General features: G+C 46.2%; 1 long non-coding RNA gene across 1 annotated transcript; it reads left to right on the forward strand.

Annotated features, from left to right (window-relative positions):
• The first annotated feature begins 7220 nt into the window (after positions 1-7220).
• On the forward strand, positions 7221-47243 carry LOC117868655. Its single transcript, XR_004643689.1, has 3 exons — positions 7221-7478; positions 27858-27991; positions 46981-47243. It is a non-coding gene; the product is annotated as an uncharacterized LOC117868655 (long non-coding RNA).
• Positions 47244-72089: the final 24846 nt, after the last annotated feature.

Raw genomic sequence — 72089 nt, forward strand, 5'->3', positions numbered from 1 at the left:
TCAGGCACCCAGGCAATGCTCCAGGTAAAACCCCACAAAGCCAAGGTTCAAATTTTAACAACCCTTCAAATGCTTGTCATTTCCCTTCCATGTGACTCCTAGCAGCTCTTTGTGAATGTCTGTTAGCATGCAATTAAACTAGCTTCTCAAAAGGTTACTGATAAAAATGTTTCTCTGTTAAAGTGGGCATTTATCGGGTCTCTTGCTAACCTTTAGCATGGCGGAGCTTAACACTTTGTGCCAAAAGCGGCTGAGCATATTTTTGTATGTGCGCGCATGCCAAAAACGAGGCAACTTTATATGACAGACTATAAAAAATGGCCCATTGTGCTGTCCACATAGCAGGAACATGAACATTGTCTGTGCCACACAGATCACCGGTGTTCTGTGCCACATAGTACTTCCATGTAAAATATCCAATTGCAAGTAGCTACATATAGAATACTTTTCTGTTGAAGATGAGATTCCCTCCTGACCCTTGTTGGGCTGCATTTCATGCTGCAGCATGACAATTGATGTGCCTGGTAACATTGTTACTCCAGTTCCCAGCAGTGTAGCTGTGAGATTCATTGATGCAAATAGCCAATCCTTCTTAGGAATTGAATTGCACTTTTAGCCCTACTGATTTCCTGGGGCATTAAGTTCCACAAGTTGACAGTATGCTGTTATATAAGTATTTGCCCTTCTACATACACATTATAAATCATGTGCGTGTTCGTGTGCTCTCTCTCACACACATTGAAAAATCCTAGATGTAAATTCATTGAGAGCTTATTCTGATAACTATATTTATCACTTAGCATATCTGGATCCAGCTCAAGTTTAAAATCTATTTAGGTAAAAACTATGATCTTTGATAACTGTGTTTTACTTGTAATGTAATAAATAAAGTTAAGCTGAAAAATAATTTTTCCTTTAAGTATCTCTGCCCCTGTCACACTGATCTTGGATAAGTCACTCCCCTTCTCTTTGCCTGAGTTTCCCCATATGTACAATGGGAACAATAATACTAAGTATCTCCCACAGATGTGAGGAGTCGTCGTCTTTGTCTTCTGCTTTATGGTGAAGCAGACTCGCCATATAACCACCAGCTACCATATTACTTATACATTCAAGCTGTTACACTCTTATCCTACTCTATAGCCTTTAAAAAATGTAGGAAAGCTTTTTTAGCATTTCCCCCCTGTTCCCAGCACTCTCACTAAACCCCTCATAGTATATTCTGTCACCGTAAAGTGTCTAAGTTCATCAGAAAGAGCCTGTCTTTCCTGGATCGCTCCCTGTATTCCCATAGGTTTCAGAGTCGCAGCTGTGTTAATCTGTATCCGCAAAAAGAACAGGAGTACTTGTGGCACCTTAGAGACTAACAAATTTATTTGAGCATAAGCTTTCGTGGGCTACAGCCTACTTCAGCTGATTGGCTGTTTCTTTAACCTGATGTGTTACATAACCCAGCTCTGTCTGTTCAATACATACCAATTATTATTTAAACCACAGTACCCAGTTAACAGTTTAAATATGAGCACTTCACTGATCTTTTCAGAACTTTAGAATGGCCCATTTTGGGGCACACTTTATAGAATCTCTTTTCTCCTTGGTCCACAATTCTTGCCATTCCTTTTTTAACAACACTTCATAATTCCTGTTTACTCAAAAGAATCTTTATAACAATTTCTCCATTTTTAGACCATTTTTCACTTCTTTCTCTGCCATTTCATTGCCTGCGATCTCAGCAGGTGCTGGAATCCATGCTCGTACTATATTTAACCCAGGCGTACTAACTCTGTCAAAAACAATATTTCATTTTTTAGATCATCCATGCTTTCTGAGGTACTCTTTTGAATTGCCAGTATACCTGATAATGAATCCGAAAAGAGAACAGCTGCGGTAGGCTGTACATGCCTTATCCTGTTTAATGCTAACATTATTCCCACCAATTCAGCTGTCATAATGACTACAAAATTAAATATTCTCTTAAATTTCTTGACTCTAATCTCAGGGATGCAAAAACCTTCTCCAACTCTACTATTGTTTTTATCTTTAGATCCATCACTATACATTCGGCAATGGCAACCCCATTTACCATCTATAACTCAAACTTAATCTGTCATACACAATGACTCTTTCCCCCTTTATTTTATTACATAATTCGAAATCCAAATCTGGAGAGATGATTTTCCAGGTATAATTTACAACCCCACAACTATGGATCTTACTTTCTTCTTGTCCTTCCTTTTTGCTTAACTCTTTTACCCACACTTTAACCCCAAGAGCATGAGCGAAATTGTGTTGGGTTTTGTATCCTCTGCTTAATTCCCAACATGACTCATATTTGTCCACTATTCTCCTCTGCTCTGCTCTGTTTCCCTTGACTTTAGTCCAGAACGTCAGATCTAACATTTTCATTCTTAAACTGATAGGCATTAATCCAGTAGCGACCTGCATTACACACACTGGTGTTGTAGGGAATGCACCACAAGCAATTCGTAGTGCTTGAGTTTGAACTGACTAAATTTTTAAGCTCTGATCTGGATGGAGCGCTTAAGACTTGATTCTCATCATCTATGACTGATCTTATTAATGCTCTACGTGGCATCTTGAGCACTTTCTTATCTGCTCCCCAATTCATTCCAACAATACTTACAAGTAGTTCAATTCTACCCTTACATTTGTTTGTACTATTGTCTATATGGCTCTTCCAAGCACATTTATTATCAGAGTATACCTAGAAATGTAAAACTATGTGCACCTGTTCTCCATAGAGATAAATTACATTCAGCTTCTAGTGAAGAAAAATTTATTCCTTTGTTTTAACAATAGAATGGGGAGCTGCTTATAGGATGACCAGATGTCCCAATTTTATAGGGACAGTCCCGATATTTGGGGCTTTATCTTATATAGGCTCCAATTACCCTCCCCCCCCCATCTCCTGTCCTGATTTTTCACACTTGCTAGTTGGTCACCCTAGCTGCTTATAGATTTAAATTTCAGAGACCTCCCTGAGTGCTTCAGTGAGTGTCTCTCTAGTCACTTTCATTCTCCTGGGTTTAACCCATACAACCCTTATGTGAGGAGTATTCATAGAATCATAGTACTGGAAGGGACCTCGAGAGGTCATCTAGTCCAGTCCCCTGCACTCATGGCAGGACTAAGTATTATCTAGACCATCCCTGACAGGTGTTTGTCCAACCTGCTCTTAAAAACCTCCAATGATGGAGATTCTACCACCTCCCTAGGCAATTTATTCCAGTGCTTAACCACCCTGACAGTTACAAAGTGTTTTTCCTAATGTCCAACCTAAACATCCCTTGCTGCAATTTAAGCCCCATTGCTTCTTGTCCTATCCTTGGAAGTTAAAAATAATTTTTCTCCATCCTCCTTGTAACAACCTTTTATGTACTTGAAAACTGTTTTCATGTCCCCTGTCTACTCTTCTCCAGACTAAGCAAACCCAATTTTTCAATATTCCCTCATCATAGGTCATGTTTTCTAAAAGTTTAAATCATTTTTGTTGCTCTTCTCTGGATTTTCTCCAATTTGTCTACATCTTTTCTGAAATGTGGCCCCCAGAACTGGACACAATATTCCAGCTGAGGCCTAAAGAGTGCAGAGTAGAGCCAAAGAATTACTTCTTAATTTCAGATCCCTGGATGGAAGGTGCTAACTTTCATTATGCATTAATTATTTTAGCTAATCAGTCCTACTTGGACTTTTGCAATGCCATAAATAACATAACATAAAACGAGAGATGCATTGCTAGCAATAGAAGGAGTTGCTCCCAAACGTTTGCAGGTAATGGTCTCACTATAAAGTGCAGACAGAGTGCTCTCAGTGCCTGCTCCCCGATTTGCATAAGTAATTGACAGCTCATTAACTGCTCATTAGAAACATAGGGATCCTTATGACAAAAACAAACCCTAGTGACTGAGAAGGGGGCAAAGATCCTGCTTGGGAATTACTGAGGAAACTCTCAAACAGATTCATGACAGGCCAGAAAGCAGCCTGCCTGCCCAGGAAATAGACACCCTGAGCTCTCCAGAAGTCCCTGAAGGCTGTAAACACCTGGGATGGAGAGAGCCTCTCTCCAAACATACAGAACAATTCCTAACACAGAACCTGTCCATTCTCCACTTGCCTGGCCCATGTTTGCTGGCCACAGGGGCGTCGCATAGGAGCTGCTAGCTGTGGTGGCTCTGTGCAACTTCCAGAGTCCCCTACACAGGTGAAATCCTCCCTCCAGGCTTCAGCCAGTGCTCTCGGGGGATGACGGTGTGTAGTGAGGCTGAGTGGTCTCCCCCTGGTGGGCGGAGCCAAACCTGCTCCGCCTCCTTTGCCCGAAGTAGTGGGGCAGGACAGGAAGTATAAAAGGAGGACCCTGTAGCTCAGTTGGGGCTGGACCAGGGAAGGAAGCAGACATCTCTTCTAGGAAGCAGGGATCCTGGGCTAGTGGCCAAGCAGACTAGCGTCTTGCTGCCTGAGGAGGCTGAAGGCTCTGAGAAGTTACTGGAGAGGATGCCACCCGACTGCCAAGCGGCAAGATGGATCCTGGTGTTGACAGAGCAACGACGGCAGAATTGGGTAGGAAGTAGCCACGGGGAACCAGACTTTAGTGTGGTTACACTGCTGGCAAGTGAGACAGCGTGTATGTTTCCCTGCTAACCGAGGGACGGGACCACCTGCCACTAACTGGGACCTGGTGGAGTACGGTGGGCCTGGGCCCCCCTACCCTCTGCTGCCACCCCACTGCAGGGATATGGAGGTGGAACTGGCAGTAACCCTGCTACTACATGTAGTAAAAGAGGGGATGTGGAGGAGGGCATGAAGATGATGGCGAGAGAGGCCAAGGGGAAGATTTTTAGCTAGCCCCCCTCACCTTTTTCCTAGAACAGTCAGAATGGCCAGGCTGAGTTTAAGGGAACCCCTTTCCCCCAGTCAGATATGGGGAATGAATTCTTGAGTCATAACACATTCTAGAAGCTGGATACAAAATAAGTACAGACCAGAAACTGGTTGTTTGGGAAAATAAGACTTACCTCTCACACAGCAATGTATGCCTTTGAAGCCCTAGACAAATATTCATATTCTCAGAACACTGCACAAGGCAGTTATTATTTATCAGCCTTGCAGAGGGGGGAACTGATGCGCAGAGAGGTTCTGGCCCAAACTGTTTGGTGAAGGGTGCCTACAATTAGGCACCTAAATGCATAATTAAGCATTTACTTAGTGGCCTGATTTTCAGAGGTGCTGCACACCTGCAGCTCCCAGTGATTTCAAGATCTAGAGGATGGAATGCTGGCCCGACTGAACTCCGTGGCAAAATTCCTGTTGACTTCCATGGATTTAGGATTTCACAGGGCCAGGAGGGCTATCTTTATGGCCTGCAGTTTTGCACGTTTTAGTTGATGTGACTAGTGCTCTTGGATGCCCTCCCGTTACGAGCTCTCTAAAAACCATGAGGTTGGCCACTGCTCATCCTGAGGGACAATTCAGTTCCATTTCTTGTCCCCTTCCCCATCACAGGTGACCAGGAGTGGCTTACTTGCCTGATTACATGAGTGAAGAAATTGGTGGTGACGTTCACAGAGGGAATCCCAGACTGAGATCCTGCAGCCTACCCATGGATTCCACTCCTAGGGTCAAGGGCTTCTAGCCCCAGTCCTGAGAACAAGGAATGTTTTGCCCACCCCTGCTCTGGTTGTCCAAGCTCAGGCTGATAGGCAGTCAGCACCACGGCCCTGTCATGAAGTCCAAGAGACAGAAATAGAGGGAGACGGGGAGGAGGAAAGGACTAGAATGGCCTTTTTCTGCCTAGCCGCCAGCCCCATCGTTGCCCGCACCACTGAATAGCAAAGAACAATTTAAGTTTCTTTGACTCCCTTATCAGTGTGAGCAGCCAATGTGCCATGGTAACTACAATCTTGAAAGTCAGGTGCGACAGGAGGGGGCTATCCAGCTGTGGGGAATGAATTGCTGGCGTACTCAATGAACCAGTCCAAGTAGGTCCGCCTGCTACAACAAGATAAGGTGGCTGGTCGCTCAGGCCTCCGTGCAAAGCTGGTGTCACTGTGGCATCTTGCTGGGTGGGAGAACAATCTCCAACCAAGATAAAAGGATTGTGATGGCAGAAGTAGACCATGCCGAATGTTACCCCTCTAATTCAGTGCTGGGGCTGAATCTTAGTGTTCATGAAAACAAAGGTGCAAAAGTCTTTGGGTTGTGCCAGGGTAGGGTTCTTATGCTCCCATCAATTCCAAGAGGTAAGTAATACCTTCTGTGCCACCCAGCCCTGCCACTAGAATTCAGTCCTGATGGGCAAACCCCTTCTTCAATGGTCTAGTCCTAGATCCCCCCCATAGCTCTGCTGCAGCACCTCAGTCCTAAGTACAACACGTCTCCAACTAAGTGACATTTTGTGGTCAGTAAAGTCAAGCTGAAGTGCAAAGCCAACTCTCCCAGAGTGACCAGTATTACCCTCCTCCATCCTAAATTCCCTCAGCGGAGAATTCCCCCAGTCATTCTATCTTCACAACTTCCCCCATGGCTCCAAATCCAGTGGCGACAGCAAGTGCTTGGCAACCTCAAATACCTGCCAGTGCTCTCATGTGAGGCCTGGGGAGTGTCTGGCCAAGTTCCCCATTCCGATGGGAACGAGCAGGATAAACAGAGACTTTCACCTAACAGTGGATTGTCCTAAACACCTGTGTGGTGTTGCTGTTTGTGTATTTGATGGTGAGGATCTTAGTTATACAGCACCTTTCATCCCAAATCATTCAACAGACTTAAACTAACCAGAGGAGTCACTTCACCCGCCACTGAAATGCAGCCATCTCTGGGATGAAACATAGCCGCTGTTTACCAGCACCAAGCAGCACTGCACAACAATCGAAGGAAGGAAGGGAAGGGGACTACTTAACATAAAACATTGACTCCATAGTTAATAATAAAAGTACTTCTTTGTGCCATTACAGAGCATGGTCTTGGCCTCAAAGGCGATAGCAGTGTCGTTCTCCTCACGGTGCAGACTGAGGTGCAGAGAAGTGAATGCCTCAGATCGCAGTCAGTTAGCGGTAGAACCCAGGCATCCTGCCGCTAAAGTCCCATCCTCTGCCCCTGCTTTATCCCTTCCTGCATGAGTCCAGTGGCCAAGTCCTGCAGACTTCAATGGGAGTTAGGTGGCTCAGTACCTTGGATGATCTGTGCCTCTGGGCCTGTTTCCCCATTGGCCCATGGGGAGAATAATCCTTCCTTTCTCTCCTGTGCCCCCATTTTCTCTTTTGTTTATGTAGCCTGTAAACTCTTAAGGGCAGAGTCAATCTCTCACTATGTGTTTGTGCAGCTCCTAGCACCATGAGGCCCTGGTCTCAGCTACGGCCACTGGACACTACTATAATGCAAATCAATACTGCCATTTCAGCAGTGGATGCACCGATTTCTATCTGCCGTTCGTGAAAAGCACTAGGACCCCCTTAGGATGAAAGGTAAGCTATTCTTGTTGTTTTGTTTAAGGCTCCTATTTGCTGCCCTTAAACTCCATCTTGTAGTTGTGTCCACACTTGCTCTTCACGTAGTGGATAAATAATTTGCATAACTTAATTAAATTTAAGTAATCTTCCCTGAAGCCTGCCTGTAAATGATGCTGTGTACATGGTCTTAAAGCAAATCTGTGCAAAATGATGAAAGAGCCTATTTCAGTTAAGCAAATTATGAGGAGGCGGGTGACGTCCTCAGTATAATAATTCCCTGTGAATTATTTATATGGAATCTGCAATTACATTGAGCAAAACAGTGTTGTGTGCATAATGCACACTTAATTAGCCAACCACCTGTTATGAATTCAGGCACAGCCAATGGTGGGATCCCTTATAAATTATCCTGCTGCTGTAGTAGTTGTTTATTGACATGCTGAGGGAAAGGGGGAGATGGGGCAGGAATAACTGAGGGACACACCACGTGGGTAAAACGGAGCACTGGAAAGGAATTGCCCAACCTCCGTGGCCACTCAGCTGAAACAAGCAATTTCAGAGGCAAGTTTGGCCAAGCTCCGTGCTAGCTCCACTGACAACATGCTCTCATCTTTCTTCACCCTACCCCTTTATCCCCCTCACTCCATCCATACCAGGCTTCAAGCCAACCCCTGTGTCTGTCTCTTGCACTCTGATTTCTGGGGCCTTTTCTATGTAGCTGCAGCCACGAAGAATCTGTCCGTTTATCATCCCTCTGAATTCTTATGTTGACACCCATCACGCTAGCATCCAAATCCCATCTCTGACTTAGTCTATTATGCCTCAGCAGTCTTCTCCTTCCAGTCCCACTTGATGTGCACCTTTTCTAAAAGGCCTGTTGATCCCAGTCCCTCCCTACAGAGAAGTGATAAAGCTAGAGAGTGGAAATCCAACCACATACCCAGCATAGTTCCAAACAGCACTAACAGACTTAACAAGAAGTGAGCAAGCCTGTGCCAGCCATTACACTACTGTTAGTTACATCCCTGGCCTTCATGCCTCCATTCATACATCATGTACCTGGGCTGCAAGTACCTCAAGTTGGGATTCCTGTTGTCCTACCTATCCATAGGTTAGAGAAATCCATGAGAAATCAGCCCCAAGGCATGGAGATAGCTGCCATTTCAGCTCATCTTCCTCCTGTGCTACAATGAAGTTTAGACCCTACACTAAAAACAGCCTAGATGGAGCTGTGTTATGAGGCTGCAGGAAAGGAAAGGGGATTGGGTCATGATGGGCTTGTAGGGCCAGACCTGCCTCCTAACACGTTTCTCTGCCATGCAAACAATAGTGGGACCAGAGCTCCCCTTGCAGAGCAGCTCTGCAACCCCCACTGCTACACCACTCCTGGGCTCATCCTATTTTACCCCACTGTGTCACACCATGTAGGGCTTTTATATGTTGCAGAAATATCCGGTTTGAACTCAGTGGAGAACTTTCACTCATTTTACCCATGCCATAAAGTTGGATTCCAGCCCCCTCTTCAGGAAATAGAAAATCCCTCCCCTTCAAGTTCATTAGCCCAAAGTGGGGCTGACGTTGTCTGGGGCTGAAAGCAGAAGTTAGTTGTTGAGTGAGTGGCCGACAGGAGCATGTGCTCTTTCCCCATCAGATATTGGACTATTCTTGAATGTTTAATAGGAAAGAAATTAGGGTTTTTCTCCTTTAAAGATTTACCATGTACAAATGTATGAGAATATTAAAGGCAACAATTAACTTTATTGGAAACCTTATATTCTCCAGCCTCATTAGAACTGCCAACAAGATCTATTATTAGTATTACTATGCAGATAATGTAATAAAAAGGGTATTTAAAGTAGATAGTTTTGCATTGAAATAAAATAGTTTTTCTTTCCCTTTCTCTCACTCACTCTCTTTTTAAAAAGAAAGTTATAGCACACCCCAGTCATTAAGCAAGTGTTTGATTGCCCCAACATGCAGAGGGGAGAGGGTCTGCACCCTTTCCTTTGAAAATGTTTTCTGCCAGGAATAGACCTTAATCAGCATCAGGATAACAAATACACACTGCACTCACGGAGCATCTCATCTGCCTCAGAGAAGCTCAGAGTACTCTGCAGCCATTAACGAATGAATCCTCCCAGCCCCCGGTGTCCCTATTAACCTCAACTTCACCAACGGGGGGGAAACTGAAGTCAGAGATGTGAGTGCCACAAGGCCACATGGTGCATCAGTGGCAGAGCAAGGGAGAGAACCCAGGAGTCCTGATTCCTATAAGGTCTCCCATTTTAAAACAGGGACCTGCTGGGGCATGCTTCTATCTGCAGAGCTCCCTGTCCCAGCTCTACCAGCCATCCCACATGTGCACTGATTGCACGCACCACTAACCCGAGCAAGGGGGCTAACCGGCACGTTGTGTCTGTGCTCTCCACGCAGCTCTAAGGGTGTGAGAAAACCACAGTTGGGTTCCAAATGAGTGTTTTCCCCTAGCAATATACCAACTCACAAGGTCATCTCCATATGTGCATTGCTGTTCTCAGGTTCTGGTGTCTTGTGCACTAGAAGGCAGTCAGGCGAGGCCCTTAGGGCTCCCAAACTATTTAAAGGAATAATACCCAATTCATTTACACTGCACAGTGATTTTACATTGGGGGGTTTACACGCCACTCCTGGTAGATGGAGAACTGAGCTGTGAGGATAAGCCCAAGGGATTGGGTAGGAGCTGGGTCCATCAATCGATCCCTCTTTTTTCGGTGATCCACACCATGAAGCTGTTGGATTCCCATCTTAAAACTTCAGTTCAGCTTCCCTTTCCCTTTCCCTCACTGGGATGCCTGAGGGCACAGCATTTCTGTGAGGGAGAGGGGACATGAGGGGGAGGGGGCTATGCTGGGAAAAGCTGCTGAAAATGCACAGACAAAAAGGAAAAAAGATTGGGGGCACTTTTTTGAAAACCCCTACAAGAAGCTGAGCATGGCAGGTTCTCACACTTCAGTTGGCTCTCAGAATCGTTGGTCCAGCTGTGACTAGGTACCATCCAGGGTTCTCCTCTCTGATGATTGGCTAACACAATACAGAAATTCCTCACAATGGGAAGCCCAGGGCATGAGTCTCCAGTACCATGCGTTCCCACGGTTATCGGAACACAGACAGCAGGGTGACCCACTCCACCCTGCATGCACACCCAGCAGCTCTTCCTGCAGGGTCAGAGAAATCAAGAGTTGCACACCCAGTGCTCAGATCCCTTGGTATGGGCACCTGGGAAATACCTGAGACAGCTGGTCAGATAGACAGTAACAGGTGCTCACCCACACGGACACCCTCTGCCCGTAAACACATGCCACATAGACACACCATTCAGAATGCCATGGCAAGGGCTGTTTCTGTAATTCACCACTGCTCCTGTTCATGGGTCATTTTGCTCATGCTGCAATTGTTGATCAATGCCAAACCCTGCAGCCCTGAGAAGTTTGGGAGCAGGCCATGCCAGGCTGGTAACCTGCTCTGCCATATCTGTTTGGTGCATTTGCTCGGGCCCCACAGAGATGGCTGCCCCTGCCTGACTAATGGGAACTGGGTCTTCCTGCTCAGTCATTCCTAGGCCCCCTCCCTCCCCCAATGGAGGGTGCTGCTCGGAGGGCTGGCACCAACTTGCCACTGCCGTACAGAGCTAGGGCAAGTGGGTAGTGAGGGCTGGCAGCAGGAAGGTGAGAGCATAAGCCACACGGAGATGATGCAGCCTCATGCGATGGCACCAGGACCCACAGGTAGTTGAGGACAGCAGGAGGGGCAATGGCATTATCAAAGCAGAAAGCATCAAGCGTGTGTTATGTCCTGGAGATAGTACACACTAGCTGACTCCCCTCATCGCAGTGACTCTGACTGGAGCATATGTGTGTTGCGTGTGTATGTTTGCACGCGGATGTAAACACAGACTGCTGCCAGCCATCTTCTTATAGCACATAAGTGGGGAAACAATTTGCATAACTTAATTAAAATTTTACAGTAATCTTCAACTAGTCAGGTTCTAACAAACAAACATAAAATCCTCTGCCTTAAACCCCGAAGGTTAATTAGCCTCTCATAGGTGTCTGCCACCTCAAGAAAAGCAAATTGCAGAAGAGCAACAGTTGATTTGCCTTGTTTTTTGACTGGCTGATTAAATAGGGCCCTGAAAATCAAACTAGGCCTAGGAATCTAGCTTGGAATCGACACTATCTCCAGCCCCCAATTGCCAGGCCAGAGATTTGCTCCTGGTCTTTGTACTAATCACTGTTCCCTCATGTTGAATATGCCACCAGCCATACTGCAAAATGTGCCAAATGTAGACAGGCTAGAGAGCATCATAGGAATTGCCATCCTGTATAAGACCATTGTCTATAATCCAGTGTCCTCTCACCACCAGCACCAGCTGCTTCAGAGAAAGGTGCAACAAACCCTGCAGTTATGGAATAACCTGCCTTGAGGAAAAACTTCTTCTTGGACCTCAAAAGCGAATGCCTGGATGAATCCCTGAAGCCTAAAAATAGATACTAGAACTGGTCAGAAAATGGATTCCCCCCCCCCCCATTGAAAATTTTGACTCTTCATCAAAAAAAACAAAACCAGAACATTCTTGGCCAAAAATGCTGAAAATTTTTGCCAAGAAGGTTTTTGGGTGTTTGGCTTTCTAGAGCAAAATGAAAAACTTTTGAGGAAAGCAGACACATTCCTCCAAAATAGTTGTTTAATCAATCGTATTTTCCATAGAAAAAAAATTCCAATGAAATTTTCCCACCGTCCCCAGTAAATGACCTCACACTAACAGTGCAACTCTGCTTTGTATTGGGAAAGACAAATCTTTCTTTGCATCATCAAATTGTACACAGTCTGATACCTATTTTTTTTCTGTTTTATTTTATGAGAGACACTTCCATTTCTTGTTCTAGTCATTTACTCTTGTCCATAGTTAGACGCATGGGTGAGAATCTCTATCCTTTCATGCTCCAGCTTCCATTTAACCACATTACATCCCTGCAGCAGGTGGGCGTGGGAGAGGAACAAGCACCTAAGGAGTAAGTAAAAAAAAAAAAAAATAGGTTACATTTGGTGATACAAAAAATCCTGTGTAAAAATATCAGGGCTCGTTTTCCTCCCACCTCCTCTCCTGAGTTTTGCTCTGAATCACAGCTTTAAATATGAATCTACAAACACAAAGTGGAACTCGACTGCAACATTAAGTCAGTGGAGTTACCCCCTTGTAAAACTGGCGTAAATGAGAAGAGAGTCAGGCCCTCTCCCTCCTCCAAGGCCATGCAGAACACTGTCCAGTGGGAGTAGCGAGTGCCACGGCTTAGCAACTTGGGCACAGAAAGGGGATTTGAGAGGCTATGTGGGCTGGTTGGGAATGAACAGACCTGCTCTTGAAATCCATAAGCCGTTTGTGAACAGTGGTTTTTCAGCCAGCGTTGGGCTTCTCGGCATAGCTGCGCAGAGCGAAGGGGTGTTCAGGGACTCGGAACATGGACTCTTATCATCATAAAAAAGAATTGTTTAATTTGTGGGTTTAAATTTTAAATAACTCTGCCAGAGGAGAGCAGCTCCTGGGCCGCTCTCAGCTCTCGACCTTGCACTCAGCCGCTCCATTCAAATTCCATTTCGGTAAGAGCCCCCAGTGGGGATTCAAATACCATTTAAATGAGCTCGTTTCTCTCATTCCTCTGAATGTCTCTCTGCTGCAGAACACAGGGCAGGACAGCTCAGCCAAGATCCCTGTCTTTCCATACGGGCCATGTGTGACGCCCTCTGTTCTGTTCTAGTCTCTAGAGGTTTTTATACCACGCTCATCACTGTAATATCTCAGCACCTGTTGGGCATAGGACTCCGCATAGAATCACAGAAATGGGCTAGAAGGGACCTCGAGAGGTCATCTAGTCCATCCCCCTGTGCTGAGACAGGCCCAAGAAAACCGAGACCATTCCTGGCATGTGTTTGTCTAGCCCAGGGGTTGGCAACCTTTCAGAAGTGGTGTGTCGAGTCTTCATTTATTCACTCTAATGTAAGGTTTCACGTGCCAGTCATACATTTTAACATTTTTAGAAGGTCTCTTTCTATAAGTCTATAATATATAACTAAACTATTGTTGTATGTAAAGTAAATAAGGTTTTTAAAATGTTTAAGAAGCTTCATTTAAAATTAAATTAAAATGCAGAGCCCCCCTGACCAGGGGCCAGGACCTGGGCAGTGTGAGTGCCACTGAAAATCAGCTTGTGTGCTGCCTTCAGCACATGTGCCATAGGTTGCCTACCCCTGGTCTAGCCTGTTCTATAAGGAGCAATGTAAAAACCTCCCCCTCCCTGGAAATTGTAGAGATGTGAATATTGGCACAAAAGTATCACTTTGTACATTTGGGCTGAAATTTTCAAAGCCTCTTACCAGATTTCAAGATAACCAACCCCCAAGCGTTCAAAATCACATCAGACCCCCAAAACTTTGAGATTTTTTAGAAATAAGGAGATTTTCAGAATTTATAATTTTTTTTTTTTTTAATTTCCTGCCTGGTTTTGAGTGTCCAGTGTGCACATTTTCCAAAATTTCTCCACCATCTTAAGGCTGGAAACTTTTAAATGACAATTGTGTGGGTGAGATATGTGAATGCAGTGGACTCAACTTTCTCAGCAACTGACCCACAATTGCTGAACTCTCTCCCACCAGGGATTCAAGTGGCCATGAACCGTACTACCTCATCTCTTTTTTTAATATGATGTCTGATTTGTAAAACACTCAGATACCACGGAGAAGAACAAGGTAGAACTACACAAAGAGATGCATTCTATTTTCCCATTTCCTGAGTGATGCTAAAGCAGCTGTATTGCAGAGCGGATCTGGATAAATCTTGGTGGGCTAAATGGCAACTTAGGGCCCAGCCTTTCTTACCTTTCATCTTAATTTGTGGAGTAAAAGGGTGTCAGTACCAGAAACTCAGAAAACGTAATACTTCCAATTGACTAGTTCAGGTCAGATCTCCAGTTGGACTCTAAGGCACCAGCGAATAGAATTTTGTCTCCATTGTTATTTCTTTTCTTCCCCTTGAGTTTGTTTAAGGGGGACTGCTCCACACACTGGCCCTGCAAGAGCTGAATTGGGCCAGGTGGGCCCAATCAACTAATTAGGCTGCAAACAGGGGAGCTTTAGGCTGGAGGCAGCTAATTAGAGAGAGGCTCACCTGTGCAGGAATAGGTAGCAGGCTACAGACAAGCTGCTGGGAAAGGCTGCCGGATTGCATGTAGCAGTTACTTCCTGGGAAGAGGGAGGAGTGTTTGCAGTGACTCCTTGGGGGGAGGATTTTTGCAACTAGCACACCCAGAGAGAGAAGGGGAACCACAGCCTAGGAAGCAGTCCAGGGAAGGAGCAGAGAGAGGAAGCCCAGAACTGTGGCACTGAAGGTCCCTGGACTGGAGCCTGGAGAAGAGGGCAGGCCTGGGTTCCCCTACCAGCCACCACGGAATGGAGGCAGCGAATGGGAGGATTGCCTAGGACTGCTAATGGACTGTACTGCCTGGAGTGGAGTACCCCGGAGGGTTAAGTCACAAAGAAGATGCGGAGGGTCCTGGAGTGAGCAAGGAGGTGCAGACCAGAGAGAGAGTAACAGTGTGCAAACTGCGGAAGGAGTATCTACCTCAAGAGCTCATCCCCAGAGCGACCAAGAGGAGGCGCCAGACAAGCGGTGAGTGGAGCACCCTGTGAGAGTTTGCCACTAGAGCCCCTTGTACAAAGGACTGTTCCACCATATTTGTTACACCTTGCAGGCTAAGGCTATGTCTGCACGACAGCCTATGTCCGTGAAACTCATGTCACTCAGGGGTGTGAATATTCCACCCCCCCCCCCCAGCGCCATAAATTACACCGACATACATGTTCGTGTGCACAGCGCTCTGTCGACGGGAGCACTTCTCCTGCACACATAGCTTACTCCGCTCTCTCCCATCACCATAGAGCGTCTTCACCCCATGCACTGCAGCGGCACAGCTGTACTGGTACCAATGCGCTGCTTCGGAGCTGGCCTAAGAGAGATGTGTCCAAGGACCTGAAAGCAATGCTAGTAATGAATAGCCACTCGGCTCCCATTGGGTGACCGTGATCAGAGAGTTAATATTCCACCAGGAGTAATGGGGTAATGGCCCAGGCTGGGTGAAAGGGAAGAAGGGGTGTTTTTCAGTATGATCCATTGAGGGCTGTCTGGAGAACCGGTAGTCATAGCTGGGGTCTGCCTGCCCCTCCTCTTATTCTTACGTTCCTGCTCTTAAAACTTGAGGGGCTTCTGTGCAGGGCCAGCTCCAGGTTTTCTGCCACCCCAAACAGCCAAAAAAAAAAATCGGCGGCACTTCAGCAGCCGCTTAATCACGCCGCTCCATTCTTCGGCAGTAGTTCGGCGGTGGGGGTCCATCACTCCCTCTCTTCCTCTTTGGTGGCAGCTCAAAGAAAAAGAGAGGGACTGAGGGACTCACTGCCGAATTCCCGCCGCAGACAGGACGCCCCAATAGCGGATGGAGCCGCCCCTTTGTACTGGCCTCCCCAAGCACCCGCTTCCTTAGCTGGTGCCTGGAGCCAGCCCTGCCTCTGTGCAATTTGAAGAGCCCCTTGTTCTCTGTTTAGCCTGGTGAGGCTCTGAAGAGGGGGGTGTTTCAATGCCAGGACTTCATTTCCAAGGCAGTGGCAGAAATGCTGTGACAATCAATAGCCCTTGTATAGAAAGTGTGGCTACTCGAGATGAATTCTGATGGCTCAGGCTATACTAGATTGTAAAGTCTTTGAGTCAGGGACGGTCTTTCCACTAAATCTGTGCGTGTTGCATTGTGCCATGGGGTCCTGAGTCCATTTAGGGCAGGGGTTCTCAAACTGGAGGTCGGGACCCCTCAGGGGGTCACTAGGTTATTACATGGGGGGAGGGGTCACAAGCTGTCAGCCTCCACCCCAAACCCCGCTTTGCCTCCAGCACTTATAATGGTGTTAAATATATAAAAAAGTGTTTTTAATTTATAAGGGGGGGTCACACTCAGAGGCTTGCTGTGTGAAAGGGGTCACCAGTACAAAATTTTGAGAGCCACTGATTTAGCGCTCCTAGATGCTACCATATTTCAAATGAAAAAAGAAAAACGTAGGCACAGAAGGATTGCCTTGCTGGAAAGTCCAGTGGTCCATCCAGTCTTGCCTCTTGTTACATAGTGAGTGAAGCTATGAGCTCAGAGACCCTGAACCCACTGGGCGTCTGTAAGGCTCAGAGGGTCTGATCGGACACTGAGCTCCGATCTATGCAATTATCTGTGGCGAGCTTGGCTTTGCTGATAATTTGTTAGCTCCGCACATATCCTTACTAATTATAAATCTCAACCGAGATTTGCATTTTTATGAAATGCTTGTGCTGGAAATCTTTATTAAAAGAAACACCCGTACATATTAATTCAATCTAATCTTGGTCATTTCAGGTTCCATAAGAAAGTGCTTTTTGCAAAGCTACAAACCTAACATCTATAACTCCCCAGTTACACAGCAATCCTCTGCATTAAGGTTTGCGTTTATCTGTGAAGATGGTATATCATCCCTTTTATAATAGAATCTAATGAAGGCCGAGTCCTCCACTATCCCAGCATCTTCAGCCTGGATGCTTACCTAGTCTGAATGCCATGGGTCAAATTCATCCCTGAAGTAACTTCATTGCAGGAGGATGGACTTGATCTACAGCTTTGCAGGGAGACAAATCGATGGAGTTACACCAGAGGTGAATTTGATCCAATGATTATTAGTTATTTAGATTGTATTGTTGAGTGTTTTCCAAAGGCGGAGAGTATCACAATCCCTGCCCCAAACAGCTGGCAGTGTACAGATGCTTTTCCACCATGTTGCACTAGATTTATGCAGGTGCAGTTCCACTGACTCCAAATGGGTTGCAGTGACACATGGCAGAGAAGAATCGGGCCCTAGAGAGTCTATTATTTTCTTTTCCTTTTCTTTGAAACATTTTTTTGAGTCTATTAATGATGCACTGGAGGTGATCAGGAGCAGAGCCAGGCAAGGGACAGGGATTTTATGCAAACCCATGGGGAAAAATCAATACAGATCCCAGTTAGTCAGGGGCTTGTGCAAACATCTGGCGATCAGACTTTGGGGGGTTCAGTTCAAACCTTTGCGCATCTGTCCATAGGGATGTCAGTTAGCAGGGGTTTCCCTCAGACCTTTGGGGGGTGGGCCCTGTGGGCATACGTTGGCAGCAGGCTCTTTTATTCAGTGGGGTCAGTGTGTGGGGATACGAGGTGTCGGGGTATTCACACAAACCATGTTTCCAGTGTTGGTTTGCAGCCCCGGAGATTTACTGTGCATCACTGGTTTAATATTAATTTAAAAAACCCAAATGGAAACCCAGCTGAAACCAAGGACAAGCTTGGGATCGACACCACTGAGCAGAACCATCAATCTGCCCAGGTTTACATGAGGCAGATTCATGGAAAGATGCACGAACTGCTACACAGTCAGGCTGAGAACTGGGTTTATGAAGAAACACGGGAGCTGTCATAGCATTTACACGATGCAACTAATCAAAGATCACTGCAGTTCCCCCTTATGCTTTCCTTGTATTGGCTGTGGAAGCTCCCAAAGGAAAGCTGAATGTGCAGAACGGATTGGGCTACTTGAAACCTTCTGTTCCAATGGCCGAATGGCTCTCCTGGTTTGAACAGGGTTAATGCGTGACAGTAGCACCTAGAGGCCCCAAACAAGATCAGGGCCTTATTGTGCTGGGTCCTGTACAAACATGTACTAAGACAGGCCCTGCCCCATAAAAAAACCAAGCAGGTCTATTGTCCACATTGTACCAATGGGGAATTGAGGCACTGAGAGCTAAAATGACTTACCCCCATATCACTCAGGGAATCCGAGAAAAAGGCGCAGTGTGGTCTAGTGGATAGGACACTCAATCAGATTCAGAAGACCTAGATACCACTTCTGGGTCAGCGACTGACCTGCTGTGTAGGGTGACCAGACAGCAAATGTGAAAAATCGGGATGGGGGTGTGGGGTAATAGAAACCTATATAAGAAAGACCCAAAAATCGGGACTGTCCCTATAAAATCGGGACATATTGTCACCCTACTGCTGTGTAATGATGCACAATTCCCCTCCTGTCACTGTGCGCCCCCCCCCCCCTTGCACACTGTCTGTCTAGATTGCAAGCTTTTTGGGGTGGAGACTGTCTCCAACTATGTGTTCATACAGCACCTAGCCCAATGGGTCACCAATCTCTGTTATTACTGTAATGAAAATAAATAGATTAATAATAAATGAGCAGAGCAGGGAACTGAACCCAGATATCCAGAGTCCCAGTTCAGGGTCTTCACCCTACTCCCCAAAAACATTCTCTTTTAGCCTTGTGTTGAGGATGAGAATCAGACAAGTTAGATGGGACAGACTGGGGACCACCAGGCCTGTTTCTTAGCTTAAGACAAATATAGTCCCCTCGCAAAGGGGGGAGAGTTTCTTTCTCGACAGCGCTCAGTAAGAGTCACAAAAAATGTCTTTCTTCCCTTTAACAGGGACTCTTCTTTAATTGGGCTCTTCCTAGATGAGGCTCAAAGCCAATAATTTAATCAGCAATTTGTATCTCATTTGAAATGCCTTTGTCTGGAGTCAGGGGGAAAAAAGATTAGCGTTTCCTCCCTGAAATATGGCTGCCGGATGCAAGGGAATAGAGAACGCAAATAAGCAAAGCAAAGTCCAGCTTTCTGTATAGAGCTGGAGGCTTAGCGGTGCAGATTACAACAGCAGGTGATGAGCAACTTTAGCCTCCACTGTGTAGGCTGTGAAAAATCCTGTTACACTCCAAAAGCATTTTAGCTGCAGCTCTGAGTTTCAGAAATGATTGATCTGAAATCTAAAGGCCTGTCGACAACTGGAGACCAAAAGTTATTTAGCTCTAGGCCAGGAGGAGACTCGGTAGGGCCAAAGAGCTGTCGGATTCCAGGAGCGAGCTGGAGTTTGGAGCCTGCCTTCTTTCTCTCCGTCACCTGGGGGAACTTCTGATCTGCCTTGGATCTTGGCAGATAAGTTGTTTGCAGCTGTATTGCAGATCCCACATAGCTCAGCATTAGGTTGATCACCAGTGTTGACCATAGATGCCTGTGAAGTTTCTGTTCATTAGCAACTAATAACTAATTAGCCAATTAGCTAATATTAAATTTTAGGCCAGATCCTGTTGACTTAAATGGAGCTGTGCTGATTTTAACTTTCTGAAGACCTTGGATGAAATCCTGGCCTGATTGAAGTAAAGGGCAGAAGTCCCATTGAATTCAATGGAGCCAGAATGTCGCTCCTTGGTTTTAAGAGCTGGTCTGCATGCAAAACCAGCACCAGGTTAACTGAAATCAGGTATTGGACCAATTTAGTGAAGCAAATGCAAGCCTATATGTAGGAACACTTAATCATTTTGCAAGAGGATTATGTGGATTTCGCTTCATTTGGTGAATTACCAGTGTAGACGTTAGGAAAAAATACCCAAAAAGGGTTACTGAATCAAAAAAAGTGATGTGTTGTAAAACAGCTGTAGATGAGGAAGGACACCACTGTCCAACCTTGAGAACTTCAGCACCCAACTCGGTCTGTAATTTTGACAGACACCTGGGCCAACCAGGAAAGAGTGACCAGAAAGGCCAGAATCTGGTAGCTGCTGAGCTCAGCACTGGATTAATCCCACACTCTCTTACTATGTGTTTGGACAGCACCTACCACCATCAGGCCCTGATCCCTATGGGGGCTCTGCACGCTATCATAACATTACGTAATATTCTACTGGGAAAGAATCTCTGGAGTCTGTGTCCACTTAGTTCCTCGCTAGGAGTGAAATAACTCACTCCAAGGCTCCAAACTTTATCTGCTCAGGAGCTGGGAAAGTATCCTGTAGTTGTATTGGCGGCTTGTCATTTAGGGAAAAGTACCACAATTGTTCTACTTTAATATCCTCTCGGGAGACATGTAGCAGCCTTAAACACCTGATGCTAGTTCACCAGGGGGGAACAGTTATTCCATCATGGAATTCCAAGTCTCTTGATACAACATGAAAGGAGAAGTGTTCCCAGGCTGTCTCACATCCCTGGAGCTTGTCCTAGTCAGCAGTTAAACCTACAGGCCCCATTTGTGCAGACATGAAGGGAATTTACTCTTTCTTGAAGAAAAACCAAACAGAAATGGCGAATCCCCTGGTTTGCTTTCTTAGCAGTCTCCACTAAACTCAGACCTAGCAATGTTGTCAAACTCAAAGGCAGGCACCCTGTCTCTGAAGCTTGGCCACATCGGTTCTGCAGGGTCAGTGGGGTGTTTTCACTGCAAGAGGCATCCTAGAGAACAGTGTCCCGAAGAGAGGCTGTGAGAGACTTCAAGGATATCTGGCAGGAGCTGGCCCAGGTTTGGAGCATTCAGTCCATCACGAGTGCTGGCTGCTTACTTCAAAGCTTCATTAACAACAAATCAGCCATCGGAGTTCTGAAGCTGCTGGCTAATGAAGCCCAGCTGTGTCAGTTCCGAACCCTGCAAAACTCTGAGGCACAAAGGACAGGTTAGAAACTTTCCGGCTCTGGGAAGTGCCCTTTCTGCTGTAGTATCCTGTGGGGGGGGAGAGTGCACGGGAATATACTTCGGTTCTAGAGACCTGCAGCATAATGGGAGAGCCTATTGCCATGCAGGTGTCACTAACATAACGTGGTCCAACCTGCTGCAAGTGCACGCTGCACTCTGATGGAGATAAAACGGAAATGCACCGGCATAGTGCAAGGAGATGCAGCTAATACTAATGTGCAGTAGCACAGTGCAGGGAGATGGAGCATCAGGATTCAGGTCAATATTGATGTGCAGCAGTGCAACGCAACGGGGCAAGGCAAGCTAGGTTAATGCAGAGGGTTCAGGTATTGGTTTTAGGATGTTCAGGGCAGTCCGTAAGTGTGAAATAAATGCTTAGACAGATGAAAGAGCCAAGGATACCTGGTACTGTACTTTTGGCAATTCAGCACCAATACAGACCTACCTGAAATATTCAGAGGCACACGTAGGTGCAATCTACCTGGACGGACAGTACCTGGGACAGGCGGGCAAGAGTGTCTCTTTAAAGACCCAAGTGGTGTCTCCAGTGGAAAGCTGCGTCTAATCCCGCAAGAGAGGCCTATCTGTTCCTACCGCACTCTAATAGCGTTTCTCTTTCTATGTTAAAACCCTTTCTGAATTTGTCGCACTACAGACCCCCTGTTTCAGATTTTCATGTGTAATTCATGATTAGGGTTACCCCAAAAGGGGGGTCAATTCTCCACTTCCCAGGTACAGCCAGGGAGCTATTCCCATCTCTGAGGACATGCATTGGAGCCTTGCTAATTCACACATCACTGATCCACAAGCCCAGTAATGCTTTCACTAGGAGGGTGGTGAAACACTGGAATGCGTTACCTAGGGAGGTGGTGGAGTCTCCTTCCTTGGAGGTTTTTAAGGCCCGGCTTGACAAAGCCCTGGCTGGGATGATTGAGCTGGGAATTGGTCCTGCTTTGAGCAGGGGGTTGGACTAGATGACCTCTTGAGGTCCCTTCCAACTCTGATATTCTATGATTCCCCAAAGACACCTGTCCCTGCTCTCCGCCCTCTTCTCAGCTCTGATTTCATAGTCGGGACTGTGCTGAGCTTTCAATTACAAGCTCTTCCATAGAACGCTCACTAGTGTATAATATAAAGTATCATTATCACTTACAAGTCAACTGCTCTTGCCTAAATTAATGAAAAATATTAGAGGAAGCAGCAATGTTGAGTTTTATCATTACACTTGCTCACCAATTCACAAATGACTTGAGCCAGAAACCCATTAAAGACAATGGAAAGTGTCCCACTGACTTTGGTGGGCTTTGAATCAGGCCCCAATTTGCAATGGCTCTCCTAGCAGGTAGTGTAAATTCATGGTGGTTCTATGCTTATTTATATTATATACTAGGAAGGGGCCAAAACTTCTACCCTAACCCTTTTGTATCTCAGCACATGTGATGGGAGATGGATCTGAATTCCCAGAGCAAAATCCATCTGAACAGATTTTATTCCATGCTGGATTAAAAATCAGAAAAAGCCTAACTGGGAATTTGTTCTCACAGAATTTGAGGCCAAAGTGGTGGAAGTCTCATAAGAAGAGCTCGCCTTTTGAGAGTTCCACAATTCAGGATGGTGGAGACGTGTGTTTGGCTGTGAGAGATTGCTGCAGTTTGGTGTTGACAAACGCAAGAGAGAAATTGAGTTCAGATTTTCACTTTAAACCTGAATCCTAAACTGGATCTGAGCATTGGAGCCCAGAGACGCTAATTAGAGCTGGTTGGGAGTGTTTTGCCAAAACATTTTATTATAAAATATCAATACCTCGAAATGAGAACTTTTTGTAGGAAAGGGTCGGTTTTGACAATTTGACAAAAAGTTCAATTTTTTTTTTAATTGTTAAAACATTGTTTCAACATAATCAAAACAAAATTCTGATTTTTCCAGTTCAATTTTTTTTCTAAAATTAAGCTATGATAGCCAACAAAACTGTTAAAGAATAAAGAACAGTCGAAATGAAATGCATTGACTGACCCAAACAGATTTTTTTTTCAGATTTTTGAAAATTTGAGATTTTGACTTTTTGTCCCGATCAAAAATTTCTCATTTTTAATATCTCAAATATTTTCATGGGATGGGGAAACCATTTCCCACCCAGCTCTGAAGCTAATGCCTACTGTTGAGTCATGCCCTGGGAGAGTGTGAAGAGGATTCTCTTGTATAGAGGATGCTTAGTGTCTGACGGCTGGTCCTCACTAGAAAGTGAGCTCGACCTAGCCACATCACCATGGGGTGTGAAAAATTCACACCCCCGAGAGACTAAGCCCATTGTAGACAGGGCTAGCTTGGTGGAAAAGTTATTCTGTTGACCTAGGTACAGCCTCTCAAAGAAGTGGATTTACTACAACGGTGGAAGAACGTGCGAACACATGCACCAATTCCCCACGCAGCTGAAGGGCTGAGGACGAAGAGGATTTATTCTGAAACAAAGCATAGAAGATTCTGACAAAAACATCTCTCTCCTCCTCTTGAGCTGCCCTTTGAAATGGATTTCCCTCGTGGTGGCATTTCTCATTTTGACTGTTTGTCTCCCAGGAGCGTCCGGAATTAATATTCTGTGTTCCTGGTGCCTGCTGCTGTCTGGCTACCTTTTAATTGAGGGGCGCGTCTGACGAAGCCTTGAATCACTGCTGATAGAGTGAACAATGGAACTTGAAACATCCGTATCTCATCCTGGGAGCTGGCAGCTTGTTTCATTGCAGGTGTCTAGGGCAGAGGGGGGAGGAAACGGGTGAGCTATGCATTCAGCTACTGGCATCCAGATTCAATTTGAGCCCCCCCCCAGCAGAGCGACTTGTTCCTTCCATCTTGTGCCAGGCCTGGCAGTGGTTCCCTTGTAGATCACAGAGGATGCTGAACATGTCGGATGAGACACCTGTTATTTTAAGTGAATTTTATGCTGGTAAAAGGTGCCAGGATAACAACCCAGGGGATTGGTGTCTTGTATCCATAGAACAGGTACCACATGGGAGGACGAACCGTGTCTGCTTCCCACACACCCTGCTGCCTGCTGGTGGGTCCAGCTGCTCTCTTGGAAGCATCTCCTCTACTAATTCATTCTCAGTGGTCCACTGAATTCTTGGCCTCCCTGCTGAAAACAGCCAACAAGACTGCCAACAGTGTGGACACTTGGAATGAAGCTTGCCAAACTCGTGTCACTTGGGCCACCAAATATCCGTCCCTATGTTGAACTGGAAAGAAAGAGTTCAAGCACTAATATTTTCCCATTGTTCCTCAGTCTGGAGGAGGCCGAACAGGCCTAGAAGGGAGAAGCAGGGCAGGGCGGGTTGTTTTGGGAGGAGGGATGAAGGCGGAAGAGAACGAAAAGAAGCCCAGCCAAGGCGTAAAGGTCCTTGGCAGCAGAGCAGCGCCAGGACTCGGTTGCCTACCTCGCCTAAGCGTTCAGATAAGCTTTTTTTTTTTTGGGGGGGGGGGGGGGGGGGGAAGCTAAACTTCTGCGGGCTTAGCCATAGTGAACCTCTGCTCCCTGTGAGGTTTGTCCTTCACTAGAAATTAGTGACAACGTTCCAAAGCTTTTCCTCCATCTTCCCTGGCTTTAGTTGAAATGCAACACTTTGCTCCAGCAATCAGCTGGTAATCTTGTCGGTATTACGTAGCGGAGCTGCGCTGTCCTGCCCATCCGATGCCCTCTGCAACAGAGGCAGAATTGTAATTTCCCCTTGGAAGGGGAGCAGGAGGGAACTGAGGTTGACTTGGAGATGACTGAGCCACAGGAGTTTAAAATAAGCATCAGCTAATTCCAGCAAAAACAAACCTGCACTGAGATCAGATATTTTCCCGGACCACATGCCTGCTTTAAAGGGCCTTGGAATTCTAAATGTGCCTCTGAGAACATAGACTCCTTTCAGTCTCTCTTACTCGCTTTGCTGTTTCCTAGCAGGCAAATGAGGTCTGAAGTTTGAAACAATGTTTTCTTATCAATACTCAAGCCAATACTAATAAAGGCTCTGCATACTGATCAGACTCCTGGCACCTAGAGCACTGTCCTCCTTGTCGTGGGGCTGCGGGGACCTTGGTAGCTCAGAAGGGGCAAGGTTAGGCATATCAGGGTAGGCTTTGACTGATGCCCCAGGTGTTTTTTCTGCAGCCAGCTGGGGAGGGGGTGTGTGTGAAGCATGGAGGTGAGGGGATTTTCTGTGGGTACAAAAAGGGGTGGTTTTTCTTCCCTGAAACATCCTGATGCAAAGGAGACCAGCCTGGCTGTCCCTGGGATGTGATCCAAGATTTGTACCCCAGCAATCAGAGCTGCCCGTTGTCCTCCGAACTGGTATTGTTAAGTATTGGAAATCCATCTTCCAGTGCCAGTATTGCCAATCCCACACATATAAAAGTCATGAGATTTATTTTTTTAAATGATACAATGTGGGGTTTCTGATTTGCCTTTTGGTTCCTGAGCTTTTTGTTTAAGAGTTTTTTCCCCACAACCAGAAGGGTTAGAACAGGGGTCACCAACGCGGTGCCCACAGGTGCTGCGGTGCCCACGGGTGCCATGGCACCCGCTGGGGCATTTAAGTGCGCCCGCATACTGGCCAGCGGACGAGCATCCACCAAAATGCTGCCGAGAAGCAGCAGCATCCAGAGGCGTTGCCGCTGAAATACCGCCGATTTTCAGCGACATTTCAGTGGTGACGCCTCTGGATGCTGCTGCTTCTCGGCGGCATTTCGGCAGCGACGCCTATTGACGTTGCCGCTTGTTGGCGGCATTTCAGGGGATGCTCATCGGCCACCACGGTCCTCCGTGGTTCATTGTCTGGCACCCACCAGACGAAAAAGGTTGGGGACCACTGGGCTAGAAACACTTTTTACTGGAAAAGACAGCTGAAATTCTGACATGACTGCATGATGCCTGGAGCTGGACTTTAATAAAAGCCACAGATTCTGTGAGACTTGTGAAAATCACAAGAGTCGGCAATGCTGACTAATTATTTCAGGCCACCTACAGCCTTTCCCCACCAGATCTTGCCACTCTACTGGCTTGAACGTGGGCTGTGAGTCCAGACGTGGGTTCTAGGCTCAGCTGTGCCACTGACCTGGTGTGTGACCTTGAGCAAATCACTTCCCGTCTTTGGGCTCCAATTAGGGTTGACCAAGGTGCCCATCTTAGTAAAGTGCTTTGAGATTTACCGCTGAGAAAGCCGTGCCAAAGCAGAGTCTGCTCTTAGGCCTTGTTTATACTTGCAGTTAGTTCCCATCTCCACAGCTGTTGGCGCAAGCTGTGATGGTGCAAACCTCGCCTTTCTTTCACTGTGTACGGCACAATGAACATGGTGGCTCTTGGTCCCTCTGCAGTGGCTGGCACCTGTAATGAGGCTCATGAATTTGGAGCTGCCTCTGCGCTAAGGTCCCAGTCCATTGGGTTAAGAGGCGTCTGGTTTGTTCTCTGTACAAGTGTCATTACATTTGCCTGCACTCAGGGCTGAAAATCGGGGGCTTTGGGCCATTGGCCTCCTTTGGTTAGGATCACAGTGTATTCTCTCAGGCAAACTCACCCATCTTTCCTTTTCTCTCAGGTCGGGGGACCTGACAGATTCTGCTAATTAAAAGGAGAGAGAACCCTCTCCTCACACGCGCCCCCAACCACAGCCAGCTCCCAGTAACATGAGCAGTCTGCTACAGCATGGGAATCCCCTTCAGACAGATCTCCTTTGCCCACAACACCCTCCCTCTATCTCCCTCCTTTGCATGCCACACAGAGGTAGACATTGATAATTGATAAATCTTGCAGAGGGGAATAGAATAGCTTGTCAAATGTTAAGGCATCAGCGACACTGGTCAAATTGATCACGGTGGGAGCTGAACAGCCAGTGCTAATTAATGTATTGTTCTCCAGACACTGCTCTCCTGCAGCATGGGGGACAAGGTTCACGAACCTGAGTGTTCAGGTTCTGATCTATAACTTTGTAAGCCCGCTCCAGGGGCCAAGCTACCTTGGCCTCTGGGCCGTGACAGGAGAGAGACCCTTGGGAGGTGCTGTCTCAGAGTTCAGCTGGAGGGCAGCACTTTCCCATGCTAGATGCAATTTGAGGGAGAAAGTAAATGAAGTTTTGATGGGCTTGAAATGGTCTCAGAAAATGGCCAGGCCCATCCTTGCCCCAGGAAAGAGCTTCATATACTCAGACAACTTGTGCCACTCCAGTCACACAGCTATTGCTTCCTATGGGGGAGTGAGGGATCAGGGTGTGAAGCCTGACTGAATACAGAGCTGAAATGCCCTGAATTTACTGTAGGGCCATCTCGGCCTACTGAGAGATTGGCCTTGGATGGCCAACAGGGAAATAAATACTGGCCTTGCTCAGCTCAGCCCCCAAATGGCTAACTCAGAGCACCTGCCCATAGAAACCCAGGAGATTTATTCCTGCCCCAAAACGGAGAAGAACCCCATCTCCATCCCCAACGCCTTAGTGTATTACAGCACCATTGCTAGCAAACTCCTGGCTTTAAAAGAGAAGGGCATTCCCAGGGAAATACCCTGCCAGTCAGCTTAACCAATACAGGGTTTACAGTTTCCCAGTCCTACTCAGTGATGTCACATCACCTCAGTTGTGATACGTTTGGCGCCATGACCTCCAGCCAAGGATCTCGGAACACTTCTTCATCATGCATTCTATTATTATTCTCATTCTTTGCATTACCATAGTGCCTAGATGTCCTAGTCATGGGCCAGGCGCACACTGAGTTAAATAATTAAACACCACACAGTCCTTTGCCATGTAGGTGAGTGTCATTTTCTCTATTTTAGAAAAGATACAGCTGAGACACCATATGTGGAAGCGACTTGCCCAAAGCAACACAGCTGAGCGAGGAACAGAACCAAGAATTGAACCCAGGAGTCCTGCTCTGACTAAGACAACCCTGACACCGAAGGTGCTGCAGGTAATTTCACAAAAATGTGCGTTCTCATGTTTCTGCATTTCACAGAATACTCGAGCTGGTTGACACGTTTCCATTGAAAAAATTTCCACCCCAAAAATGGAGTTTTATCAAAAACTTTTTTCCCCCAGGGAAACCATTGGGGGAGCATTACTATATTAGATATGTATATGTATTTTATTTTTCAACAGGAAATTCCAAAATGAAATGGAAAATTTCAGTTTTTGAATCAAATCAAAACAAAACCAACATTTCCTGTTTTGAATGGACATGAAACAAAAAAGTTTGTTTCACTTAACTTAGAAATCTCTCACAAAAAATCCAGACATTTGAATAAGAAGCTTCAAATGAACAAAATGTTCCAAATTCTGTGCGGGGGAGGAAAAATAGCTTTACCAGCTTTACAAAATACACCTCTACCCCGATATAACGCTGTCCTCGGGAGCCAAAAATATCGTACTGCGTTATAGGTGAAACCGCGATTATATCAAACTTGCTTTGATCCACCGGAGTGTGCAGCTCCCCCCCCCCCCCCCCCCGAGCGCTGCTTTACTGCGTTATATCTGAATTTGTGTTATATCGGGGTAGAGGTGTACAGCTCGCTCTTCCCAGCTCTGTCTCCTATGTATAGAGCAGGTTAATGTGTAGATGCAGTAGAGAACCTCTGAGCCTCATAAAACAACTGTATTCCTAGGCTCAGATGAGCTGCAGAGTCAGGCCAAGCGTCCATCCAGGCAGTTTATCAACTCACACAGCTAATAAACAGCAGGGAGGCAGAACCCAGGATCTTTGGTTCTAATATTCTGGCTGCCAAACAGCTGCCCAAGGTCTGTCCCCTGCAGAGCGGAGATGCCGTTGATGTTACCATGCAGATGTGTAAAATAATTGAGTCATCTGGAAGCAATTTAAAGCTGGGAGTAGGAGTGAAATATGCCCCTACCCCAATGGGGAGGGGAATCTCCAGATGGATTTTGGATGCATTTAAACATCAGAGGAAAGCAAGAGCAGAGGCCTCTTTTTGGAACTCTCTTTTGTGCCTAGATAGTACAATCAATGACTGGGGCTTTATAAATAGCACAGACACAAAGACAGGCATGGGAACCTTCCTCTTGTTGCAGTCTAGTTGTTGTTGTTTTCTTTTACTCCAGATTATGAATTGTTTGATATGGAATTTCAAATGATCACTTAAGGATCTAATTAGCCCATAACTGCTCCAACTAAGCAACCTGGGTGTAGTGTGGGTTTAAGTGGTTAGTGCCTTTTTCTCTCTCTCCCTTTTAAATTGGCGTTTAATTAAGAGAATAAATAAAAAGAAAAGCCGCTTTGTCTGGGCCAAAATATTAAACAGCATGGTTCTTCTTGGGACAGGAGTGGCCTAGGTTTGGGGTCCTCTAGGGAGAAGCTAAAAGTCTCCCTGATCACTCTTATCCATATAGAAATGTTTCCTCCCCCTGCAGCAGTACTAGGCGTGTGTGTAGGGGGAGAACTGAGTGTGCACATGTGAGTGAATAGATATGTGTGTGTGTGTGTGTGTGTGTACGATCTGCCAGCAATGGGCTTTTCTGCTCTTCATACTGTGCACTGCAGAAACTCCGCCTTGCACCTAGCGGCACATCCTTCGCCTGTCTTGAAGCTCAGTGAGGCGCAGATGTTGTTTGAACCAGGGAAAATGTCAGCTCCCAGGAGGAGCACAGGGTTAACTTACAGTGAGCCCATTGCGTCTGGCATGCATTTACATATGCTCTTTCAGACAGCCTTCAACAGTCTCCCACCTGCTTCCCTTTTCCCTCTCTTCCACTTCGAGTCCAGTTCCCCCTCTCTTCTTCATGACCCTGCCCCTCTCCCCTTTTACCCTGGTTACGTTTTGCGCACACACACCCTGTGCAGAGAGCAGACACTTGCTCAGTGGCTTTTGATTTACATGAAGTAAAACAATACAAAGAGAACAAGAGTAACAGCTCACTGGGCTCAATGCTGGGTGGAATTCTCTGGCCTTAAACCCCTCTGATGATTAACCGGGGCGGCACTGGGTCTGCCTCCCGAAATGGCAGCTGCCCTGCGCATAGGGAGAGACCTTGCAAAATGCAGTGGCGCCGAAACTAAACCTGTTGGATTACAATCAACACCCAAACCCCCCTGCTTTGTACTCTGGTCCCTTCTCCCCCAGTCTCTGTACCAGCCCTGCAAGGAAATCTATGACAGCAGCTGCATCTCTGTGGGATGCCCATTATTGCCAGAACAAATCTTCAAAAATACTGAGGTTTAAAAAAAAAAAAAAAAAAATTTTAAACTCTGGATTATTTTTCTTTGCCTTCTGGTTTCTGAGCTTCAGGGTCACAATTTCAGGCTTTTCTCTGCAAGCATGAGGACTAGTATTCTTATTCCTTGTATTTCTATAGTGCATAGGTGCCTGAGTCATGGATCAGGACCCCATTGAGCTAGGTGCTGTATAAACATAGACCACAGAGCTGAGGAACGTCCTGTTTTGTTAAACTACAGCTGGGCTTCTTATGTAATCCCTTGTGGGCGCAAGCTGGGGTGTGGTGGAAAACATCACATGTGGTGAGAGCTGGCAATGCTGGCTGTCTCCAGAAACACTGAAAGAAAAGTGGCCTTGTCTTTGGAGTAGAGCTGTGTTTGCAGTTTATTTATCTTCCGTGGCTGGGGCAATCAGCCTGAGGTACACACAATGCAGCTCGTCTGCCTGTCTCCTAATTATGGGTATGTATCTCCAAACTTCATGAGTATCATCCAGTACCATAAGCATTGGGACATCCTGCAGCAAACAGCTAGCTAGGTTGACTAGCCTTGCTCCCCTTTGGATGGTGACAGGCGCTCTTGCTCACTTTGCACCATCCTTCCATGGGTATGTTTTCCAGTGGAGACCATAATGTGGCAAAGCCCTCCTTTGTTTTTCCCCTTCATAGAATATCAGGGTTGGAAGGGACCTCAGGAGGTATCTAGTCCAACCCCCTGCTCAAAGCAGGACTAATACCAACTAAATCATCCCAACTAGGGCTTTGTCAAGCCTGACCTTAAAACCTCTAAGGAAGGGGATTCCACCACCTCCCTAGGTAACCAATTCCAGTACTTGAGGGGGCAGTCTTTGTGCCTGCAACGTGGCCTGAGCGGGGATGCAGTGAGTGGGAAGGGGGACTCCATTAGCAAAGTATTTGATCATTCCTGCGCTCCGATTTATTATACTCACGGATGTCTGAAAATTGTCTAGTGTTCTTGCTTCCTTGGTCTCTTGGCAAAGGGTGGCAGGGCTGCCAGACTATTACATCAGTGCCCCTGCTCAGGCATCCAACAGTAACTGCAGACCAGGCAGTCCTGAGCAGCTTTTGAACCAGCGGTGGTTTTCAAAGTCATTTTCTCCACAAGTGTAATTACAATAGAGGAAGAAGGAGGAATGTCTTCTCTTCCTACCTTTCTAATACCCCCATTTGAGGTCATCCCGTTTGGAGATTGTTTTGAGGGCTATTCTCATGCCCTCAGCATCTGACTTGGGAAAAATATAGCCCTGATTGTCCTGGCAAAACCAGACTGCACCTCCTGGAAGCACCTGAGCACAAGGGGGGCGGGGGGAGAAAAACTCCCTTTGTAGGCTACAGCATATTGCAAATAATTGAACTCTACCAGAGCGGTCTCAGTGAGGGATTCCATCTATATTCCTCGCTCTTAGTTCTGTGGAAATGAACATGACAAACATTCCGGAACAACTCCTGTAGCTAGAAATCTTAAGTAGTAATTCAACATTTCTGCACCATGCCACAGTTCCCATCAGGGGAGGAGGCAGGATATTTAAATCCAGAGCACTAGCGATGGTGGTTCTGAGCGTGGGTCTCTGCACCCTCCCCTTTTCCAACCCAGTGATTGTTAAATATAAATAAATGAATACACCCGGAAAAGTTAATGGCCACAAGTTTAACTTTCCCCTGTCTCATTAGAATTTGGGGAGACTTGACGCACAACATACAAAATGTGCATGCCTATAAATACCAAGCATGTTACTAGGTTAAAGTAAATCTAAAGTAACATTTGAAAGCTGAAAGATGAAAGCAGATCACAGGCCAAAGATCAAACACTCTAGAACCACTTCTAAGCCTTTTACTGCTGGAGATTATTAGCATTTGAAAGTGAAAAGCATTAGTGAGGGGGGTGGGGAGAAGGAAAAGTTGGAAGGAATTTCTGTTGCAGAGATAAAAATCTGAAAGGAATGACAGTGGACAAGGAGGAATAAAAAGCATCTGGCTTATTAAGCAACACACAAAAAGGGGTGTGTGTTCATCACTGGGGGGAACCACCAATTTATTTTTAGATCCCAGATCAATATTTTAGTGGATTGAACTCCTGGGTTTATTTTGTGTTCTCAACAAAATTGTTAAGGTGGTTTAGTCCAGCAGGTGGTTTGTGGTCTGTTTCCTGAAGCATCAGGGTAAAGACTCAGTCTCACTCCGGTTTCTCCCTGCTGCTCTAATAAGTGTGCAGGAGGGATGGTGCCTCCCATAGGACCCAACCGCCCCAGGCACTTCCTTCTCCCTCCCCCCCCCCACCCCCATCTTGCTGAAGGACAGGCTGGTTGGCACTTCTGTCCCAAGGGGTGAATGTGAGATGAAGTGATGGGAGAGAAGGGCGTTGGATAAGGTGACCCCCTGCTGCCCTGTCAATTCAAACACCCCCCGCTGGTCTCTGTATCCTGTCTCTCTAGAAGTGGTGGGCTGGACTTGTCAGGATGGAAAGGAGACCAGCAAAATGTCCAGGATGTGGGCAGGATACCATCAAGGATCTCAAGTAGCAGGGAAATCATTTGAACTGACTAAACAAGAGAAGGACGTTAGTGGGGGAGCACTCTCAACGCGGTGTGCTGTGAACTGTCGTGCTTTTGTGTTCTGTCTGTTTCCTGCTGCCTCTTCCTTGGTCTGAACTGTTTTCCTTCAGTGTGGCAAATCTTAACAGACCAGTTTGTAAACTCATGGTGTTAGTGTGGTTGGTACATAATCACAACAAGCAGCATAGCTGCAAAGCTCACATGTGGAACAGAAAAAAACCTGAGTTGGGGCAGACATGATCTCCCTGGATTCTGGGCTACGGATGTAGCCCTTTCTGAGAGATCTGGCCCTCAGGGGAGTCTGCTGCAGGCAGACTGGAGCGTCTCTGCCTTTGTTTGCAGGAGTATGGTTTGCAGACACACTTATGTGCCCTCAGAATTAGCTGCAGGGGCAAATCTATGAATGTGTGCCACGGGTGATTTGATTTACACCTACAGTCCAGTAGCAGGAAGAGATACAGAGGCTCAGCTCTGCTCTCACAAATCACAAACGTTCAGTATCCTGAGTGCAGTGAGCAGTTCCTCATAAACGAATGCTTACATCACATCTAGGAAAGCACTATCACAATTTGCAGCTTTGGCAGGCTCAGAAGAGGCACCAAGGATTAAATGGACCATAGAACCCAAATTCTCCTTTTTTTGCATAAGGTGGTTCCCTCTGGATTAATGGTGATGTAGTTTAGGGAAGTTTGTCCAAAAGAGGCAGTGTGGCCTAGTGCCTAGACTAGGGACGGGGATTCAGAAAACCTAGAGACTAGTGGTGGTTCTGCTCCGTATACAGTGTACTGCTATGTATACTTGCACTAGCTGGGTGAGCGCTAACGTGGGGATGTGCACCCATGTTGGAATCACACCCCAGCTCACTGGGTAGAGGTAGTTTAAGATCACACATTTGTTAAGTGTGTCCAAGTCACCCCTGCTGATGTGTGCATTGTGAACAGTCATTGGCTAGTTACTGTTCCTTCATAAGAATCCCCTTTGCGTTTGTAGCTGCAGAGATAGGCCTGAACCACAAAGCTCAGATTCAAACAACCTCAACTTTTGGGCACCTATCTGTGTTACACCTTACTCTCCCCCCCCCCCCCCCCCCCCCCCCCCCCCCGTTTAGTGCATCCCCTGTGGAATGCATCCATCTGTAGGATGGAAGATGGCCCTGCACAGCACTGACCTTCCTCCAGGCTGAGGGTGTGACTGGCCAGCTGCCATATGAGTGCACTAATACACATGCCCTACCTCTTTTCTCGCCATAAGCTGTATCTGCCAAGCTCCCAGCACTTGGGCTCACAGAGATGAAGTTATTTTAAACCTCTTAGGAGGAATCTTCCCCTTCTGTTTGCATGCAGAGCTATTTTGGTGCTATAAAGAGGAGGGTGATAAACAGTTTTCCTTATTTACTAGGGCCAGGACAAGGACTCAGGGGCTGGAATTGCACTAAGGGAGCTGTTAGGTTGGACATTAGGAAAAACTCCCTAACTCTCAGAGCAGTTTAAGCACAGCAACAAATCACCTAGGGCAGTTGGGGAATCTCCATCACTGGAGGTTTTTGGAACAGGTTTGATAAACACCTGTTGGGGATGGTCTAGACAATACTTAATTCTGCCCTAGCAGAGGGTGGGCAGACTGGACTAGATGACCCATCGAGGTCCCTTCCAGTCCTATATTTCTATGGTTCTACTTTCATTTAGTACATAAATGAAAAAGTGGCAGAAAAAAGCCCTTCCGTGTAGCTTCACATGACTTTTGCCTTGACTGAGGGAGAGGGGAATGCACACAGTGGAGCCAGGAGGAAAACAAATGGCCAGAAGGCAGCAGTCGTGCCAATAAAACATTGATGTTTTCTAATAAAGATGTTTGATATCAAAATACTTATTTATAGCCTTTCCTCTGTAGCTGGAACATCTTCAGCTGGCCACTTAATGTCCTTGGGGTTCTAGCCAGTATGCAAATATGACGTGCATGAGGATGAACGGAGAGAGACAGACTGAGAGATGCAATTTGGTCCATGGTTTCAAGAGTGGCTGCTGACAGAGACAGACCAAGTGGTTCAAAAGTAACCAGTCATTTTGGGTGACTGTTTTAGGGTGCAATCTATGTTACATTGGTCTGACTTTCAGAGGTGCTATGCTCCAACCACTTCTGCTCAAGTCCAGGGGAGCTGCAAGTGCTTGGCAAATTTTAAAATGGGGTCCAGCTAATGTCACAAGAAGTTGTGCAAATAAAAACAGACTCCAAATCACTGGGCCTTTTTGGAAACCTCTCTCCCACTCTATTCCCATCTGTGTATGTGCTCCGGCCACATGGCCCCTGTGGGTGAAGAGGAAAGGCTCTCTGTACTTGGTTTACAGAGGATTCAGTCAGCATTGAGCCTCCCATAAAATACATACTCTCCTAATAGTCTCACAGGGACAGTTTGTCCTCGGCTTGCTGTAGCTTCATTCTGTCCCTCCCTCCCGCTGTGTCTGACACCTTGTTTGAGTCTGATTTCATCCCACCCTTAAATCTGCTCTGCAAGCTGCCATCCTGGCATGATGGGTTTGAGCTTCAATTTTTTTTTATGAGGCTGTGAATTACTGCCCAGGCACATGAGGAGTGGATCATGGTACAGCCCCCTCCTAAATCAGCACCGAGCAGCCTGTCACTGCACCACCAGCAGAGCCTGGGGCCGGCAGAGCGGGGCTGCTCCATCCCAGAACCTCTGACCTTCCCAGGCTTTCCCCTGCCGAGCAGCGATGGTGACATTTACATTAGCTCTCCCTGAACTGCCCATTCATCCTCAAACACACATGCTCCCTCCCTCCCTCTCTGTCCCATGATATTTCAGCAGCAAACCCCTCCACTTCCCTCAGCTCGATCCCAGCTCTGTTTTTAACCTGGGAGCTTGCTTCACTTCAAGCCAGCCTGTTTGGCGTGCTGGTTGCTAAATCTCTCTCCCATCTCTATCGCTTCCAACCCAACACCAGACCACTACATTGTCATTCACTGCTTGGGAGGTTGAGGGAGGGAACAACACACAAGGTGACTTGGTCTAGTTCCTGGCAGGATTTATAAGTTGAGTTGCTTGCTGTGACTTCTGAGAGTCAACTTGTATATTGGCCTCAGCTAGGGGGAGGTGGAACCAGCTCAGTACTAGGTTCTGACTGCCTCTTAATTGAGTTGTCGTCTGTTTCCACTGTGCATGGAGTCTCAGGCTACCTGGCTCATGGATACAGAACCTAGGGTAATTTTCCCATCTAGAGGGGGCAGGACTCCCACGTTCTGATTCTGGCTGGCCTCATGACTTTCTATAATCCTGGATGAAGCATAGTTATGGTCCAGAGACTGACAGTGAAAATGTAACCTTGTTACTTAACAGTGCTGCTTCCCGTGGTCTTGCAATCAGAGCTGCTGACTTCATTCTTATTTAACTCTGATACTGTGCTAGTGTCTAGAGGTTTCAACCAGGTTAGCATCCCACCATGGTAGGTGCTGTACAAACATCAAGTAAATGAGTCTACACATAGGTTGTTACTACTTTCATTATTTTTATTATCAGAATGGCCAGAGGCCTTGGTCACGATTGGGAGCCCATTACGCTAGACATTGGGCAAATGTAATCAAGACACTGTCCCTCATCTGAAGAGAATTGCTATCTAAAAATAAAAGCAATATACAAAGGCTGGTGGGATACAGTCTGTATTTCATTGTAGTAGGCAGAGACATTTGCAATTTCTCAAAGTTATTATAAGTAAAACAAGTGCCAAGATGCTCATATGCCCCTCTTCCTAATCTTCCTTCCACGGGAAAGGGAGCTAGATTCTATTCCGGCTCACACAGCAGTGTCAGACTGGTGCACTGATTTTCAGTACAGGGTCTTTATTACTAGTGATGATGCCCAAAAGAGCCTAGTCCAACTCTCCTTTTCTGGGGCACTGGCTATTAGAAGAGAAAATGTCTTTATTTGCAAACTGAACACATGATCCATAATCAGTAAAAAAAGGTATTATTTCAGGCTTGCTTTTCACAGCACAATTACCTTTTAATCTTTAATCTTCTAAATGTGGTCAGTCTAAGGAGTCTAATAAGCCTAGAGGGAGTCTAAATTTGTTTGGCTTATACCATATCTCACCACTTTAGACTGTCAGGTGACTCACTCACCTACCACCATGCAGCTTATACCCCATAGTGTGGTTCTCACCTGCTCTGTGAGAAGTGCATGAAAATGGGTGTAAAATGCTACAGAATCAGGATTCTCCACTCACCTGCACTAGTGCAGCCCGTGTGCTGATTGTTAAATAAGAATAATGCAGAAATGCAAGAGACCTATAGGCCTAGACCTGTAAGAAGTAGCTTAAGCAGTTAGCCTAAGAATGAGGCCTAACAGCTTGAGAAGGACTAAGTTGCTGAACTGGGATGGCACAAGTAAGTAAACTAAAAAAATCATAAGATGGTTTTGCTTGTTCTGTAATGATCACAAGTGTTGAAATTGAGCATCAAGTGCTGACAGGTAACCACAAGGGAGTTTTTATCAGGTTTAGGGTGTTTTTGGAGGACAACATCAGCAGATGTTTAACTGCAGGTAGTTATAACTAATTGACATATGCTAATGAGTTAATATACCAAATAGGCTAAGGACGCCCAGTTGAGCAGTAATTTGGGTAACACTGGGGCCTGATTAGGGACAAGAACCTACCAAATGTGAGTGTTAATTGGGAATGCTAAATAATCAAAGTAATTAATACTTAACCAATAGATCAGACAACACGAATCTCATATCCACACTGCTCAGCTGCAAAGGACATGGGGAGTCAGACCAGCTCTTATGCATCCCTTAGGAAACAGACCTACAGAGGTTAAGTGAAGGAAGTGAATCCAGACATTGTGTCAGAAGAGAAGAGTATAGCAAGAAAAGCAAGTACAGGTGGGTTCAGAATGTGCATGCTAACATAAGCTGCACCCTATTTTAACTTACACCTTGGTGGCATGTAACCTACATCATCTTAGTCTCCTTTCCACTGACAGCAGTGAGTGAATGTAATCAGGTCTAACTGGGTGAATGGGGGGGTCTAACCTACATTACCTCTGAACTTGGCCCTCTCTCTATTAACATATCTGTATAAGTGTTGTGGGACTTTGTTTAATGTATGTGGTAAAAGCTCTGAGATCCCCAGATGCAAAATGTTTCTCTACATGTATTTGTTACCTGGATACCAGGATGAGAGCTATCAAGGTGAAGATAAGAGATGACCCCAAAATAAAAAGTAGGCTCCAAGGTTTCGTTTGCACCAAGAGAAAAAAAGGAAACACGACAACCTGCCCTTTTGGAAATTGCATCTCTAAGCAGAAACATCAGAAGCGGGGAACCTTGGTACACAAGAGAGGGCTCACGACTAGTATCAAGAGGATTAACAAACACAACTGTTTGTGTCTGTGCAGCCATGTGGAAGGCAGCAGTCTAACCCATGGATGCTGTGTGGCAGGGGGAACAAGACTTTGAAAAGCAGAAACTATTTTCCTTTCAACCAGCAATTGAATAAGCCCTTGGTGCCTATTGGAGCTGGATGCAGTGCATTTCTAGAGCAGGGGAAAAAACCTCACAAAACCAAAATGTAAGAAAAACAAGCAAAGAAAACCCCAGTGAAATGTGTGGTGAGAGAAGTCTGGGAAGTTGCCTATTGCTGCCTGTCACTGCACATGAGTATGGGCAACATCACAATGATTCCAGGCACTCCAGTCAACAGAAAACAGGCACTTTGTGCCTAGTGGGCATAGTAAAGCTGGCTGATGATTTAGCCCATACATTATATCTGCCCAGACCTGGGATAATCCACTTGCCAGATTCGTTGCTGGTGGCGCTGGTTTAAGGACTGGGATAGCAGGAAGAGCTGCAGGTCAGGAGTCACGTACATTGGCAGAGCTGTGCATGGCGAGCTCCAAGACTTGAGTAACAGGGGAGCTGATTGAAGTGCATTGGATGAGCAGTTTATGGGATCACAACTCGATGCTGCAAGACAGGAGAGAAGAGTATTGCCAGGGATATGTAACAGCCCTGGCTGGAATAGCAGGAAGTGTGGAGGGTCAGGGCTGAGGTAAAATAGAGCAAATCCCACACTTCATCCAGTACATGAAGTCCTGCACTAAGCAAACGACCCTGCAAACAAGTCATGCTTTATTCCCTTCACCCCCAACTTGCATGGTCTGCCATCACCACTAGCAGCGCTAGCTCAGCTGACAGTCTATGGGGCTGCAATTTCAAGCAGCAGATTAAAAAAGAAAAGGAGAAGAAAGTGAATGCCATATCTGTTAAATGCAGCCTTGGCTGTAATAAACACTGAAGTTGACTATTCCCGGAGGGACTTGCTAATGTAGGAGATTGATTCACTGCAGTGTAACCCCCCAAGGCCTTTACACAGAGCTCTGACTAAACTTCCTATAAAATCAATCCAGCCTTTTCACCACTTTTGACAGGGCCTTCTAATATTAATCCACTCTCCTTGTCAGTCAGCTCCACTAACAAAGGCTTTAATGAGCTTTAACCAGGCATAATAAACATTGGGTGGAGGATTCCTGGACCCTTTGGAAAATCCCATCCTGGCCACAGGTAAAAGGCAGGCATCGCTGATTTAGTAAAAGAAATGCCAACAGCTGCCAAGGCTGGAGGAGGTGGGGTGGGGGGCTGAGCGGCAAATTGAGTTCCCTCTGTTGAGAAATGTGTCTGTAAAGGAGGTAGGTTCTTTCCCTGGCTAAAAATGACCCAGATTTAATGGCCCAGGGGCTTGCTGGAGCCACTGAAGTGAAAGGCAAAGGCTAGCAGGCGTCAGCCTGAGGAGCACAGGTACCATGATCCAGGCTGCAGGTAGCCTTGGCCTCTGAGGAAATGGTGTTTTGCAGTGTGAAAAATGTCAGGCAGGTGAACCCTGCGATTATACCAGGCACAAAATATTACACTGCACGCCCTTTCTCCTGCCTCATTTCCGCAACTTGGCCTCTCACTTACTGCTCACTCTGCCCCATTGCAGCTGGAAAAGGAACTGTCCACCTGGGTTTGTTCATGCTGTAATTAGAAAAGCCCTGAGCTCCCTGCATGCAGGTCAGGCAGGCTCAGAACACACTGCAGGGGAACACAGCTCTACAATTCCTTTCCAGAGCCACAGGGCCCTTGAGTTCCTGTCAGGGAATCTGAAAAACAAAGGGAGAAAGGGAAGAGATTGAGGGAGCTGGGCTCAGGCAGTAAGGTGAGATGGCAGAGCTGTGGAAGTGGGGGCCTCAGATCTGTAATAGCAGTGGCTGCTGGAGGTCAGAACTGATTTGCATTGTGTAGGGGACAGAGGCCCAAGGGGTGTCTTCTGACAGGCTAAGGAACACTGGCACAGCTGGGGGAGGGAAGTTTGCTCACCTTCCACCTGACTTGAACCAAGTGCATTTACATAGAGCTGCTCTCCAGCCCATTTTCATGCATCCCAGGTAGCCTGGGTTCCCTATGGCATTCATACAGGCACCAAGCTACTGAAGGAGGCTTTTGTTTTATTTGAGAGCAAGGATAGCACTGGTCTGCCCCATCACAAACATCCCTGCCCCTTCCCCAGATGTTCTCACTGCAATCTCTGGTGACCAGGGCCTTGCTCCTTGCCCAGTTCTTCCTCTGAGAAGCAGGGGCGGCTCTAGGCACCAGCACTCCAAGTGCATGCCTGGGGTGGCCCGCTGGTCACTGAGGGCGGCAGTCAGGCTGCCTTCAGCGGCATGCCTGCAAGAGGTCTGCTGGTTCTGCGGCTTTGGTGGCAATTTGGCAGCAGGTACACTGAAGGCACGGGACCGGCAGACCTCCTGCAGGCATGCTGCCGAAGGCTGCCTGACTGCTGTGCTCGGGGCAGCAAAATACATAGAGCTGCCCCTGCTGAGAAGGCTGCAAACAGACCACAGCAGCTAGTGGGGCAGAGACTTTGCTCTTGATTCACTTAAGAAACAGGCCATGCCAAGACTGGGTGGGTTAGAAGCTGCTGGTGGGAGAGAAGGGGTGCTAAGACCAGGCAAAAATCAGCCCTATTTTCCTGTGTTTGCATCTGGGGCTCATGTGGGGAACATATCTAGGCCTGTGTGCACATCAGAACAGAGACTGTGGCACTGCCTTGGCAGAGTCCAGCCAGCTGGCACCACACTAACAACTGGGGTGTTACTGCCCTCCTCACACTAGCGCTCAGATTACTGCTGCAGAAGGAGCTAATTAAACCTTCTCTTCCTGCTCTGCCCAGGAGAGAAGTCTGGCTAGATGGCAGCTAGGGTCAGCCACCATGCCTGACTATTTGACAGAGGGGAGGGAAGGACAATGGTCCTACTGCACCTCCCCAGTTTCAATACCTACACCACTCAGAACCCCTCTGCTGCCTCACTCGGTTGTGTTAATTGCACTGAGCTCCTGAGTGTACCCACCCACAGCCAGCACAAGTCTCACTACCCTCCCTGCTGGTCACACTACTCAGGATTGCCCTCCTGACATGTGCTCCACCCTGTTTGCTGTATCCACTGATAGCTTCTCAGTGTACTGCTGTTGTAAGCAGTGTGTGTGTGTGTGTGTGTGTGTGTGTGTAAACACACAGCACCTAGCACCCGGGGGTGTTACTGCTAAAAATACATCATAATTTAAGATCCAACTGTTGAAGTCCTTACCTCAGGCATTACTTAGCTCAATGGGAATTTTGCTGAGTAGAAACCCGAGAGGCCCCTCTGTATCTAGCCTTCATGGTGCATCTCCAAATTTACCTACATTTACTTCTGCACAAGCTTCACACACGATGTTCCAATAACCATCACTTTCTAAACTGAAAACCATTGTCCCACCCACTCCTCCCATAACCCAGCACAGGTGCTATCCCTCGGTGGGTAACTTCCCTGAGCCTAATTTCAAGGTGTTGGAATGCAGCTGTTTGTTGCCGGATGTGTCTCAAAAAGACTAAATTGTGGTTGGACTCTCAATGCCAGGACAGGTTATTTTGATTTCCTCTCTCATGCTACAAACTCAAGAAATAGCTGGCAGGACTTTGTTCACATTTCACACACACTCACACTCCTCTAACAGCAACAATTTCCCTCCCTCCTGTCCCCCCTCAAAAAACATCTCTGGGCCAAGAGCAAAGCCTGGATTGTTTCATTCCAAGGGGTAATTTTTTATTTTTAAAGAAGCCTGTGAAAATAGGGGGTTGCAGTGGAAACGCCTTTACGATGTTAACCACAGCAGGGCCACGCTAGCAGCATGCACATATACATATGTTATAGACATAGTATAATTTTGATGCTGCACATATAATCTATCAGTAAAATGTGGCTGTAGCAGGTCCGTTCCCTATATTTTCCCCTGAATACCCTTTCAAAGGTTGTCATTTCTCCTGACAGGCTGGTAAGTGGCTTTCTTTGAGAGACGCTCCCTGTCCCCCAGTAGCTTAAGTGCCACGTGCAGCCGTGACATGTTGAAGCTGCAGTAACTATGCATTTTTTATTGAGTAAGCGAGTTAATGGGCATGTAAAACACACACAACTTGTCAGCACCGTTAGCTGCCGCTGCTGCTGCCTGGGGCTGAAGTAAATTACACAGCCTCTTGTGCACTCATTCTGGGTATTCCCCCTCCCCCCCCACCAAGCTTTCCTAGTTTATTATTTTCAGAAATGGGTTGTGGAGGAGACTTCAGCTGCAGGGTGTCTGGCTCTGCTGAATCAGCTGTTTTCCTTGGTGCACTTACACTTGTTGCATTAGCAGGGAATGGGGAGATGAGGAATCACCCTATGGAGTGCTGCAGCTCCTTATAGCTAAGACGCTCATTAGCCTCCCCTGGCTTGCAGAATGGCATTACCCTGTATACCTCTCCCGAGCGCCAAACTTTGCAGTGCTCGCTCTACCCTCTGGGAATGGAATCCCAGAGAGCACCCTCTGTGGTAAAGAGGAACAATCCATCCTCACAGCTGTACTGAGGTTTTTTTAAATGGGGAAGTTGGTCTCTTCCTTTTGGGCTAGGTGCATTATACAGTAGTACCACCCAGGAGTGCTCCGTCCAGACCAGGACTTAGGGAGACCCTGTGTGGTGACAGTAGACAGCATGGGCTGTGGTTAGTTAATCCAGAAGCTAGAGGGACAAAGAATCAAAGGGCCTGTGTGATAAGCAGCCTGAGTCTTGCAGCTATGCTCATTGTAACTAGAGCAAGTAAAAAATTTACCTTCTTTTGCAGAAAAAAGAAGAATTTCCCAAGTAACTAATTAAAATAAAGTCCTAACTCATCCCCTTCTCTCAGGAACATGACAGCCTGTTAGCCCCACTGCTTCCCTCCCAGTTAGGTTAGCCCTGCAGTAGAGATACCAATCATCTTCTACAATGGAGGGTGCAGATGAATGGAAACCCAGGGAGATCTAGGGTGCAGCCTGCAGTCTGCATCCTCTGTATTAGAGTTGGGACATGCCAAGTGTACAGGCCCCAGGGTATGATGTGCCATCTTGAGCCAGGCAACCAAGAAACAGAATCTAGGTATGTCTGCAAAGCACAATGTATGTGTATCATGGGTGAGATTTTGCAATGCCCACAGATGGAAAGGAAGATCAAAATGTATATTAATTAATTGCCCCATCTTTCTCTGCAAACTTAAAGCAGGGATTTTCTGAAACATTCAGCACATTCTACTATTGAGTTCAACAGGGGTTTTATCATTCACTTGCCACATTAACAGGAGCAGACTATGGCCAATGCTGAGTGCTTTGGAAAACCCGACTCTCCCCCGCCAGGCTGCACCTCTGTTTTGAAGACAAGCATGGAAGCAGTCAGTATTTATGGTGCTGTAGTGAGGCCCCGATGAGATTGACCTGACTGGATTGGCACTAGAAGAGGTGCAAAATTGGCTAGAAAGAGAAGGCTGGAAGCAGAGGAGTTAGTTCTAAAAGTCTCATGAAAAGACAGACGATGGAGACATCTAAGTTTGTTGAGAAGGCCATTCCAGCCCAAATCGGAGGCAGCACTGGAGTGTGTTGAGCATTTCAGATATCAGGTAGCATGACTACAAGAGATGTTCCACCCCAGTTAGATAGACCTGGACTTGTGACTGCTGGTCTAGCAACACTAGCCACATTTGGAGGAGTAAAGGTATAACTGAATGTAAAATTCAATTCCTGCAGTCTCTTGTCTTCAGCATCTTGCTACATGCACGAGAGACATGGACATTAAGGAAACAGGATATTCAGCGGCTTCTGCCTTTGAAGTGAACTGTTACAGGTGGTTGCTGCACATGAGCTCTATCTACCACACAACTAACGAGGACGTGATCAGCCCGATTTACCACCTAACCAGAGTGATACCCGATAGCGTCAAGATGATCAGACTAAGAAAACTGGAGTGTGTGCAAAATGTGAGTCAATGAGCAGAATGAAGATTGCTGAGGCAAGTCTTGCAGGGACTGATGCCAGGTACCAGGGGTAGAGGGCACCTGCAGCACAAGTGGTTCAGGTGGCAGTGTGATGCACTTCTTAAGGTGGTGTAAAGACGGAAATGGGGAAGATAGCAGGCCAAGGACTCCTGTGTGCTGTGTTTACAGTTCATTGTGATGCAGCTTGCCTTGCACTAGGAGAATAATAAATAAAATAGTAAGGGCGCTTGGGTTCCTGGTAATTTGCTTGCCCGGCCCTTAGCTGGGCAAAGTTGGAGTATCACCCTGCCTTTCTGTAGTGAATATTCAGTGTTCAACAGATGTTTACCCATGAAAAACAGGTGAACATTCTAGTGAGAAGAGAAACACTACCTCCTTTGTTCTTGAGTTGGCATGTCCCTAACCCTGGAAGAAGGTGAAGTCACCTCACGATGCCAGTCTGTCAGTCTAAGAAACCCTCTTCTGAAGTTTTCCTTCCTTATCTTTTTGTGAGGGGGATACTACTCCAGTCAAAATGGGACTTCTGCGAGCAGGCTCCTTCCCTCAGTTACGCTGATAAAGCACTGGACTTGCGCCGCATACATATCAGGGTAACTGACCACAGAATTTGGCTCTGCACCTTGAAGTCCTATGATTCATGTTATTACCTGGACAGATTCGGGTCCAGATTCTCAGCTAGTGGAGATTGGCAAAGCACCTTTAAATTATGCAGAGCTGAGGAGATGGCCCTTTTTTTAGTATACAGCAGAACAGAATTTAAAAAAGTAGACTGGAAATCAGAGGAGGGGGACACAGGGATCATCATCTGAATTGGTCTAAACCTGCAGGATCCATTCTTTGTGCTGAATTATATGGGAACTGGCACCGCAAATATTTACTCAAAATTAATATCATGTAGTCATCAACAGGAAGTCCCTGGGCCATTTCTTAAGGATCACCTTAATATTGTCTGCCTGAAAGAAGGTCCTGAGTGGGCATTACAGTAGCTGTAATGTTGTAAACAAATCTAATGGTTTGCTTTACTTTCCCCCTCAGCAGAACTCTTAATTATGTATCTGGCAAATGTGCTTTGAAAATGGATTAGATGCACCAGCTGTTTACTACCACGGCAGAGTCTTTTCCGAAGCATTTGTAGCAGCTCCCAAGTATTCTCCACGTTCCCTGCTCTGGCAGTGCAAGCATGTGATCGGGAAGGACCAGCTTTGGGTCAATGTGAAAATTAGCTTGGGTTTTGTAGACCAGACTAAAGGTATTTTGCTTGAATCAGTCACAGCTGTCTCTGCTCATAAGTAAGGAATTGGGACAATTTATGCAAGGTTGGTTTACTTTGTTGGGTATGTTGTTTTGCAGGAGGATGGTGGGAGAGAATACAGGAGAATTTAAGAAACAAGCCAACCAACACAGTTAGAGAAATTTATCTCAATAGCAGACGTGAGTTGTGGCAGGGCAAGGGAGAGCAACCAGGCTGGGGATTTTGCAACGTGCATAGACGGGAAGGAAGAAGAGTCAAAAATCAAAGTGTTGGCATAACAGCAGGACACAGCATGCTTCCCCTCTTTCCCAATAAAGAGAGTGCACTATAATAATTATAACTATAACTAATGCACCTTTCCTCCTTACTGTAACTGATTGTTGGATCACAGAAACCCCCTTGGGATGTGCCAACCGATGTGACAAGACTACCCTTGTTCCTATTTTCCCTGCCAGCTCAGGACTCCAGCACCCTGTCTTGCTTAGCCAGACACACCCATCTGCTCCAGCAAAGACCCAGGGTCAGAATTACTTGCCCCAAAGCTGCAGGTTTACCTGAAAGCAGCTACCGAAGTGTTCCTGTTTAACACTCAGGTGCCCAACTCCCAATGGGGTCTAAACCCAAATAAATCCATTTTACCCTGGATAAAGCTTATGCAGAGTAAACTCAAATTGTTCCCTCTTTATAACAGATATGCACAGTTGTTTGCTCCCCCAGTATTAACATACTCTGAGTTAATTAATAAGTAAAGAGTGATTTTATTAAGTACAGAAAGTAGGATTTAAGTGATTCCAAGTAGTAACAGACAGAACAAAGTAAGTCACCAGGCAAAATAAAATAAAATGCACAAATCTATGTCTAATCAAACTAAATACAGATAATCTCACCCTTAGAGATGCTTCAGTACATTTTTTCCCTCAGACTGGACACCTTCCAGGCTTAGGCACAATTCTTTCCCCTGGTACAGCTCTTGTTCCAGCTTAGGTGGTAGCTAGGGGATTCTTCATGATGGCTCCTCTCTCCCCCTTTGTTCTGTTTCCACCCCTTTATATATCTTTTGCATAAGGCAGGAAGCCTTTGTTCTTCTGGGTTTCCACCCCCCCCCCCACACTGGAAAAGCACCAGGTTAAAGATGGATTCCAGTTCAGGTGACATGGTCACATATCACTGCAAGACTTCATTACCCACTTGCCAGCACACACATACAGGAAGACTCACAGGTAAAACAGCCATCTGCAGACAATGGTCCTGGTTAATGGGAGTCATCAAGATTCCAAACCACTATTAATGGCCCACACTTTGCATAATTACAATAGGCCCTCAGAGTTATATTTAATATTTCTAGTTTTGGATACAAGAGTGGTACATTTATCCAAATGGATGATCACACTCAGTAGATTATAAGCTTTGTAATGATACCTTACAAGAGACCTTTTGCATGAAGCATATCCCAGTTATAAAAATATAAGTGAATATAATGTAAAACCATAGACTGCACAATGTCACTAACCTAGTCTGGTTTCCCACCCCCCACAGTTACAAGACCCTACAGAAGACTGGAGCACCTTCAGTATCCAAATGGGAGAGAGCCTGTTCATCTGAACCTCACGCAGCTACAATTGGCTGTAAAAGGGATGGTTTTCTTTATTCAACTAAAGTTTCCTGGGAAGAAGTGGCAATAATCCAAGCTCCTACTGTAGATCAGGGTGGGGTGGATTTTCAAAGGCACAAACTGGAGTAGGATGCCTAATTGCCCTTTGGGCCTCAGGAAAACATGTAGTTGTTATGGACTGCTCCAGGAGCACTAGCTTTTATTTTTTGTAATTTCAAAACATTTACCTTTGTGTGGTGGTGTGTGCACACCCCATCTCCTGGCAGGGGGGATGGTGGGTGAGCGGACACCACAGTTACAGTCTACCAGGCTGTCTTGGGCATCGCCACAATGAGGGCCAATGGCTAGAGTCCCTACCATAGCCCTCAGGTGCAGAGCAGCATGGCCTAGCAGCTAGATCCAGGGGCCAATACCAGATGAGGTGGCAGCCAGGGTAGGGGGACCCAGGCCCACCTGACTCCACTGGGTCCCAACCCAGTGCCCTAACAATGGCCATGTGTCCACCACTGGGTCAGTAGGGAAGCCAAACTCAACCTGCTAATCTTAGATGGGTGGGAGACACCCTCCCTGGGTCACCTCCTACCAGGCTCCTGAAGCTGCAGTCCATAGGTCTCCAGACCAGATTGCAGGATCTCCACTACAGCCTCTACCACATGTCTTTCCTCCTTGGCAGTCGGACCAGATTGAGCTGAGCTGCTCTCCTTTTATACTGGCACAGCATTTGGAGCATGCCCAGCACGGTCTGAGGGGCGGGGCTTCCTCGGCCTATAGTGGGGGATTAACCCTTTCCTGCCTAGTGCAGGGTATGCACACCCTGTCACAGCCAGTAACTTGCAAAGATCAAAATCCAGCCAACAATCAGAGGCCTGGGATGCAGTGAGATGGGACAGCAATATTTCACTTTCATAATCCAGACAGTACAAATAGCTGTTGAAATCAGAGCGATTATTAAAGATATGATTCCTCCATTACAGCAGCTGGTGCTTTAAATGCACCTAGCTTTAGGTAACTATTAGTAGGGATACAGATGGGAAGACTTTGAGGTGGGGGGCTCTGGTGCAATTCTCTAATCAAAAGCTCTGAGGGAGGGCTGAGGTGATTAGTACTAATGGATACCTGAGTATTGAGGAATTGGGTGGATGCTGTATTTTGTGGGAATTGAACAGACATGAGCTAACTGGAGGGTCTGGATGGTGGTCCACAAAGGGAGACTAGTAAGGTGATATCCCTCTTTTTGAGTGATGTGTAAAGGCAGTCTGATAGGCTTTTCTAAAAAAATTGTGTATGGTGTTTTCTAATCTGCTATACAGATCTCCTATCCTGTAAGAATCTCTACATTGAGCAGAGGGCTCAAGTAACCCAGCCCAAGTTAAATTGACTGGAAACAGACAGGCACAATGGGATAATGGCATCATAAGCAGCAAGGAAGTGAAATCCAAAGAACAGACAAATGAAGGGATTTTTGTAATAGGTACTGAATAGAAATGCTACTTGAACAGTGGAGGGAAAAGGTCTCTAAATAGTCCCCCAGGCTGCAGTTTGCTGCTCCTCCAAGGAGAGTGCCACCAAAACCAGACTTTATTTTTAAGTTGAAACACTGAAAAGGGGTTTTCTCAGGGCACGAGGGGAACTTTCAGGCCCTCCAGCTCTGTCATCCAGAAGCAAAAGAATCTCTTTTCTTGCAAGTCACTTTGGAAAAGGAGGTGAGAGGGAAAGAAGGGGGGTGGAACTGCTAAATCGATAACATTTTGCTTCAAGGAAAACCCCCCTTTCAGCTGATTGCCTCCTTGTTTTGGTCAAAACATGAGGTGGGGTAGAGGTTAGATATAAAGAATAACATGTTAAAAAAGCAGATCTGTAGCCTGCACAGCTGGACCAATGACAGCGATCTGGGCCTTCTTACTTATTGTCATTCCCAGCTACCCAGAAGCACACACTGTTTTAACGATGGACGAGTAAATGCACTAAATAGAACTGCACTCAACAAGGGGCCGTAAGGTGTGATTTACCTAACATTGTGCCACTGTCCTTCCTGACGGGCCTCAGAAAACCTGGCTTGGCATCTGATGAGCTGAGTTACACTGCGTTACAAGCAACCTGTAAAGACATGCCAGCTCCAACCTTGCCCTACCGCTGCCCCCATTTTGGCTGGGTACTGAAGACAGGTTCTAAAAACCCCTGCCCATTAGTCTAAGGGAACACATCAGCTAGAAAAAATTCATCGCTAAACACATGTTAAGCACCTGGTGGTCATCACTAGGGTATTTGCAGATGTAGGAAGTGAGGCAGTTATTCTGTATCATGTAATGTTCAAATGTTAGCGGGCATCCAATCTGGAAAAATCATAAAATCACTAAAAGGGCCATAGCTCGAAGAAACAGTCTCATTTTCACCACAATCAGCAGAAATTTTCTAAATACAATTGATAATGCAACTATGTAATCAAAATAGTGCTGTTCTGGAAAGTGTGGGAAATATTTAGCTTCGGGTGATATGTTTTGTGCATTTTCCCGTCCTTGTTTGTCTTCAGCTAAAACAGAAGTCTGTAGTCACAGGACAGTATAAGTTTGTTTGAACCATGTAATGCATCAACATATCTGTCATTATTTGTAGAATGGACTGATTGGAGAAGTTTTTCTGTCTGCAATTTTATATTTTATGAATATTGGCTGGTGCGCAATGATTCCTGCACCGGCAACCGATGTTAATACAGCATACACCAGGATGAAATATTTTCAAGATATGTTCCACTCTCTGGGCCAAGACTGGACTTATGTCATGTATGATGAAACAATTTATTGCAAAGCACAGTATGTGGGAGGTGGATGGTTCCCATACCACTTCTTCTTGCTGAGAAGAGAGTTTAGCACTCAGCTCTCAACTAAATGGCCTAAGTGCCTGCCTAGGAGGTAGTGGGCTGTGGGGTCTCCCTCAGTCCTTTCTGTTGAAGATAGGACACATTCAGTAACTATTACATGAGAATTGGGCCAGTTGCTGTGTGTGATTCCCACTGTAGTCCTGTGGTCTGGCTACTTACCCAAGAAACAAAGAGGTGCTGGTTCAAATCCCTTCCCTGACACGGGATGGGTGTCTCAATCTCTTACCGCTTCAGCGTTCCACTTTAACTATATATTAACCGGAGCAAGGTAAGTTTTCATGTCCCTCTATGGTACGGGGGTTAGGGTACTCGCTTGGATTGTGAGTGACCCTGGTTCAACTCCCGGCTCTGGGGGACAGGAGGGCCTCTGGGGTGTGAGAGGAGACCCCTCCTAGCTGAGCAAGAGGCCTGTCACAGGGCCTCTTGCTCTTTTAATTAAAGGGGCTTTGCTGCTGAGCAGTAAAACCCCCTCTCTCTCTTGTCCACCATGATCAGGATACACGCCCAGGTTGTGGCAGACCCCAGGGCACTCCCCTGCTCTTTTGAGGGGTGTGAACTGGGGGCCGCCACCTCCTGGGGAGAGTCACTGGTGAGCGATCCCTGTCCGAATCCCCTCTCCGGCCCAAGAAGACAATGGCCTCTTGAGAAAGAGAGGGGGTTCGGACAAGGATGGCCCACCCTAAAGGACGGTCGCCTAGGAGGCAGGAAATCCCTGTGCAAATCCCTGCCGAACAAGCAGCTGGGGGATTTGAACCAGGATCTCCCACAACCCAGGCGAGTATCCTAACCACTGGACAAGAGAGTGAGGGTTGCCGTGAGGCTGGCCCAGAGCACATTTAACTAAAGTGGAACAGCTTCAACAGGCAAGAAGGAAGCAGACAAGTCCTTTGCTATTACAGAAAGGGGGACACACCCTGTGAGATTTGAACCCATATCTTCTGCACCCTAGGCATATAGCATGACCATCAGCCCACAGAGGGTACTGTGTAAAAGTGAGGCCCAAATACCATTTAATTAAAGCGGAGCAGGTTTGAAAGGCAAGAAGGAAGGCACCTCCAACACTAACCCAGAACGCTGGGAGGACATGCACCAGGGGAGATTTGAACTCACATCTCCCACACTCAAAGGGCACAGTTTAACCATTAGGCCACAGAGATAACCTTATTAGTCTGTGGCCCAACAACCATTTAATGAAAGTGGAACAGCTTCCACAGGCAAGAAAGAGGCTACACCCACAGTGGAGAACCCAAAGAGCAGGGAACACGCACCAGGCCTGCATTAGAACCTGATCTCAGGTCTTTCTTAGCATCAGCAGAGGGAGGACAGGGGAATTGAACCCACAGTACCCACATCCCATAACTACAGCTTAACCACTGGACTAGGGAAGGAGTGATAGCAGCCCCATTGCCCAAACACTAATTAATTAATGTAGAACACCTTCTACGGGCAAAAAGCAAGGGACCTGCCCATGATTAGGGCACTCACCCGGGCGGTAGATGAGCCCTTTGCAAATTCCTTGTGCTGGGCACGCACTGCAGCCACTGGACCATCCAATTTTGCACAAAGTCATTGCTCCTTGAGCTAAAAGTTCCATTATAGCTTAAGCAGCAATGACTTTGACTGTGCAAAACTGCACTCTGTTCTAGCCAAATTCACTGGTAATGCTTGCATTAGTGTAAAATCCTCCATCAACCCAGGGAGGCTGTCATTAAAAACACTCAAGGCCAAAAAACACAGGGGGTGAGGAAGGAAGAACCCTGCACAGTTAACAGTCGGAGAGGATGATGTTCCAATGACTTGCTCCTCGCATCATCCTTTGCACCTGGGCAAAGTGCGTGCAACCCACTGCCCACTTTGCCCAGGAGTAAAAGACAACACCCGAGGGGGAAGGCAGTGGGGAATCTGGCCCAAATGCATCAAGCTAGAGAACTGACTGTCAGATCCCTGTTACTATAGCCCCTGCACACAGCTCCAGTAAATAAAACACAGTCCCTTTGTGCAGGAGGGATCAGGACTGCACAGGGCTCCACATTGCTCTGGAAATTCCTCCGCTCCCGGCAGACCTATGGAATTCACACTGGCCTTTGTTTAACACCAGGCAGCATAGAGTCCAGCACGACCTCTTTCTCTCCGGTCACACAGCCGTGCTCAGCTCTCTTGCAGACTTCCCCTCTTCTTGCTGTGTAGGCAGGAGGCGAGCAAGCTGCATACATTAACATTTCTTTAATTCTATCAGTGCTTCTGAAATACACTGAGTCACAACTCAATGGGTTTCAAACCAGGTGAACTGTCAGGCTTATTCAGAAATGCCATTTCTACTTGTTTCCTTAACAGGACGAGTGTCTGGGCCATTCTGGGTGTCAGCAGTGGCTGCGGCTCACTCCATTTTCTGGAACCACTGCAGATCTGCTCCATGCACTTTTTGTGTGCCCAGCACTCACACCGACTAATGAGAATTTCTCTGGACATGCAAATAGGCTTCATCATAATAGACTGGCAGACTAGCCTTTCTAGCTAATATTAACTCTACCTGGTCCCCAGCTAATTGGTGCAGCATTCAAACTATCTGCTACCTCCAGGGTGCATTTTCAGTGGCCACTGCCCTACAGGGCGAATGGACATTGGCTAAAGACCAGGGCTGGGAGTCAGGAGTTCTGGCATTGCCACAGACTCATGGCGAGAAGTTGGATAAAGTTATATGATCCCTCTGTGGCGGAGGGTAGCTTTTTTCCTAGGCTGTTCACTGTGCTAAGCTCTGTGGTATCTCCATGTTCATCTTCCCCATCTGCAGAATAGATACGATACCTAAGAGGGCTATATGAGGCTGCAATAATGGTTGTTAGAGCACTAGAGGATCTCCAAATGGATGAGAAGAACAAAGTGCCATCGAGACAGTCCTGGAGTCTTCACTTTCCAGCTGCCCTGCAGGGAAGAATTTGATCCAATGGATGTTAAGGCTCCAGGATTGCTTTATTAACAAAGCAAAACAGAAACGTTACTGGGTCGCAATCCAAAATAAACATCACTCATTAGGCAAACAGCACCCCACCACCTCCCCAAGATAGCACTGTGATGTTTTCATGGCACCTAAGGTCATTTGGAAGGATGATGTTACAAACAGATGTTAGTAGCATGGGCCCAGTGCCTATTGCAGCCAGTGGAAAGACTCCTATTGATTTCAATGGGCTCTGGATGTGGGCTTGAGTAGGATGTCTAGAGTTGGTGTGGTGTCAACTGCTCACTGGAGGCTGTATTACCCTGCTCTGGGAGCTCATTCAAGACCAGCCACTGAACCGTGCCCAGCAGGCTAAGCAGTTATTACGATTTATCTGTTATAGTCTTGTAACACCTAGGAGCCCCAGTCCTGGAGCAGGACCCTCTGGTGCTAGGCACTGGACAAACACAGAAGAAAAAGCTGGTCCTTGCCCAAAAGTCTATCTTGGGGCATGGGGAGGGAGGCAGGGTTGTCAGCCTGTACCCTCATGAGAAGATCCTAACTGGCTCTTTCCACAGCGATTGAGCAAGGAACACCAGCTGCAGAAACCTAATTGTGAGATTAAAATAGGAAAATCAGGGGATGGGTATTTTTTGTGCCTGGGTGTTAATGATCACATTTTGTTATGCCAGCTCTTTCATGGCTAAAAGCTTCTCTCTTTCTCTTCCACAGGGGGAATTGAGATCCTGGTTGCATTTTCCCTAACACACAAATTCTGTCGTTGCTGGAATGCTGTCTTAGTTACAGGGCTTTTTGGTTTTTTATTTTAATTCAGGCAGATCAGTATGGGGGAGTTGTCTATTAATAGGTGTTCCAGGAAGCTTAAGCAACTGAAGCAGAAGAAAAACTAGAAGAAACTAAAGAGGTTCTGATGGAAGAATGTGCTGAAATCAAATGGGGCTTAATTAGGAGAACATGACTTTCCTATTAATGCTCCCCATCCATGTGACACAGGGAAAGAGAGAGGAAAAAAACTGCCAAAGAGCTTATTTGTTTTGCAATTACGGATGAAATAAAAAATTACTTGGTCTAATTAGACCTCTTTTAGTAAGAGAACCATGCAAAATAAACTCCATTTCATTATCAATTCGAACACAATTCTCTCTTGCGCTTTATATGTTTAAGTGAAAATGTGGAGGGTCAATTTGCTATGTAAATTTCCACAAATTTGGCTAAACTAAAACAATTAACCTAATGCGTATGCAAATTATCTTAATTGATGACTTCTCTTGGTAACTTTAAAGAGAGGGAGGGGGTTGTGGAAATTATTCCAATTGTGACAATTCTCTAAAGCATTTCTTTGCGCAATAAAGAAATTATATCTTGACAAATTAAAGAGAATATAATGAAATCAGATTAATTAATGCCAAGACCAATTAGCACATGCAAAGAGAGAGAGATTTAGGGAATCAAGATTTGCTATTAGATGATTCCAAGAACTCATCAGCCTTCACAAAGATAGCTATATATATATTTCCATTATGCAAACAATTAGCAAACTCCATGCTTACGTTTCATTTGCTTTGGGAATGCACAAAAAGGCCAAATGCTGGAACATGGAGCAAATCTGGAATGAAAAGTAATTTTCCCCATGGACATGTGGATGGAATCCTCATCCTTCAATTGCTGAGACAGCTGCCTGGCTGAGGCACCGCTATTGCGAATGAGTCCGAGGGTGAGAATAGTAGACGCCATCTGCTGCTTCCCTGCATATGTGCATGTTTGGTCCAGTGGATCCAGAAGAGAGATTGATTCATTAGCCGCCTACATTTGCCGATAGCCCATGGTGAACCGTAGCTCTGCTGCCTTTGCCCCCCTGTATAGATTACACAAATTTGAAAACTATTGTTGTGTTATAAGCCCCCGCAAAATGTGGTCCACAAACAATTGCTCTGCCACTGATCCATCCAGCCCAGCTTCCCATCTGTGGCAATACTCAGTACCTGATGTGGAGGAAGATGAAAAGAAAAACACATTGAGTCTGCCCAGCTATTTGATATTATACCATGGTGCGGTGGAGATGTCTTCCTACCCCCTAACAGTTTATATTTTTAAGCATGAGGATCTATGACCCTTGCAATTTTTATCACAGCTAAGGTCATTATTCTTATGCATATGGGTTTCTAGCCCTTTATGGGAACTTGCTAAGATATTTGCCTAATAACATCCTGCTGCAGCTAGTTCCACAAGTTAATTATTCAAAGTATACACAAACATTTATCTCAATAAACTTTCCTAAGAAATGCAATTGAAAGTTGTATTTCTATCACCTGTTTCTGGTGATAACAGAAGCATTACAACACAATGAGAGACTGAATTGGAGGGGAGCTGTTAGTTTAAACATAGATATACTAGTAAAGGAACCAAAGGACCCAAGTCTTTGTTGCCTTGCACCTTGTGAAATTATTTACACCAGTGCAAAGTGCCCTGCACAGGTACATGGCAATGGTGAATGAGGTGCAAGGTTTGATTCTGTATAAATCAGGAGAAAATGCACTGAAGCCAGTAGATTTGCATTGCTGTAAAACCGGGGTGAGTGAGATTATAATCAGATGCCAGAAGTAAGAATCAGGAATGTATATCCAGCCCGATCCCCATTCCTTCCTGGCCCCCTTAATGCACTTCTCTTTGTCTGAACTGATCTCCATTAGTTCTTCCTCTGTTCTTCTGATAGCACGTTAAATGAGGGGCCCCGTATGGGCATGTTTTGCTGTAGCCTCAGAAGTGGAGATTCTTTTTCAATATGGTAGGGTTCCAAGCTGAGCTTTATCTCCATAGCCATGGATTGAATCGTTACAGCCTGCGATGTGCTCTTACATTTCATGACATGTCAATCCCGGGCTCGCGCTCTCCCGGGGGGACATGGTACTGTGCAGCCTCCCGGCGGCTGATTGAAGAGCGGCTTTGATGGACTCTGAAGTGAGTTGTGTTTGGTCTGCTCCACATGGAAGAAGGGCGGTAGCAGTTGCAGGGTCTAGCTGGGGGTGGAGCAGCTGGTGTGGTGAAAAAACTGGGGCAAGATGCAAAGGCCTTTGCCCAACAAGGGGGGGCAACAAAAAGATCAAATAAACATCCCTTCTCTAACTTGCAACACAGCCACCCTTGAAATAGCATCAGCCAGAGGGCGGGGAAGACAAAAATCTGTCCCCGAGCAACAGTGTTACTGTGTGCGGTGTTGGAAGCACTTTGTGTTGGCAGACAAGACGACATACTGACTGATGTCCGTGGCAAGGTACAGAGGGGTAAAGCATGGCTGAATTTATGGAGAAAAAGCATTTTCACACAGTAGAAATAAAGGCCCAGGTCCAGCAAAGCATTACGCATGTATTTAAGTATGTGAATGATTCCATTAAAGTCCTCAGGACTGCTCCTGTGTCTAAAGATGAACACGAGCTTCAGAGCTTTGCTGGACTGGGGCCAAACTGGACAAACTGCCTTGACCCTGTGCTCCGGGGGTCTGACTTTCACGGTCTCTCTGCAACTACTGCGTACCCCAGGTCTCTCTTGGAGAACATTAATTACTTTCACACTGACAGCGATGACTAAAATTTCTCTCGACCACCACTATAAAATGCACATGATGCAATGAAAATACGGTCATTACCAGCAACACTGCATGTAATATCCTTCTTGTGTCGCTTCTCTCTTGTTGGTAATAAAGCTACATAACGAATTAACTGTAAGGGAGGGCCCGTTTATTTACCTTGTAATTAGACTGTGCTGGGAAATGCTTAATATAAAATGTCACAGGGAAGGGCATAAATTACTGATTGTCGAATATAACACGGTCTCAGCACAGCACGCCGGCTCCTTCCAGCAATACGTTCTGATTCTTTTGGAGGTGGGCTATAGCATTCAGCTTTCCAGGGGGGAATGGGAGTTTGGTGACTCCCCTTTAACAGCCAGCAGGGTCATGATGCCTGGTCTATCCATGTTCGTTTCTTATCTGGTCTCCATTATGGTAGTGCCTGAGCCCCTCATAATCTTGACTGTATTTAGCCTCACAGCCCCCTGGGGAGGCAGGGAGCGGCTATTATTCCCATTGCACAGACTGCAAACTGAGGCTCAGAGATACAAAGTGACTTGATCTAGGTCATGCCGGGAGTCTGTGACAGAGCAGCAAATTGAAACCAGGCCTCCTGAGTCCCAAGCTATTACGCTAACCCCTGGGCCTTCCTTCCTCTCTACTTTTGTTGGGCAGGAAGGAAGAGGCCTCCAGCAGACAGTCACACAATATAAGGCTTAGCCTCCAGTCACCCAGTGGCTAGTTGCTCCTTCACAGCTCCCCGCCCTTTCCTGTGTGAGTAAGGGATGGTGACAACAACCAGCTACCGCCATCTCCTTCCACACCCTCAACAGGCTGGTCTGCTGTTGCAAGGTATAATGCTGTTGCATCAGCTGCAGGCCTGAGGTGTGTTGCAGCCCTGGGCAGAATGCCAGGAAGCAGGAGGGGTGTGAGGTCCCAATGGAAGACACATTAGACTTGAATGAATTGCCAACACAGTAGCTTCTACAACTGTGCTTGAGCAAAAACATAAGATGCAGGAGTATTGTTCTTGGGTTTAATCTGTGGAACTGGCAGCCACTGGATATTGTTGAAGCAAATAGCCTGGAAGGATTCTAAAGGACCAGAAGCTTTTATACGTATGAGAGCAGCATTAGGTGACGTTAAAAACACAACCCTTCGATCCCCTCTTTACACTCTTTGCACCCGTAACACAACATCACATGAGTGGGTCTCAGTCCTGCAACATCTTGCGGGGGATGGTTTTGGGGGTTTCTGTTTTGGTTTGTTTACTCTCAGAGCTGTGTGACAGTCCTCGCTTGGCATTTGCTTGGGAAGTGTGGCCTAGTGGTGGGTTTTTGGTAGGGGAGCCTGGGTCCTCTCACTCCACCGGGCTCTGGTCCAGGGCCCTTTCAGCTACCAGTGGTCTGGCAACCGAGGCTAAGGCTGCCCGTCCTGGGCCACTTCCTCTCATTCCTCCCCACGCTGGGATCAGCTTAGTCCAAGTCTTTCCCCTACTGGGGGAGTCCAAATCAAGACAATAAGAGGGGATTACCAATGTCCAGGGTCCACAGGCAGGGGAGGGGGGATACTTCCCTCTCTGATTGTTTCTGGGGTGGGTCCTCCCTTCCCTCAGGAAGGGCCTTTGGGGCAGTTGTGTCAGAGACTTCACCCTTCCCTCTGTGCTGCACTGCTGGATCTGTGGGTTGCAGGTCTGCTCTCCTCCAGATCTGTCCCCAAATGAGCTGTCTCCCCTGTCTGTTAATTCCTCCACCAGATGGAGCATTTGCTGCAGGTGTGGTGGGGCGGGGCTGGCTCGGCTCAAAATAATCCCTTAACCCCCTTGTTGCCCAGTGTGTGGTTTGTACACCCCACCACAAGCTGCCATACTGTGTCAAAGCATGGTCCATGTTGCCCAGTATCTGGTCTTCAGCAGTGGGCCATACCAGAGCTTCTGGGGGAGTGTACACAATAGGGCAATTATGGAATGACCCACCCATCTTCCACAGATCCTAGCACGGATCCTTGGAGGACCCTGCTATTTACTTTTCTCCACTGTGAAAACTGACATTTATTTCTATGCTTTGTTTCCTGTCTTTCAACCACTGAGAAGAACCTTCCTTCTTATCCCATAGCTATTTAATTTCCTTAAGAGCCTTTGGTGAGGGATCTTCTCAAAGACATTCTCAAAATCCAAGTACACTATACTGACTGGGAGCGTCCTGAGTGGATGGTGCAGTTTCTTAGTATATTCCTCAGTGGGATCTGAGGAAAGTGGCTTGTAGAATTTGGTATTGGAGAGTTGTCTGGCAGCCTCCTTCTGGTAGTCAGACCTATTCCTGATGACAATAGCACCTCCTTTATCAGCCTCTTTGATTATAAAGTCAGGGTTGTTTCTGAGGCTGTGGATGGCATTGCGTTCTGCATGGCTTAGGTTATAAGGCAAGCGATGTTGTTTTTCCACAATTTCTATCTGTGCACGTCGGCGGAAGCATTCTATGTACAGGTCCAGACTGTCATTTCGACCCTCAGGAGGAGTCCATGTGGAGTTCTTCTTCTTGTGTTGTTGGTGGGAGGGTATCTGTGTATCAGCGCACATGCGTCTGACGAAATGGACATTCACCCATGAAAGCTTATGCTCCAACACATCTATTAGTCTTTAAGGTGCCACAGGACTCTTCGTTGCTTTTTACAGATCCAGACTAACATGGCTACCCCTCTGATATATTGACTGGATCACCCTTGTGCACATGCTTGTTGACTCCCTCAAAGAATTCTAACAGATCGGTGAGGCATGATTTCCCTTCATAAATTCCATGTTGACACTTCCCCAACAACTCATGTTTGTGTGTCTTATAGCTCTGTCCTTTACTATAGTTTCTATGAATTTGCCTAGTACTGAAGTTAGGCTCGCTGGCTGATAATTGCCAGGATCTCCTCTGGAGCCCTTTTTAAAAATCAGTGTTACATTTAGCTACCTTCCAGTCCTCTGGTACAGAGTTGCCTCTTCTCTTAGGAACCTGCAAGTTTGGTCAGGTAAATTCCAGACACCATTAGCTGCTCGTTACTGTGGGCAACACAGAAGGGAGAAGAGAAGACAGGTTTTATGGTGACCTTTATTGTGCATGGTGACCAGATACCACAGTAATGGGTGCAAGATCAGCTTAAATTCAATTGCATGGAAAAGGCATTCCTTTGAGGCATGAGGTTGCAGGCTTCAGGATACCAGACTGGCTGAACTTATGGTTTGCTCAAGCCTGAAAAGTCCAAACTTCCAAATAATTGAGTCTCTTTAGAGGACTGACAAGTAGGTCAGTACTGTATGATGAAGTGCACTCAGAGACGGGAATTTTCTGAAGGCATTATCTGAGCTGTTAAGATATTTGAACCATTGAATGAGCGTTATTGTAGGCATTATGTTACCATTCTGCTAAAGTTCACGTCTCCGATGCATTACCTCACTCTCGCCATTCAGAGGGGGGAGAAAAAAAGGTCACTTATAAAAAAAGAAAGAACGAAAGAAAGAAAAAGAAAAAAAAAGACTGTGGGTCCAGACAGCACTATAACCTGCCTGCTGCCGGATGGGAAATGCTCTTTCTGAAGTGGCAAGTAACCTTCAATCAGAGGGTGCAGGCAGGCCGATCCCTCTGCACCCAGCTGCAGAGAATTCAGATTCTGAGCAGGAAATAAAGCAGGGAGCTTTATAAAGGTTTAAGGCTTTGGAGCAGAAGATGGAGAGCAGGAGTCCGAATGAGCCAGGCAGCATTCTCCCTGCTGACTCTGGGGTCTTGCTGTTCTCGTTCTCTGGTTGCCGCAAGTATCGATAAACAATTGGAAAAGGCTTCCTGATACTGGACTCACTGAGACTGACGGGTCCTTCTCCCCTTCTCTTAGCATCTCTGAATGGAGTTGGAGAATTGGTTGCTTGTGAAACTAAGAAGCTGAGCTCCGTCAATGCTGCAAAGCAGCACATTGCCTGCCTCCCACCTCCAGCTCTCCCAGTGTCCCTCAAGTACTGCTATACCAGTCCTGGGTTTGCCCTGCCCAGCTCTGCCAACTGGGAGCAGGTATTGGGTATCTGATGCTCCTGGAAAGGGTACACGCCAGGCCCTGACATTGCCTCATCAGACTATGCTCACGGGCTGATGCAGCAAAGTCACGCCCAAGAAGAACCAGTTTCAAAGTGGTGCCTCCAGAAGCCAGACAGGGACAATGGAGGCCTCGAGTGGCAGATGTGACTGATGGCAACAGAACAGCACCTTCTGGCGATTCCCTGACTCCTGCCCTCATGTGCACTCCAAAGGGGCGTTCGCTCGCCCATGGCCACAGCCCAGTCCCATGCAGATCCTGCTCCTCACTTCCCTGCCAATATGTGACTGGATAGTTCCTGGCCTGAGTGGCCCAGAGCACGTCTCATGCCTTATGGAGAAGGAGTGGAATGATTCATAAAGAAGCTCCAGGAAGGATGTAGAAAGCAGGGGACATGTGAGGCGTCAAGCACAGCACACACACACATATGTATATGGACTTGCCTGGCTCTGGTGGCTTTCAAGGAGAGGTTTGCCTTCCTCCCTCTCTTCCCCCAAAACATAGCAGAGCCTGCAGGGTTGCAAAATGAAACCTTTTGCTCCATTTATTTCACTGTGATTGACTCCATACTGTGTATCCCAGTTTACTGGTACCTTGATAGCAAAGCAGGTTCTTTCCATCTCATTGGCATTATGCATGAGCTAAGATACAAAATGAGCAAACATGCTGGTTGGATAAACACCCTGAAGAGGTTCTTTCTTTCTTTCTTTCTTTCTTTCTTTCTTTCTTTCTTTCTTTCTTTCATTTTTCTCCTCTTCATTTTTTGGCACAGTTCATCATCCACCTAAACAGCAGCATCAAAGAAGTGCTTTGTCTTCCAATCACCGGGATAATTCATTCTCTCTCTCCTCCCCCGGTTTGCAGCACTATTTGTTAAACTGTAAAACATTAAAGAAGGGGGGGAAATGATGTGCTTTTTCAACTTTGCTTCTCTAATGCCTTCGTTAATTGAACTAATCAGCTAAAATCATTTGTGGAGGGGATGTTGGGGAGGGGGAGAAAAAAATAGAAGGAACCGATCATATGCAGGGGAAATAACTCAGATGTGAAAATACTTCAGACTAGGAGATTGCACTATTTATTCACACAACTGTCCTGCTGTGCTTCTGAAATACAGTGATTTAATGAGATGCTGCAAAGGTATTTGTTATTAAGAAATTCTGTCTCTGGTTATTCTCTTCTGTGTGATTACGACGGAGCCCAGCAGAAGTTCTGACTCGGCGCATTATTAAAGATTTAGAGGTTTGCTTCCCCACTTTCTTGTTCCTGTCTCAGAAGATTATTTTTTTTTTGAAACTTTTTGAAACAAAAATTAAATATTGTACAAGCTGAAGGGGGGCTTGTTTAACGCAGATGCTGAGCAAGCATTAAGAAGAAATGAGAAAGGCATTCGTGTTAACAGATGTTCCTCTTCTCTGCCTTCGATCTGTGATGAGCGGGGTTGGGTAGCTCCAGTCCGCCTAGAGCCAAGAAGGAGGAGACAAACATTCAGTTCTTGCCACCACCAAAGCACTAAGCTCTGGTCATCCACTGGGCGGTGGCAACAGCAAAGCCGTCCACCTAAGCTGTCCTGGCTAAGCCCCTCTCCCCGGTCTGTGCCACTGTGCAGTCACTTGGCGAGCCACTGGGGATTTCAGAGCTCTAAATCCCAGCTCTCTTCTTCCCCTAATTCCATCTGTGTGACCACCTTACAAATGCTGTGTCAATATTATTATAATACAGCAGCATCCAGAGACCCCAACCAGGGCCTCATGTGCCAGTCGCCGCACAAACACACAGTGAGAGACAGCCCCCTTGCACTCTAGATGGACAAGCGAGACAAAAGGTAGGAGGCAAAACAGAGGTGCAGAGAGGGGAAGTGATTTGCACAAGGTCATATAACAGGTCCATGGAAGAGCTGGTTCCTACACCTATGCTCTATCCATTGGACCACACTCCAGTTTGTTTACATTTGCATGGCCGCCCACAGCTCCCAGTGGCCGTGGTTCGCCGTTCCCAGCCAATGGGAGCTGCAGGAAGCGGCGCGGGCCGCAGGTTGCCCACCACTGCATTAAATACTACAATCCCTGGCAGGCAGGGAGCTATGAACCTCTTTGTGTAGATAGGTGAGCGAGGACACACAATGGGTAAATAACTTGACCAAGGCCACAGAAGAAGTCAGTGGCAGAGTCAGGGTTGGTGTGCAAGGGTTTCTGGCTCTGAGTCCCATGCACAGACCTGTAACATGATGCTCCTATGCAAATACTTTTAGCTCGCGGTTACCTTGAATTTGCCCACCCTGCATAAACCAAAGAGCCAGCCAGAAGAGGGAGTACTCGTCCGCTAAGACACACTGCCCTGTTCCCAAAATCACTCTGAGATTGCCAAATGCGAGAGTGTAAAGAACGGCACAAACATCCCCAGTGAAAGCAAAGTCATTATCGGTACCACATCGAAAACATTGTTCTCTTCCTCCTTCATCTGGCTGAGATATGATCAATTAGCTCCCAGTAATTGAGTGTCAAGTCTGCCCTCAGGCCTGATCTCCCACGCGAGTAATTCAGACATGGCACCAGCTCACATTGTCTTGTAGCCGCTGGGAGAAACTCGTGGGCGACTTGGAATTTCAGCAGCAGTGTGAGTCTCCCGCCATCTGGCAGGGACTCTGCAAACCTGGCCCCATCTCCGGTGTGCCAGATGCACTACAGAGAAGGAGAATGGGCAGGCTAGTCCATTCATACTATGGGAGGGGACAAGGCGATGTGGGAGGTATTTATACTATTGGCTCAGACACATGCACATACATGTACACACACGTTCACTACATACATACACACCCTTCTTGGTTCCCATTGCTCTCCCCAGGCCTCAGCCCTGGCTTTCAGGGGGCAAGTCAGACTCTCACTGATACGTGAACATAGGTAAATCAGCAGAATTTGGTTCTCACCTTGACTGCAAAGAGGCTGTCAGCACAAAGTCATCATTTGGATCCAGCGGGATCTGTGTTGCTGCAGAAATCGCCTTGTGTAAGAAGACAGAGAGGGACTGCACTATCCCAGACTTCAGAGTGACAGGTATTGTTAAACATGGACCTTTCCATAGTGATTACTGGCGTTTATTAAGATCTTATGATATAAGTAGAATTTTCCAAGCCCTGAGTTCATCCTGGTGGGGTGCCCTGTGGGAGTTTTATCACAGCAGACTCCCCACATCTGACAGTCAAGACAGATCCCCATTGGACTGTTAATCCACAAGGCCATCTCTGATTCTCCCATTCAGTTCCTCATCGTGGACTAGAGATGGTCAGAAAAGTTGTGTAGAAAAAAAAATTTCCACCAGAAAACGCTGTTTTGGCTAAACCAATTTATTTTGCAAAATTGTATCAATGTTCACAATATTTAGTTTTAAAAAAATTGGAAAAAATGCATTTAAAAATATCAAAATGTCCTGATTTGACACTGTTGAAATGAAAGGTTTTGATTTTGACATTTCAAAGCAACTTTTCATTTTGAAATTTACTTTATTTTCTTTTAAAAAAAATTAAATTAAAAAGGGTCAAAATCACCACAAAGCATATCAAAATTATTGAAACTAAATGTTTTGATTGACCAGAAACAAATGTTGTTGTTGTTGTTGTTTTTCATCATTTTGTTTCACAAAATGTTTTGAAATTTTGGCTATTTTTCCAATTTACAATGGGAAAAAAATTCAAAATCTTAAAATGTTGAACAGGATGGAAAATCCATGTATTGACCAATGAGATCGTGGAATCCTCTCAGTATCATGCCACTGGGTGAAGGCAGCTCCTGGGATGCGCTGCGTCATGAAGCATTGAAGGACTGGGTTGTCTGGGTTTAGGATTTTACTCTCAGAGCCAGGACTCACCTCAGATGTACTGGTGAGAGGTGCCAATAACTAGCAGAGTAAGCTTGGGGAAGCCAGCCAGGAACACCTGAGTTCTCTGCCAGTGACTCACGCCATGACCTTGGATGCAAATATATTTTAATGATCTAAGGCCGTGATTCCAGCTCTGCAACATGTGCCCTGCAACTCACTCCATACCAAATGGAAGGAATGAGTCCAATACCTTCCCTCCTAGATAAGCAATGGAGGCGTCCCTCCAAAATATGATGGCTGCCCTCTAACAATCGGATCTCCCTAGCCTTCTGTACCATGGATACTACAAGCTGCTGCTTCTGCATCTGCCCCACAATGGAAGGGAAGGATAGCTTGTCATTGGGACTTGAGATGGAGCTACAGGAGATCTGCATCCTGTTTCCAGCTCGGCCACTGACTTCTTGTGCAACCTTGGGCAAGTCACTTAATCTCTCTGTGTCTCAGTTCCCCCATCTGCACAAAGGGAAGAATACTTATTTTCTCCCACCCTTTTTCTATCTTGCCTAGTTAGATTAGGGCAGACACTGTCTCTTCCCATGTGTATGCACAGTGCCTAGCAAAACAAAGCCCTGATCTCAGGTGTATCCTCTGGGTGCTGCTGCAAAACAAATAAATCACAATAATGAAGAGCTTCTGCTGAGCACCGTCTCCCTGACAATTTCAAAGACACTCCATGCAGCAGGTCTGCTCTGGTTTCTCGGCCGGAGCAGAGTGTTTCCCCTTTCAAGTTGCTTGAGCACTGCCGTTTCTCCGAGGCTAAGCAGCGCTAATGGAGAAAGCATTCCAAGTTTCATTTTCCTCTGTAATGGAAAATGCAAGAGCGAGATTTCAGTCTGTGAGCACTTGTATGAAAAAAACAAATATCTTTATTGGCACTGGACAGCCTGCCAATCAGCTACGAAATTGCTGGCTTCTCTCTCTCCCCTGAAGGAATGCCTCTGCATACAAAGCTATGGAAAAACTTCAGGGCCTGGAGGATAAAAGGCCCCTTCTCTGCCTGTCGTTGACTGATTTGCAATGCATTGCTTCAGCATAATTTCCCATCTCTACTGCTCACAAAGGAAGCTCTGTTGCTATCTGTGAGTTTAATAATTTCTATTCCCTACACCTTGCATTCATAATGCATCTTTCGTCACTCCAGCTCATGCTATCCACCTGCTCTGTGACTCTGCCTGAGCTCTACCTTTTAGTTAGGGCTAAAAAAGGAACAAAAATAGAGTCTTAACATTCAAAAGACGTCTCGCAGCAGGGAGTAGGGGATGATGCTCATTCTGGAACAAGAGAGAAGGTGCAGCCACTCAGCGATGTGTCCCTTCCTCCCTAGCCCCTGAAGTGTGGGGCCCCACATTTTGCCCAGAAAATAGTGTCATTTGAGAGCCACACCTAATTTCCATACAATTGAGCAGACGGCAGCACCGCCCTCTTTAACGCACCAATGTTAATACAGTTCCCAGTGGGAACATGCGCCATCTTGATCCAGGCAGAGGCTGGAGAATCATATGCTGGTCTCCGTGGGGTGCAGACCGTTCTATTTAAAATGAGGATGGGCAAGGTATCGTATTATAGTGCACTGTGGGTTTCCTGTTTGCCAGCCTTGCTCAAACAATCAGCAGCAGGTAGGAACCAGAAAGGAGGGAAGAGGAAGTAGTGGTTCAAGCTAGTTAATTAATTAAGATCAAGAGGTAATTTGATTAGTGTGTAAGTACCTTCACAGGGAGAAAATACCAGGTACTAACGGGCTCTTTAATATAGCAGAGAAAGGCATAACAAGAACCAATGGCAGGAATTTAAAGCCAGATAAATTCAAATTAGAAATAAGGGACAATTTTTTAACAGTGAGGGTGACTAACCACTGGAACAAACTAACAAGGGAAGTGGTGGATTCTCCATCTTGTGATGTCTTCAGATCAAGAGTGCAGCCTTTCTAGGAGAGACTCTTTAGTCAAATACAAGTGACCGAGCTCAGGACAGGGATAACGGGGTGAAATTCTCCGGCCTCTGCTATACAGGAAGTCAGACTAGTCTAGTAGTTCCTCCTGGCTTTAGCATCTATGAATTGTCTACGGTTTCCGTTCACCTTTGGTGTCTTGTGTCTCACGGGTTAGGATTTGCTTGGACCAGTCTTTGTTCTGATTTTCATAGATTGATATTTCTTACACTTCTATCTCTCGTCATGATTTTTCAAAGTGCTTTCTTCTGTCCATGTTGTATAAATTTGTGTTTCTATTAAACGTCCGCCATATTTTCCTCCCAAGTCCTTTGGAATTCCATTCAGGTTCTTGTCCCTCTCTCGTCACCCCAGGATCTGAGCACCTCCTGTTTGTGCACAAGTCAGGTGACTAACATCTGTCACGTGTGATTCTCTCTTTCTCCCCTTTCCTCTCCAAGGAGAAAATGATGTGATTTTCTTTTCATTTAAGATAGCATTTATTTATTGAATGTCCGCGGTCCTGTGTGGGTGTGTTATTGAAGGCAAGTTCAAACATGTGCACATGGACTAGACAGTCATTTGAGGCAGTTCTTAATTTCTCCAGAAGTCAGTCCCATAGCTTTGTACCAGCCCCAGAGAAAGCTCTGTCTCCTAAACAAAGAAGCTGTACCTTTGCTGGGGACAGTTCCATGGCACCCGGGGAGTGGATTTCTCAACCATGGCCTTCATCCTGCAGCTTAAGGCAATACTGGGCCTTGAATTTAACTTGCTCTTCTATGGGAAGACAGCTGAAAGGTGCTATATATGTATACGATATCATAAAATATTAGCTATTAAACTGGCATGTCTCAGATCGAGTAGTTGGTTTCTGCACAAAATTAATGGTGGCATTTAGAATCTCTGAATAATCTCTGTTGAGCGGAGGAAAACATATTGTCTAAAGACTGTTTAGTTCCAAACATAGCCTGAGTCGATGTAACTGGACTCAACCCTTTCCAACGTGTTACAGTGAAACAAACACACACACAATTAAAGTGAAAGAAGCCCTTGTTAGAGAGTACAGTCACTTGGCAGCAAAGGTTTTTAATTGGACACATAACTTTACATCTGAGCCCTTCCCTGTCTGTTCTGCCCACTCATTACAAATGGAAACTAGCAAAACAGAAACACAGAGACTTAAGTGATTTAAATATATGGGAATATTTGCCTGTGTTCCATGCATTATGCATCTGCATGGTGTCAGTTTCCCCCTCCTCTCTTGTTCTTTCATACACACAAATCCTGGAGAGAGATTGGGAATAAAAACCTTCTTTGCCAACATCCCTGGCTCTGAGACAGTGACATTTCATTCATGGCAAAGAGAAATTTGCCATCCAAGAGGTTTGGCTGTGAACCACTCAGTCAAAGAAGAGAATTGCAGAAATGGCCGCTTAAGTGATATCCAGCTCCCTCAGCCAGTGCAGAATTATTCCTTAAAGTGTATTTGATAGTGGTATCTATCTAACATACATACCCATCTAGCTATCTGTCTGTCTAATCTAGCTTGGGTTTTTCTCAGGAATGGTTTGGAGAGAGAGTAGCCCAGCCGGTTCCCACTTTGATTATTTCTTCATCACCAGAAGGCTTAAAAGGAGATCACCACATCTTTTTCCAGCCTGAAGAATAGAATTCCGCACAGTTGTTTGATTTCTAAATGGCTTTCAGGATCTTCCTCCAACAGAACAGAATACTCATACAAAATGAAAATAAAATAGAGCCGTCCTAGAGTCCGGCAAAGGTGAACTAAGGAGACATTCATTCAAACTTAAAAACAATTGCTCTTCAGCAAGTGTAACCGGAGAGACCATTGTGTTTGCTGCATTAAATAAACCTCTCTTGGCTTGGTGCTCTCTGACATCTGACCCTGTTCTCAAAAATGTGTCAGAAGGCTTCTCCTCCATCAGACAGAAGCTCTTTTATAAATGAGAGAAAAAGAAATTTATTTCAGTATTTATTAGGATAAATCCACAACAAGTATTGTCAGACCTAGAGTCTGGGTTGAATCAGTCATAAAGGAGCAGGGGTGTCGCTGAGAACTTGCCTTGAGGCCTGGAAGATGGATGGTGATTTTCTTGCAGTGTCTGTAAAGAGAACTAGAGCAAACCCTTTCTATTTTCATGAAACATACAAGTTTGCCATGCAGCAGCCTCACAGGGAAACAGCACATGGATTCAGATTAACTATGAGATTTTAGCAAGGTGAATGGCTGATTAATGGAGGGGATTTTGTGAACACCTACAAATATCTGGCTGGGCAGAAGCAGAAAAGAGGGAGATGGATTGTTTGGGGGCATCCTAAGGATTTGATTAGGAGTACATGGAGTTTCCAATGTCAGATCTGACTTATGGTCTGTTGAGTCCATTGTCCTCCCCACCCTGGCAGTGGCCAAGAGAGGATGGCTCAATGGAAGGTGAAACCCCCTAGGTAATAAGCTCATCCATCTATGCAGTGCTGTATAAGGGGAAGGGGAGCAGATCAACGTGGATGATGTTATCTGAGGCAGGGACTGCCTTTGTGTTCTGTTTGTACAGCTCCTAGCACAATGATTAAGGCTTTGAGGGGCTATGCTAATACAAATAAATGGGCATGTACCAGAAAATACTATGCAGCGTAAAATGCCTACCTCTCAGAGGGTTTGAAATCTACCTGCTGTCTGTATAAGAGCCGGTACTAGGCTTCACAACTAGCTGAGTGCTAGGATACTCCGAGATCTGTCAGTGGTGCTGAGTATTTAATTCATTACATTGCATCAGTAATGTGCTCGCTGTCTCGTTGAGGAGAGGCCTTTGCTGCCGGAGAGAGCATACTGGCATCACTCTGCTGCCTGTTCTGTAATTCTCGCACTAGCAAGTGGGAATCACAGAATTCCCTGGGCAGAGTTCATGGCTTCGGTTCCATGTCAGAAGCTGGAGAGAAGCTGCAGTGTTTTTTCATTCCCAGGTATGCTCCAGGCCTGTGTAAATCTTTCATCACTGAGAGCTTCTCACCAGCCAAATGAGCAAGATCATGCAGACTGCTCCTCCTGCCCCATCAACTGGGGACTTTGGTTTATTCTCCTCAGACTGGGGTCAGTGGCTGCAGATCCCCTGAGGTTTCTGCACTTTCAGAGTGATGTGCTTTTCACAGTGGAGTTAGAGGCAACTGTGAAAAGCACATCATTGCTTCTTCCTCAGCTTTGAGTGACAGGCTGGAGGGCTCCCAGACCCTGAATGCTAAGGCACAACCTGGATACCAGTTTGCTAAGCCTACTTTGGGTCCCAAGGCCTAGCTGGTAACTCCATTAATGAGAGGCATGTGTTTATTTCATCTGCTGTCTTTGTCCCGCTCCATTGCTTGTGAGTACATTGTATATACCAGCACAGAACTGGGTTTCATATAGCACTGCTTACATTCAAAAGGCATCTCTAAAGCACATTACAAAGCAATTGAGTTAGATCCTGGCAGTGCAGTGACTGTGCAGATAAATACAGCAGCTACAAGGCACCCAGAGAGAGCTCTCACATGGTCTTTGAAAGGTGCATATAACCAGCACAGCTGTCTGGAAGAGCACGGTTCTCTGCCAGTGCTCCTGGTGTTACACCAAGCCCTATCCTCACTCAGCTTGACTGAGACTCAGAGACCGTGCATATTACCCTCTAAGTCCTTCTCTGTCCAGGCCTACCTATTCCTACCGACAAATAGAATTTTGCAATACTTAGCCTTTATACAGGGCCTGATCCAAAGCCTGCTGGAGTCATTGGGAGTCTTTCCATTAACTTCAAATGTGTTTTGCAACAGATCCATAGAGAAAAAATGCTGTACGGTGTTAACTCATTAGTCTTCAGCTTAATCCACTCCTCTCTGCACTCCATGTGAGCAAGCATTGGTATCCCCATTTTACAGATGGGGAAGCTGAGGTACAGAGAGAGCGAAGTGACTTGCCTGTGGGTACAGGAGGAGGCAGGATTATAAATCAGGAATTCTTGATTCCCAATTCCCTCTTCTAATCAGCAGACAGCATTCCCTCCCCATCTCAAACCTAGACTGAGAGACCCAGATACACGCATGTGTGACCCAGAGCCAAAATTTAAAACTCGTTCCTTATTGAAGCCAACTGCAATGGTCTTGTGTTGGTGTAGTTTGGTGTGTAGCACAACCTCACACAAATAAATAATTCAGGCCACCAAAGATTGCTGCACAGGCGACTTTCCTGGGGATTTAATGCTCGCATCCTTCACAGTTCTGCCACAGCAAAAAAGAAAAATTACAAATTGATCCATAGAACCGGATTCCCCTCTCCGACTCCTTTGCTCCTTCTTTATAAATAACGGCTAAGCCTTTGACAGGTTGGATTTATTTGTGGGGGGGGTTGTGGGGAGAGGACAAGCAGAGTTGAGGTTCAGTTCTTTGAAAACTTTGGTGCTGGGATGAATAATGCATGAGGCTGCGGAATCGATACAGATGCATCAGAGATGTAAGCCAGTCAACAGGTCTGGGGCTCGAGTGAGTGAATACAGCAAAGACTGATTTGCTTCAGCGGTGTCAGCAACTCACTTGGCCTTTGTCAGTGCCCCTTTGCCTTTCTTTCTGCTAGTATTCCGGTGAGTGGGTTTCCCAGGAGGCACATTAGCACCTGCAATCAGAGGATCTCAATGCACTTTAGAATCACCAGTGAGCAGAGCTATCGGAAATATTTTTTCCACTAGAAAATGGCCCTTCCCCCCCCCAAAAAAAAATTATAATTGTTGTTTCATTCCAAAAGCTGGATTTAGCTAAAAGCCAATGGGGCCAAATTTGCTGCTGGAGTAAATTGATGCCGCTCCATCGGCATCCACAGGCCAATTTACACCAGCAGAGAGTTTGGCCCTACATCTGAAAAGATGCTACTTAATCAGGCCAGAAAAAGATGAGCTTCTAGTGCCGTTTACAGACCCAGAAAAATCCCATTCTGTGGCTTTTGTGTCTCCTCCATTGCCCCTCTTCTCGGGACCACCCCCTCTGCTCTCCATGGCACAGACAGGGTTATCAGACAGCAGCAAAGCCTGTTACACTTGGCGTTCTCCCTCACCCCATTGGTCCATCTTCTGCAGTCCTTGAAATTTTCCATCTCGAGGGTCAAGTCCCTGGTGCAGCCTCACAGAGTAATTGTGAAATGATTATGGTTGGTGATTTTAATTTAAATTGGATGGAGAAATGTTGTACTGCGGCTGACTCATTTGCTATGGATTTTCACTTAACCAAATTGATTAGTCAACCAACTAGACTTAACTTGAAAGTTGTAATCATTCATTATTAGATCTAATTTTCATGTCGCTCCCAGACTACGTTCAGAAATTACACTGCAAAGAAGACTTTAACAACATTAGGTCCGGGGTCCTGACAGAAATTCAGGCCTGAGGCTGAAATCTCCATCCTTAACCCACCCTTCAGCACCCAGGAAGAGACAATCACCCGAGATGTTGCTGGGTTCCTTTTTCTGGAGCTCCACAGAAGAGTGAAGGAGTGAGAAAATGGTATGTCAAGTTTCTGTGGAATTTTTTTTTCTGCGGGTGGAAGAAACAGGTGCAATACGGAACAAGTCCCATATGTCTCCCTAGGTCTATGATGGGGAACATTCCTTAACAGCTCGGCTTCTGCACGTCCCTCCCCACGAGGACATACAAGGCTGTCCTGAGCCCCATTAGTGACTAGGTATTCTCCTTCTCATCACTGACAAAGGGGTACCACTGCTTCTTATCTGTC

The sequence above is a fragment of the Trachemys scripta genome, chromosome 21 (assembly GCF_013100865.1).
Source record: "Trachemys scripta elegans isolate TJP31775 chromosome 21, CAS_Tse_1.0, whole genome shotgun sequence".
NCBI lineage: Eukaryota > Metazoa > Chordata > Testudines > Emydidae > Trachemys > Trachemys scripta.